This window comes from Lactuca saligna, chromosome 8 (genome assembly GCF_052625555.1).
Source record: "Lactuca saligna cultivar CGN05327 chromosome 8, ASM5262555v1, whole genome shotgun sequence".
Taxonomy (NCBI): Eukaryota; Viridiplantae; Streptophyta; class Magnoliopsida; order Asterales; family Asteraceae; genus Lactuca; species Lactuca saligna.
Window position 1 is genome coordinate 246,185,831 of NC_136424.1, and position 61,722 is coordinate 246,247,552.

Sequence of the window (61,722 nt, forward strand, 5' to 3'; positions counted from 1 at the left end):
TGGTGGGGGCTTAACCAATCCATGCCAACAATCACATTGAAACTCCTAATGGAAACAGGTATTAAGTTTATTTGAAAGGCATGTTGGTCCAAGGTTAGGGTACATCCGATATAGATTTCCCTAGTGGATTCTGTTTTCCCATTGTCCATTTCCACCGTAAAGGTTTCATTAAGCTTCTGGGGTTGTTGTTTTAACAAGTGCTTAAATCTATTGCTCATAAAGCTTCGTTCTGCTCCGGTGTCAAATAGGATGCATGCATAAGTGTGGTTTAACAGTGGGGGTCCTAAACCGCTTCTCCCTGACCGATGCTCAGCACTCTTCCCGTTCCTCCATTCCCAGGGTTGTTGTTGTTGAGGCAGTTGCGACGGAAATGCCCAGTTTTTCCACATCCATAGCAGGTGTGGCTTGGTCCTGCATTGTTGTCGCTGATGTTGGTGTTGTTGTTGTTGCGGTTGTTGTTGTTGTTATTGTTGTTGGATTAATGTCTAAGTCCATAACTATATTTGGTATGTACTTGAACCGACCCGGCATGGTCCATTTGGGTTGCACTTCACCGATACAATTTATATGGATAATATTTTGAGAATAGTATGTTTATGATTACATATTAATATATTATAAGTTCTAACATATTATTATGGAATCATATTATTTAATTAGTATTGATCAAGAATTAATTTATAATTAATTAAGTGATCAAAAGGAACTAATTATAAAATGGGCTATTATATATATGGAATGGGCCAAGTTCATTTAGGTTGGGCTAAGCTTTCATGGATAGTCCATGGAGTGTTTAACCCATGGATCCTAGGAAATGAAAGGTCATGGGTATTAGGGTTTAACCCTAATCCTCCACACTATATAAAGATGTCCTTGGTTGGTGAAATGGGCACTAGTGTGGTACACTAAAAAGGGCTAGCCGATTTCACTAGAGAGAACCAAGTATCCATATTCTCTAAAGTCTTCCAAGGTGTTTTGGTGATTTGTGATTCCACTTGAGCCTTCCACACTATTGGGGCTAAGCTCTTAAAGCTTGAAGACATCAAGCTACATCAAAAGGTATGTCATCTAACTAGTACTTTGTAGTATATGATCTTCATAATATGCTAGTTAGGATTAAAACCTTGGAAAGTTCTTATTTGCATGTATAATAGAGAAAACATAGATCCAAGGTTTATAGGGTTGCATGTACACCATAGGAGTGTTAGAATGCTCAAAACCCAACAGTGGTATCAGAGCCTAGGCTTGTTTTCTTCTTATACTTGCAAAACTGCTTAAAAAAATCGAAATTGTTGTTGTCTGATCATCAGACTCGGCGAGTCCATCAGGAGACTCGGCGAGTTCATGCCTAAAAAGTGATCAAATCGATCCAACTTGCCGAGTTGGTTCATGCACTCGACGAGTTGGACCCCCAGACAGCATATTTTCGAGGTTTTTAGCTAGAAATGGACTAGGAACATTACCCTAAGTTGTTTTGAACTTATAAACTTGTTTTTTGAAGTGGTAATGTTCATGCTAATCCAATTTCAAAGATAATTGTCAATACATTCATGTTTTGTATTAGTTTAAGGGTTAGACTAATTACATGAAAAAGTTTGATTTGAATTATATTGTTCTTATGAGTTGCTTAGATTAATAGAAAAGTTGAGTGAAATAGTTGTATTCAATCCAAATTAATCTAAGAGTTGATTCTAAAATGTGTTTTTGTAACTTTTCCTCAAGTTATATGAAAAGTCACATTTAAGTTTCATAAAACTCATAAAAGTTGGCAAAGGTTACAAAATGAAGAGTCTAGTTCTAATTAATTGGAGTTATGACTCCATAGTTTGTCCTCAAGTTATGGAAGACCAAGAGTCTCTTCATTAAATAATAAATAAGAAAAAAAAGTGTAACCTTAATTCATTCCATAAGTTATAAAATAAAGAAAAGTTAATTATTTTATTAGTTTAAAGTCTTCCTTAACTTGTCCTCAAGTTATGGAACTTGAAGAGTTTTTGGATTAAAACTACTTTAAACACATAAGTTATGGAATTAATTAGTTTTAAATAGTTTCAAAACTTTCCCTCAAGTTTTGGAATTTGTAAAGTTTTCTCTTATGAACACTTTAATTCCAAGTTAGCCCTTAGAATTTTAAGAGTTAAAATTCAACCCTTATACTTTATAATATTATAAGTTAATAATATATATATGTATAAGAGTAAAGTCAGTCTTACCGCTAGTACGCCTCATTCACGAAGCCGGTCTATAAGGTGGGTATAAGGTTGTTGCCTATAAAATGGCAACTTAATGGGTGTCCACTCTCACCCACCGCTTGCTTCACTGGTGGAGGGTCGTTAGCCGAACGGGTTTGACAGGACTATAATTCTCCCTTTATTAAAAGTATTAATGATAAATACTAAGTAACTAAACTCTTAATAATACCCAATCTTAGTTACTTAGGAAAATGTGAATAAGGTGCTAATCCATGAAATTACACTTTACACTATGTCTAAGTCGTTAGTCGAGCGTGTGTGGTTAACCGACACACTAACTTGGACTTAACAAGGTAGGTAAAGGGTGACTTAATATTTATCATAGTATCGATGGAGCGTGTGTGGTTAACCGACACATCGATTAAGGGGTAAAAACTTAAGGGTACCAAGTAATTTGCATGGTTACTTCACACCTTGTTTTGTGATCCTCGGCATCCCAGTCACAAAACCTGAAGGGCACACTCGAGATTGAAACATGTCATTGAACAGTTCAATGAATCTCAAAGATCTAGGAGTTTCAAATCCAATTAAAACCTAATAATACATTTCGTTTATCTTGGTGGAAATTGGTGAATCGTCATTCACCTACCTTCAAATATTTTATAGCTTGGATTATGTCATACCTCTTCTAAGTTATAAAATAGTTTGTTGGGTCCTAGCCTTAATATTTGATATTGGGTGTCATATTAAGGACTTTAAATCAATTATCTTGAATATCTCCCATAACATGTCTGGTTTAGACATTTATGATCTTCCCAAATCTCTTGAAACAAGCTTTCCTAAATGAAGATGATGTCCCTTGGAAATCATACTTCTTTCACCTCCTCCGATTATTCTCCCTAACCCACAAGTTCTTGAAAAGGTTGAGGTCACTCAAGCCCTATTGGCAAGGCAAGGTCTAGGTGTGATCACATCTTGGAGATGTAGTCACATACTGACAAGCCGGGAGAGTTGGGTGTCAAAGTCTTGAGAAAGTTGGTGGTTCAACTACTTTCTAAGTCACATAGTGAGTTCTTTTGGAACACCTATGAAACAGACTATGAAAAGACCCTTAATTATCTTATCTATTTGCTAAGATCAACTTCCTAAAACTTTATGGACATTGACAATGATGACATTGGATATCCAGTAAATCTCTCTCTTCCCAGTGGAAAGGGATCGGACATAGTCAACTCGGTTGACCAAATGGTAAAGAGAAAAGCTAAGTCTGTGATAGTCCCGTGTACCATCATCAAAGGGTCCATATGTTTATATTGCCAAAGGAAGGGTCAGGTCATTAGTTGCGAAGCTGCCAAATTTACCTAAGGATGTTAAAGTCAATAAGTTTGACTCTACTTCAGGTAAAGTCCACTATCTAACTCTATTAACTTTCTATTCTAAGATTCTTGATACATGATGTGACTGGGTCACATGGTGATGTTTTAAGAATCAAAGAAAAGTGAAGAAACTTAAAGAAAGAATATGTTGAATCTGATGGCGTAGATGATTTTCTATCACATAGTTTGAAGATCGGATTCTTGAGCTACTTCTTAGGAGTTATGAGATATTGCTTAGGAATAGATAACAACAAGTTTTCATATGGATTGTAAGGATAGTTTTTTCCGCAAAGTTTTTAAAATAAAAGAAAAAAAATATGATGATTTTATTTATTTTAAAAATATCCTTACAATGGCATTTGAGGAAAAATTGTTGCTTATATGATTCCATTAATAGCAAGAGTGGAAATATGAAATTGATTCTTTCATTTGTGGTAATGTCAAAATTTACCAAATAAGGAAAGACTCTCATCACCCAAGTTTCATTTGTACCGGGACTTGGAATCATGCAAGGTGTATAGCATGATGAATGAGAACTTTCAAGTTTTGGAAAATTAAGACTAATTACTTGCTCACATGGATGTATGATTCATGTAAAGGACTAAGGGATCAAGTACACATTCTTGTGCACTGGTCAAGTCCACCACAAAAGATTGATAAAACTATTCGTCATAGTTTACTAAATCTCAGTAAATATGATTATACTTACAAGCTTAAGTGTAATTCTGAGACATTGGAAAAAGGTTCCAATGTAAGGCAGAGCGAATAAGAAGAATCAAATTAGGCAGAAGGATAAAAGTTTCTCAAATCTGAAAACATGGGAGACTACTTTAGTATCAGTTCTTGTGATCATCTTAATGATTAAGAAACCATAGCACAAGTAGTTCTCTAAGGAAATCTTAGTGCATTCTTATGACTAAGAAGAGGGACTTGAATTGTTGAAATGGTTAAATCAAGAAGATGAGTCATACTTCGTTCCAAAACAATTTTTAGAGTCATACTCCAAGATTGTAACTTGAGTGACATGTCTTAAAAAAAGGTTTAAAACACTTGTCAAATGTAAGAATAAAAGTTTTCTACTCTTGTACATTTGACATTGGTAAGTTGTGATGTTTTGGATAAAACAAAGACCAACTAAGGCCAATTATGTGAAGTGTTTTTCTTGATTAGAATCCACACTATCTCTTGGATGTTTGACAAGGAAGTCTTATATCTCAAGAGGACAGTGGGAGTCTTAAAGGTCTTGAAAGTCTCAAGAACTAATCAAGAATGAAACCTGAAGTTCCTCACTTGAGGTTCACAACCCATCGTGTTGACATATTCTATGCCCATTCCAGTAAAGTTGGCTTTGCATATGAGTTCTTAGAGTTCTCAATTTGTTGCACAACAACTTGGAAGCAATGGCAGGCCCTTGAGCTGCCAGGTGGCAAGAAATTAAGATTGAGTTCAGTCCATATGAGTTTGGATTTGTCATTATCATTGTCTTGCGATTATGGTTTTGACAAATTCATACGGATAAGAACACATACACCATTAAATCTAAGTGTCATAAGGTTTTTCTCCGATTCATGAAAATGATGGTGAGGAAACACTTTCACTAAGTAGATTTTAGCTAGATAGCAATTGTGATATTTTCATTCTCAAAGTCGTTAATGGGGCGTGTGTGGTTTACCGGCACACTAACCTGGACTTGTGAGAAGTAGCAAAAAGGTCTAACCATTATGATTACGGCATCCCTCTTCATAATTGTTTAGACACACAAGTGTGCTCTCTAAGGGAAGGTGTATGCTTTTGATAAAGTTTTATCAAAACAATCTAGTATCAAAAATCTGAACTTTGGTAAGAAACTTAGCTGATTTTTGAGTACATGTCAAAACTAGTGGGAGCATAAGTGTTGTGCTAATAATTATCATGTTAGTGGGAGCATGATAATTATGATAAGTATTGCAAGTTAGCAATGTTAATTATAGAAAACAAAAGGTTTCAATTGTGAAAGAGTTGTTTGCTATAATTAAGGGAGAGGAAATTATACTTCATCTCAAATCTATAAGCTTAGATCATGAGGTTTTAATCATTTAGTCAAGGATATATATATATATATATATATATATATATATATATATATATATATATATATATGTATGAATTTCATGTTGGAATGGCTCAACATAAGGAAATTCTTTATATGGGTCCATTATTTGCGTTCTAAAATTCGGTTATGATTACGGCATCCATTTTCATAATCTGAATTATGAGAACTTGGCAAATTGAAATCAAAATGTTATAACAAAAGACTGGTTTAGTCTTTATGTGAGACATCATGAATCGTGTCCCATATGCTTCGGATATAGGATCGATTACATATGCTATATTCGTCCTTTCTAAAATTTTCCAAATGCCTGGGGCATTAAGAAGGGAAAAGGTTTAGAACTGGATATGACTAAAAGGATTAAACAATTGTTGTGGACAATCTAAGGTTTACCAAAGATTGGTTGCTCAAGGACAGTTGGAAGTATAGTGATAACTTTGGAAGGACCATATTGACATAATCTGTAAGAAGGCAACTCTTGTTCAGAAGTGATAGTCAAAATGGAATTTGGAAATGTTTCAAAGTTAGATTTTTCAATCTGTTTAAGATTAGGAAACTTAATGCAAGAAGGTTGTTTCCAAGGAGCTGATCTCCTTTGAAATACTCTGTAATGATTGTTGTCAAGTCTTTCTGACTTTGTGCATAATCATTACAAGAGGAACAATGCATATAAGTTTAGAATCTAACAAATTTCAGTAAATGGCATGAATTTGGAATTCTTGCATTTGCGGTAAGGATTTGAGAGTGTGAAAAGAGAATCATTGAAGTTATGTTCAATTGATCTAGTTCATAAAGTAAAGATCATAGACAAACATAGTATGCATACTTGGTGTATGGCATGACTAGTGTTTAGAAAACATAGTGTACATGCTTGGAGCATGGGACAACTATTGTTTTAAATTCAAGAATAAAGTTGATAGCTGAAACAATATACAATGAATACTGTGTAATCATATGGTGATAAATAAAAGGTGTTTTATTTATGTTCATAGGTTTTGATACCATATTGGATTCAATTATTATTGTGTTTCACTTTGCATGTTTTGACTTCTCGAATTAACTAGGTTATTCTTCCGGAATGACTAAGTTATTCAAACCATCCACAGTCAGTCATATGTTGGAAGTAGATATGAATTAAGACTGTCATGGGTTGGCTTGTAGAGGTCTAAGGTGTTGGACAAAGGGCTACAACACTCATGAGTGCTCATAAGTTCTGAGTATTGGATTCAACCCGCGCTCATTGGAATCACTTCATGGATTTTATCACAAGTGATCATGAGACGATAATATCTTATATTCTTCAAACCTAGAGATATGAGTTGTTACTATGAGTTAGTTGTACATTGATTGAACGAAAACGCATTTGGTAACTCGGTGCTATAAAACGTGCCTTTGCGTATGATTCAACAAGTAGTAGAACAAGCCATATGAGTCGAAGTTTATCCATTCCTTTTACCTTCGGGATAAAAGCGATATCTGTGGGCCCCTCGATGATTTGATGATGACAAATGGAAGTGCTCGGCCGGGCCAGGACTAATTTGATTTGTTCAATTAGTCAGTCGTCATAAATCGGAAATCGGGAAACAACAAATGGATAGAGAGATTGATTATAATCCATGTCTCATTCCATATGATATCTAGAATGGAGGAATATATGATCCCTTATCTAATGGACAAGTTCGTTGACAAGATCAGAGTTCGATAACGGCTTTAAGAGCTACAATTACCAGTTAGGTTTGAAGTCATACGCAATAAAAGTTTTAGACTTATCCAAGTGGGAGACTGTTGGATTAATGTCTAAGTCCATAACTATATTTGGTATGTACTTGACCCGACCCGGCATGGTCCATTTGGGTTGCACTTCATCGACACAATTTATATGGATAATCTTTTGAGAATAGTATGTTTATGATTACATATTAATATATTATAAGTTCTAATATATTATTATGGAATCATATTATTTAATTAGTATTGATCAAGAATTAATTTATAATTAATTAAGTGATCAAAAGGAACTAATTAAATATGGACTATTATATATATGGAATGGGCCAAGTTCATTTAGGTTGGGCTAAGCTTTCATGGATAGTCCATGGAGTGTTTAACCCATGGATCCTAGGAAATGAAAGGTCATGGGTATTAGGGTTTAACCCTAATCCTCCACACTATATAAAGATGTCCTTGGTTGGTGAAATGGGCACTAGTGTGGTACACTAAAAAGGGCTAGCCGATTTCACTAGAGAGAACCAAGTATCCATATTCTCTAAAGTCTTCCAAGGTGTTTTGGTGATTTGTGATTCCACTTGAGCCTTCCACACTGTTGGGGCTAAGCTCTTAAAGCTTGAAGACATCAAGCTACATCAAAAGGTATGTCATCTAACTAGTACTTTGTAGTATGAGATCTTCATAATATGCTAGTTAGGATTAAAGCCTTGGAAAGTTCTTATTTACATGTATAACAGAGAAAACATAGATCCAAGGTTTATAGGGTTGCATGTACACTATAGGAGTGTTAGAATGCTCAAAACCCAACAATTGTTCCTTTACTGTTGGTTCTGGAGAGGATAGGTCCTATAATATTTTGTCGTGTGACCCTTTCGATTACAACCGGTGCAATGCATCTCCTGCATATTCCATGATGATGGAAACTGCATTTGTTGCATTGTGGAAGACTTCCGGCATATGTCCTCCCTAGTGTTGGTGTAGTAGTTTTCATAGCAGCATTGACAGTAAGAACATGTTGTTTCTTAGAGGATCCTTGAGTTGACTGTCCTTTTCTCTTATTCCCTGACGCTCGCTTACTGCTCTTAAGCTTGGGGTTTTGAGTGCCTTGATATGCGATCACTCGTTGGTTTGCGTGGTCGTTACTGCGACTGGTGTTGTCGACGCTATCTCCTCCTCTGTTGGTGGTGTTTGGGTTGAGTGGTGCCATAGCAGCAGTTACGACAGCTGTGATAGTAACTTGGAATGTAGTAAGGTCCATTTGCAAAAGTGGTGCTTCACAGGTGTGGCCGTTATTTCTATGGAATGGCATCTTCTACTGCATGATGATAAGCAGGACCGTAAGTAACGGCGGCCATTTCCAGTGGTGCTTTGCAATTTTCATATTTTGTTGTATGGTTCACAATGTTCCGATCTATATCCCTATGGTGTGTTTATGTTTGTTTGTGCACATAAGTAAAACCTCATATTAGAACATGTAGCATTTCTGCTAGAAATGGCCATTTTTAATACAGGAAAATTTGCCTAAATGACAAACATTTCATAAGAGAATGTACGATCCATCAGTATTACGACATAATATCCATAGAAACACAATACTAGTACGGGGTACAGCTGGTTCTACATACTGCAGAACCTATAAGAGAAAGTAGTAAAGCAAGTCTCGTCGGTAGAGATGACGACAACACTCAATCATCGAGCTCACATATCAGGAGTTCAGCCAGTTCATCCGTCTCTTGGGTGATTACCTCTACCCTTCGCTCGGCTCGTACGACCCTTGCCTTGGTCGTAATAAGATGAAGCTTGAGGCTGATAATTGCCTCCTCGAGAGAGCGTAGATAGTTTGTATCAACCCTTTAAACTGTGCGGGAATTTGATGGGGCTTCCAGCAGGTGGAGTTCACTACGTGCCTCTTCTACGCCCTTCTCTTCGTCTAACTCCTGGTCAATCTCATCATATTTGAAATCAACTATTACATATTCGTCTTGTTCCGCTTCAGGTCCAACATCGTGTGCTTCTCCCTTGGGCTCGTCCTCGATCATCTCGTGGGCCACTAAGACCTGATGAAACTGAATGCCCTGGTGCTCTCCTTCCATGGTGAGTGAGAGAAGGTATATGAATAGACTATCATTACTCCTATGATGTTTTAATTGCTAAATGATTTGAGTTGATGTTCTCTTCTTGGTAATAAAGGGATATGTTTTTAGGTTTATCGACCTTCACGATTTCCTCAGGTCATGTGATAGTTGTACCTCAGAGGAAATGTAGTTGATCAGGATACATTCACCCCTTAATACTACTATGAACAGTCCCGACTTAATCGAGATACTAGCATCATCTTATTTGATTTGGTATTATGTTATTTTTCCTATATCGTACAAGTAGGGGCATTTTATCATTGTGTTTTATTTGTTTTGTTTTGTTCAGAGTTGTTTTGTCCCTCTTTGATTTATAGTTGCATATCAATGTGTGGTTAGATATGCTAGTTCACTATAAACAATGCTTTGATACCAACCAGTCACACCCCCGAACCAAACGGCGGAAACGTCTGAGGGCTCACGTGACTAAATTTGAATATCATCACAATGAATATACATGAATCATAACATAAGCCTCACCATGCATCAATATATTACAACTGACTTTGTTCACATCCAGTACATTGTTTTAACATTACAAATCCATAACATAAATTGTTTGATAGTTTTCAAAAGCACAACACTCTAACATAACTTGGTACTACTCCTCAGCTTACCTGTTACCTAAAAATACAAGTTATTTTGAAAATGGTCAACATATGGAATGTTGATGAGTTCATAAGCGGGTTTGATATGAAAATGTTTTGTGTAGTTTGTAAGAAAACAACCTAGAAAATCCGATATTTTCTGAAAAGACAATTGTTTGTATAAAAGTGTGAAGATCTGTAAATATATGCATGATGATTTCAAAACATGTATAGTTGAAAAAGTTCGTATTAAAAGTACCAGTGAAAAATGTTGAACTTCCCCGGAAAACCCGATGTTTTCCGAAAATAAACAAAATATCGTATAATTGTTTGTATTGTTATCCCATCCTCGAATGATTTTGATTTATCTTGATTACTTGATTAATATTGGGTTTATTTATGTGAGTCGTTATAACCATGCATGATAATGACTAGTTCGTCTATCTTGGCACTCTGGTGAACGTCAGATATGATCTAAAGATTTTGTCACCCTAGATTGGCCGAGTCTAACTGTAGCGAACAACTGAGGTGTCGCGGAGTCACCCCCGTATAGATCTATACACAAACTCTCGCTCTCCCTCTAGGAAACTTTGATTATAACTACAGACTATGACCGAAACACGTTGGTGCCACCCGTTATTACCTACTAAATCCCAATTGACTTTGATTACTATTGATTATCGACCAGTATTTGTTTACTTGGATTGACGATAGGCCTAATAAACGAGGAGAAGAGGATTACAAGATCCTACTATTCCCACATGCTATTTATGGCTATTGATTATACGAATGATACGCTGGCCCATTTCGCATTTAATTTACTTGGACCTTACTAGCAATGCTAATGGGCCACTAAGGCCCCATAGCACTTAAAAGCCATTGAGGGTCCCTTAAATATGAAATTGGGTCATAGAAGGCCCAATAACATTTATATTTACCTCTTGCACCCAAAAATCATGTTAATGGGTCACAAAGGCCCAATAAGCATGTTTGGAACTTTCAAGCCCAAATGATTTAATGTTTACTTGTTTTAGGTATAGTATAGATGTCGGAAATGTTTAATTGAATAATTGTTAAATTTGTATCGATACGAGACCGAACGGTCATTTATAACGATATTTGAAAATTTATGTATATTCATCTTGTCATTTTTCATAAGTTGTGGTTTGGAAATTTGACCCAAATATCTTAATAATAAAATAACTGACTCAAAATATTGGTTTGACATTTTCAGCCCTTCTTTAATAAATATGACTATTTTAGTCCCTTATATATAAAAAGATATTTTAGGCTCTAAAAACCATTCTCTTGTCATTTTTGACCTATTGACTTTGTTTAAGTGATGTTTTAGCTCAAAATTTACTTTTATCAGTTTCAGCCCTTCCAGAAAAGTGTTTTTCGGTTTAAGCCCAACTTTTTGCAACTTTTACAAATTTGGTCAAAATCCAAAAAGTTTACATTTTTTATCCTTGTTTGGAAAATACAACATTTTGACCTCTGAAATAGTTTTATTTACCCTTTTTATCCCTTATTTGAGAAGTTTAACATTTCATTCCCTTGAGAATTGGGATTTTCGCAAATTAGGGCTTAATGGGCCGAAAAGTCCAAAATTTGGCCCATTAAACTACAATTTACACTTCTAGCCCTTAAAAGAGTATGATATCCATAAAAACATTTATTTTTACTGATTTGACTCTTTTAGCCCTTAAGAAAACCGTGAATGGCAAATTTTCAACCCAACTTTTGTTTGTTTGACAATTTTAGCCCAAAAATGGGTTTTATGTTGCAATATGTACATTTTAATCTTAGAGGGTAATTTTTCTTGACTTATTTTAGTGTAATACTTCTTAGATCATGTTTATCTTCCTCTTAGAGCCATAGATCTCGAATTTATATTCTTTTTGTTACACATTTACCACATAAACACATGAAATCACACATAACATACACATAGATCTACACATTTTACTTGTATTCTCCCCCATAAAACACATGAAAACCGAAAATAGAGGGGTATGAACTCACCTTGAGTTTGTGGGCTTGGTTTTGATGAAGAAATGAAAGAAGATTTTGATCCTAGCAACTCCCTTAAGTAGATCTCGAGTTTAAGAAGATTCTAGGAGTATAAACACCAAAAACTTTGCTTAAAAGAGTGATCCAACAAGAAAATGGAGTTATAAAACTTGAATGTATAAGGACTTACCAAGAAGTGATGATAATCTTTTGAAACCCTCTTGATGCACAAGTAAAATTTCGAGACTTTTGGAGTGGGAAGGATGAGAACTTTGAGACGGTTTAGAAGAGTTTTGGTGTTGTATGTGTGTGTGGTTTGGCTCTCGGCCGATATTAAGAGGAGAGGGGGAAAAGAAGAGAGATTGGGGAAAGGATGGAGTGTATGGATGTATGTGATGGTGCATGGAAGTCCATGGTGTAATAAGGAGGTGGCTAACCCTCCTTATTTCATGAGTTTTTTTTCCTCTTGGGCCAAGATAAAGGGAAGAAAGAAAAAGAATTTGGGCCTTTGGTACTTAAGTCTATATCATGGGCCCATTTTGATGATTTTCGGCCCATTGGCCCCTTTTAGAGAAATTCACGGCCCAACTTTTATCAAGTATGAGTTTTTATTGCCCATTAGGGCTAATTAGGTTGGTTATTTTCCAATAAGGTCCATTACGGTATTTTATTTCATTCTACACCCAATATGGACCAAAATGTTAAAATAAATGGAAGTGGGTCCAGTTAGAGCCCATTTAAGAGTTCTAAGCCCAAAATAGTCAAATTGGAAGCTTATTGGCCCATTAGGCCCAATAAGGAAATCATAGTCCATAATGAACTTAAACCGGGATTTCTAGGGTTTCCAATCCTTTGCTGACTATTTGAAGTGTTTGCATAGAGCGTTTGATGGAAAATTTGTTGTTATTGAATAAGCATCATACATGCTTTCACATTTTTGGTTCACAAATGTTATCATTGTTGTTGTTACATGTCATAGAATTCCTAGTTGTGACACCAGTAGCCAAATTGTCTTATCGTCTGGCACCAACAGAGATGTAAGAACTTTCCAGTTAGCTTAACGAACTTCTCAGGAAGGGATTCATTAGGCCAAGCTTCTTGCCACGGGTAGCACCGGTCTTGTTCGTAAAGAAGAAAGACGGATCGTTTCGTATGTGCATCGACTACAGGGAACTGAACTAACTTACCATAAAAAATTGTTATCCCCTACCACGCATTGATGACTTATTTGATCAAATTCAAGGAGCAAACTACTTATCGAAGATAGATCTAAGATCCAGGTATCACCACTTACGAGTGCTAGAGGAGGATGTCCCCAAGACAGCCTTCTGAACTCGTTATGGACACTACGAGTTTGTAGTGATGCCGTTCGGAATAACCAATGCATCGGCTGTATTCATGGATCTAATGAATAGGGTGTGTCATCCTTACTTAGATCAATTCGTCATTATCTTCATCGATGATATACTTATCTACTCCCGAAATAAGGAGGAGCATAGTCAACACCTATGAAAAGTCTTAGAAACATTACGATCGGAGAAGCTCTATGCAAAGTTCTCTAAGTGTGAGTTTTGGATTCGACGAGTCGAATTTTTGGGCCACGTTGTTAGCGATAAGGGAATTCATGTGGACCCTTGCAAAATCAAGGACATTGAGAACTGTTCAACACCGAAGACACCTACATAAATTCATCAATTTCTAGGTCTCGCTGGCTACTATCACATGTTCATACAAAACTTCTCAAGCTTCGCGAAACCGCTTACTTCATTGACCCAGAAAGATGTGGCCTTTGACTGGGAAGAGAAACAAGAGAAGGCGTTCCAAGCACTGAAACAAGCCTTGTGCACCGCACCAATATTATCCCTCCCAGAAGGGATAAAAGATTTCGTTGTGTATTGTGATGCATCCAACCAAGGGCTTGGTTGTGTTCTTATGCAAAGAGGAAAGGTCATTGCCTATGCCTCCTGTCAGCTTAAGACACACGAAGTCAACTATACAACACACGATCTTGAGTTAGGAGTAGTGGTATTTGCTCTAAAGATCTGGAGACACTACCTGTATGGTACAAATAACACTATCTTCACAGACCACAAGAGCCTTCAACACATATTCGATCAGAAGGAGCTCAACATGAGACAACGACGGTGGGTCCAACGACTCAATCACCACAAATGAGAAATTCGTTATCACCTCAGCAAGGCCAATGTAGTAACAGACACCCTGAGTCGGAAAGAATACTTTGGTCGGAGAGTCAAATTTATGACTATGACTATCCATTCACACTTGTCCACGCAAATTAAAGAGGCTCAACTAGAAGCCTTGAAAACTGAAAATGTGGCGAGTGAATCCCCGAGAGGAATGGATAAAAACTTAAAAGTCAAGGGTGGCGGAGCCTTATATCTCATGGATCGTATCTGGACACCGAAACACAGTGGTTTCAGAGACTTGGTCATGACTGAAGCACACAACACTAGATATTCCGTCCATCCAAGTTTAAATAAGATGTATCTGGATCTTAAGAAACTATACTGGTGGCCTAACATGAAAGCAGATATTGCTACCTTCGTAAGTAAATGTCTTACTTGCACAAAGGTTAAGGTTGAGTACCAGAAACCCTCAGGATTACTACAACAACCGGAGATACTGGAGTGGAAATGGGAGCGGATTACTATGGACTTCATAACCAAGTTGCCCAAGACAACGGGTGGACTTACATTAGGGAAATCATACGATTGCATGGTGTTCCCATATCGTATATCTCCGATAGAGATAGTAGATTCACTTCAACGTTCTGGCAGTCGCTACAAAAATCCCTAGGAACTAGGCTGGACATAAGTACAACCTACCATCCACAAACCGATGGACAAAGTGAGAGAAAGATACAAACCTTGGAAGATATGTTGTGAGACTGTGTGATTAACTTTGGAAAGGCATGGGATACTCATTTACCCCTTGTTGAAATTTCCTACAACAATAGTTATCACACGAGCATAAAGGCTACTCCATTTGAAGCCCTCTATGGCCTAAGTGCAAATCCCCTCTGTGTTGGGTTGAGGTGGGTGACACACAGTTAGCGAAAGGACGAGTTCCTGATAGCACTCTCACAGATCCGGAAATCATACAAGAAACAACAGAGAAGATCATTCAGATTCGTGAATGATTGAAAGCCTCTAGCGACGGACAGAAAAGCTACGCTGATAAACGAAGGAAACCTTTGGAATTCCAGGTGGGAGACCGCGTTCTATTAAAAGTCTCACCTTGGAAGGGCTTGATACGCTTTGGAAAGCATGTAAAGCTATATCCAATATACGTAGGGCCTTTCGATATTCTTGCTAGAATCGGCCATATAGCTTACAAACTCAATCTACCTCATGAACTCAGTAACGTTCATTCTACTTTCCACATCTCGAACTTGAAAAAGTGTCTATCCAATGAGACTCTTGTAATCCCACTCGAAGATATCGAGATTAACGAGAGCCTCAACTTCGTGGAAGAAACTGTAGAGATCATGGACCGAGAGGTCAAGCAAACGAAGCAAAGCCGTAACCCGATAGTGAAGGTTCGCTGGAATGCCAATCGAGGATCCGAATTCACTTGGGAGTGCGAGGATCAGATGATACTGAAATATCCTCATCTTTTTACTTAGTTATTTGTAACTACTTATTTACTTAAACTCTAATTTCAGAACGAAATTCTCTCTAATGGAGGGATGATGTGACAACCCAAAATTTCTATCTTGTACAACCATTCACTTCAATCAAATTCAGACTGATTTCTGCTAACTTTTAGCACTATTTAGATTCTGTTTGAGTGTTTTATGCCTTCAAGAGGTAATTATAGGAAGTATACTCTAGAGTTAATTGTACAATATTCAAGCCTCAAAACTCCAATAAATGGGAGTTTACGGCCATAAAATAGAGTTTACGGCTGTAAACTCCATGGTATATATATGACACTTAGTCATTTTTAGTCACTTTTACCATTTCAAGCCAAAGAACTCATTCTCTCTCAAGTATCATCCGAATTTTCACTTAGATCTTCAAGATTGTAAGTGTTTCTTACCTTGATTTGTTGATATCCTTCTATATCTAGTGATGATACATGATTTCATCCGTAAAATCTCTTCATTTTGATAGATCTTCAAGTGTTCTTCATTTCACCAAGAACACACATTAGTGTTCTTGGATCCTAATCACCCTTACAAGCTTCTAATAAGTACACTACCCTTAGCTTGTTATATACTTGAATCACTTGTTAAACACTTAGAAAACATCAAGAAACTTAAGAATGAAAGGTGTTTACAGCCAAGGCCATCTCCTTGGGCCGTAAACCCTAATTAGTTGTGCATTTGTGCCACCACTCCTTCCTAAGGCTTGGACTTTAACCTAGAACACTTCCTCATGACTTGTAAGACCTTAACACACAATTTGGTACAAAATACCATGAGTTTACGTCCGTAAACTCATTGGGCCGTAAACCCATGGGCTGTAAACTCATGGGGGTTTACACTTGGGTCGTAAACTCCAATGTGAGGCCCTACAACCCTTAGATGCAACCCTTTGTACTTCTAGCACCTGAATCAAAGTGTTTTCCATGTCCTAGGGTGTCCTTACTTGCTTAATTAGTTGTTAAATCACTAATTAGATACATATATGTGTCATTATATGTTAAATAGGATCCGTGTGTGTGCTCAAGTCTTCACTTGACACTTAGCATCCTATCGAACACTTCCATCCAAACCACTCACTACAGGTGAGTTCATACCCCTTAACTTATCTTTTAAGTAATTTTAAATGCTTTTATGGGGGGAATACAAGTAGAAAACATGTTATTTATATAATCAATCACATGTGATTTATAACTATGTTTCAAACAAAGGATTTCATATACTTCAAATTGTGTTTCAAACAAAGGATTTCTTATACTTTAAAACTGTGTTATCAAACAAACGGCTTTTAAATCGTTTTATAAATTGACATCAAGTCATTAATATTTATTGTTAAACTCTTTAAATGTATTACAAAACCTCTTTTAAACTTATATATTGTCAAAAGCATGTCTATATATGTATAGTTATATAAATAGTGTTTTAAGGACTTAGGACTGCTAACCCGCCTTATTTCCTTTTCCTTGTTTGGATGTGGACTTAGGGTACCGGTTATATGTCCGAAGGTCGTTTAAATATTATATGTATATTATGTATACATACATAGATATAAAAGTACTATCAATCAGTTCAGTACCTTTGGGTAGCAAAGGTATGCATTCAGTCATTTATTCAACTACAGAAATCACTAGTAAACTATAATAGGTATAGTTTAGGAGAATACTATCATATACAAATATTATAACAGAGAATACTATAACAGATAATACTATAACAGGGAATACTATAATAGAGAATACTAGACAGAGAATACTATACAAAGGATACTATATAGAGAATACTATACATAGAATACTATTACTACAAAAAGTATAATATAACAAGATTCAGAGATAACATAATGTGAGATACTACTTCATGACACATCGACCATTTCGCTATATCACGTTTTGTAACCAGAATCTCCTGGAGGGAGAGCGTGAGTTTGCGTATAGATCTATACTGGATTGACTATCCTACACCTTATTGTTCGCTACAGTGGGACTTGCAAGTCTACAGGTGCCAAATGTCATTTCTTACGACATCTTTCGTCGTCGTGTTATAGTCAGTTTAGTATGGTAACAATCATATCACATTTTGCCTTAATTAAACCATTGGTTTTAAGCTAGTTTTACTTCAGTAGTTAATACAAATAATATTGCAGTACATATACATTATATTCAAATTGTGATCTTCTCACATAAAAGGGTAATATAAAACTATATTTATTATATTCAAATTGTAATCTCGCATTATATTCAAATTGTGATCTTCTCACATAAAAGGGTAATATAAAACTATATTTTTGGTAATGATAGTCGTATTTGGGAAAAGCATCCACTTTTACAGAGAAACAAACATACAAAACAGTCGGGTCTTGGTAGAAGACTACTTTTTATACTAGTAGAAAATATAAGATTTTTTAGGAGTTTTCAAACATATAGAAACATTTACATTGAACATTTACAAACATTTTCATCAAACTTATACAAACATTGACACTAAATACTTATGAACTCACCAGCTTAAATGTTGATCTACGCTTTCAAAATAACTTGTATTCTCAGGTGACTAGTACACTGGTATCGATGACCAGGTTTTGAGAAGACGGAGCATGTTCAATACTCGTCTTTTATTTTGATTATTCATTTTTGGTGTCTTATTACTTTTAAAGAACATACTTGTATGAAATTATACTATTAATGCAATGGATGATGTTGTTGCTTATTTACTACTTTGCATTGTTATGATATTGTACATGACGTCCTCCGCCCCAGAACGTTTCTGCCATTCCGATTTTAGGGTGTGACAAGTACTAAGGTAGTGCTCAAGACTACCGAGTTGATACAACATATGTGCGATCGGTTACAGACCGTATAGAGTCGCCAAATGACTTATGCTGACCGGAGACTTTCGTACCTCGAGTTTCAGGTTGTAGATTTTGTGCTTCTGAAGGTGTCCTCTTGGAAATGCTTCATCTGGTTCCGGAAGAAGAGAAATTTGGGCCCCATATACATTGGTCCTTTAGGATTATCTCCTGGGTGAGAAAGGTTGTGTATTGGTTGCACCTGTCTGATGAGCTTAGTCAGATCCACAACACATTTCATGTCTCTCAATTATAGAAATTTTTGGATGATGATTATGTAATTATGCTCTTGGAAGACGTTTAGGTTGATGATCACCCAAATTACATAGAGATACCGATTGAGATCCTTGAAATGAAGATGAAGACCTTTTTCAACGAGGTGGTGGGCTTGGTGGAGGTGCAATGGAAGCACTAGAAGGATTCAGAGTGGACATGGGAACCCGAGGAGGAGATGCAGGAGCATTACCTGGAGTTATTTTCTGCATCGGATATTGAGGAAGAAGTGTGTTTCAAGTGGGAGGTGGGGAGTTGTAACACCTGTATCTTCAGGTATAATTCTTTAAAGATTAAATTGTTATTTTTGTATTTTTGATGTCCTACATTGAGAATATGATATCCCCTACCTTGAGCACGGGTGGAAGATCTTATGTGGTAGTTTAATGACCTACTTTGAGCGTAGGTTTAGCTACACTGAGCATAGGTGCATTGCACCAAAACCATAATTCTTGGGGGTTGTGAGCCCTATTTAAAGGCTCTAACTCCTTGAGACTATCTCCATCCTTATCCTCCACCCTCTTAATCAATCACCTCAAAACATTAGCCATCTTGTGGGAGTTTTTAGGCCTTATTGTGTTCTTGTGTACATCTTAGAATGAAGAATTCATTAGAAAAGCACTTAGGAGCTGCAATATTTGTAGGTTTTGCATCTCATAATCCACCTCCAGAAGGTATAAAATTTCTATCTTGATGATTATTCATGTTGGATCTAGTTTCTTTTAATATTTCTATGTTTTTGTCCCCATAACCTTGGTATATGTGAGTATGAGCTACTCCGGACCATTTAAGTGCTAGTTCTAGATGTTTTTGGGGTTATTAAGCCATAAAAATTAGAGTTTTTCCACTCTCATCCATCAATGTATGAGTTCCTGAGCAAAAGGTGGTATTTTTGACTTAGGTTTTGGTTTTGTGATTTATTTGGCCATGCAAAGGGATAAAGTCAGATACTTTACCCATTAAGACATCCTTTAGATTCAAATATGAGAGTTGGGAAGTTGTCCTTTTGTATTAAGAGCTTAATAAAAAGTTGGGACATAAGCGGAGCTACATTGAGTGTAGCTTTCTCTACGCTTAGCGTAGCATGGAATTCCCTTGTTTTTCATCTGAAGCTCTACGTTGAGCATAAAGTAGTGTATTATGTTGAGCATAGCACCGAGCAGGTGAGTTTTTGACCAATTTGACTTTTGGTTAACTGGGTTGGGTTTTAGCCTTGGAATGGCAAAATATTCTTTTGTCATATGAATGTTTAGCTATGAACCAAGGCCCTTTGAGTGTAAGTTATTACCTTAATTATTAATTAGGGTTTTCTTATGTATATTTTTTGTGTGAGGAATTTCAGTATCATCAACTCAGGTGTATGATTGTCTTGTCTGTAGATTGAGGTGAGTCTTCTCACTATACTATGTAGGTTGCTAGTTTTTTTGTGACTATTTCATGAAAGATTGTGGTTGGATCACAACACATGTATGAAAGAATGTGGTTGGATCACAACACTTGTTTGTCTTTCTGACTTACATGGAATATCATGGTTGGATCATGGCAGAAAGGCAACATTTGGGCTGTAGTATGGAAGTGATTGTAAGACTATGGTTGGATCATAACATTCATATAGGGTTGAAATACACCCCTAAGGTTGGACCCACTGATATGCATGGTATTTGGTATTTTAGGGAACTCACTAAGCTTTTATGCTTACAATTTTGTGGTTTAAACATTTTCAGGTACTTCCATTTCTAAAAGGAATATTTTGACTTAACTGCACAACATCCCCTAATGATTTTTGTGCACTGATTATTTTTATTTTACTCTGATTTTTGAGATACATTTTACCATGATTGATTTTGGAAAAAATGTTTGTATTGATTTGATAATTTCAAGATGAAATTTTTTATTGGTCTTTTTTGGACGTTTCATGTTTCAGTAGAAGTTGAAGGTTGATATTCTATCAATGATCGTCCTTTCAATGTTGAGATTTGTGGTTCTATGTATGTAATATGATCTCTTTTAATTAATGGTGTATTTATTGTATTTTGATAATTTGCTTCATTAAATAATCTATTATATTCTAATTTTGGTGATTCAAGTGAGAGTAATGGTTCAAATAATTTATCAAATATGAATTTTATCCTCTATTTTATAAGTAATACTATGATGAGAGTTTGTTAATGCGTAATTTATTTGATATGTTATAGTGAAAGGGTGAATGCACTTTATCATTAAATCTTGTCTTAATAATTTATATCTTAGTGTAATACTATTACTCAAATTTTTATCTTTTAAACTTAATCCTAGTTGAATATTTATATTAAATTTTATTTTTCCTTCTATTATATTTCCTTTTCCCTTGCTAATAATACTTTCTTGATCTTTAATTATTCGATCATCTCTAATTTCTAGTTCTACAAGTAAATCTAAGTCGCTAAATGTACTTTTTAGAATAACTTAGAATTGTAGATATATGAATATATGCTATTATTTTACCGATCCAATTCTTTAATATGTTGTATTCTATTTCTTAATTATTGTTAGTTTATTATAGGAATAGTAATATTTCCTTGAGCTGATTCAATATGGATTGGAACTATTACATGCTGACCTAGAATTACAAGGAGGCTTGGATTTGTGTTTTATATCTAATCAACACAAGGAAATATCTTGAATTAGCTTTAATTATAATTTCATTTATACATGTATCAACTTGTTACTAATGAAAGGTTTTAATGTAATTGGTAGGGTCTTTTGGAATCTGCAAATGGTGTACTACCACATGTGGAGCACAGACAATGTGCAAGATATATGTATGAAAAATAGAAATTAGTGGTATAGAGTTCAAGAACATGTTTTGGACAGTTGCCAAGTCAATTGTTGAGGGAGATTTCAAGTTGAATATAAAGACGATCAGAGAAGTCAATCCTGCTACTTATGATCATTTGAATGCAAGGGAGCCTAAATATTGGTGTAGGGTATTCTATAAAGGTGGAATGGCCTACACATTAGATTATATACTTGATGCCAACATACTTGATGCCAGAAAGAAGGCATTGTTGGCCATGTTTGAGTACATTAGATTATATATGATGGGAATGTTCTTTACTTTGAAGAAAACTGAACAAAAATAAGTGAATAATGTGTGTCCATGACCTATTAAAATAATTATTGTATTTGTAGGAGTTGGTATGTTCATCCAAGTGGTAGGAATTCTTATGAAGTCAAAAACAGATTATACTCATATGGAGTTCACTTAGAGGGTATGTATTGTACATGCAGACTTTGGGTGTTATATGGGATACCCTGTATCCATGCCCAAGCAACCATAATATACACACAACAAGATCCAACTAGATTCATCGACGCATGGTTTGGTAAGGATAAGTTTTTAGCTACTTATGGGTCTAACATTCTTCCTGTTTAATGGTAGTAATATGTGGGAATCAACACCTTACACCAAACCACTACCACCTATTAATAGAAAGATGCCAGGAAGGCCTAGTATGAAAAGGAAAAATCATGTTTCTGAGCATGAAGATAGGTTCTCCCAAGTCTCCTCCAAAGGCATAAGTGTCCAATGTTAGAATTTTATGTAAAGGGGACACAATAAATTATCTTGCTAGAATCACTCAGTTAAACCCTCACCAAAGCCTACGAAGAAGATTGGAAGGCCAAGGTTGAATCCATAATTGACCAATTTCATAAGAGGTGGGAGAGGATCTAAAAGGGATTGTAGTGGAAGCAGAAGAGGTGGTGGAAGAGGGCCTAATAGAGGTAGTGGAAGAGGGCCTAATTGTGTTTATAAGGAAGATGAAAATTCTACTATACCCAAAAAAAAGAGCTGGGGTTGAGAGTGGATTTTCCCCCAAACAACACCTAATGTTGAGAGTGAAAGTATTCCTAAATAGCACCTACTGTTGACGATGAAGGTTTTCCACAAATAGATGTTGAGATTGAGGTTGAAGATGATGGTCTTGATATAGATGATATGGATCAAATACTGCATGATTTGAGTTACTCGAGAGAATCAAAATACAATGAAAAAGAGATCATTTTCCGTCTTATTATCACCCAAACACAATTTAAAGAGTTTGTTTCTTTGTTTCAACAATCCAAACAAGTTCCAAAGGTATATAACTAACTTGTATCTTTTTCCCATGCAAGGATGTGCCTTTTGAGAGTCAACATGTACCAGAATCTTAGCCGATACCAAATAGAGTTAATGAAGCACAAGAGGACAACGTTGATGAACATGGAGTTGATGAAACACATGAGGACAATGATAAAGATGGAGATGATGGAATTAATAAAACTCGTGAGGAGGAAGATGATGAAGATGGAGTTGATGATAAGCAAGTTAAGGTTAGAACTAGAAAACCTTCTGAAAGGATCACTGAGAACATGTTGAAGAAAATTGTGGTGGATAAGAAAGGAATAGGAATGGCTCTAGAAAAACCTCTTACTTTAGAGTATAATTGTTAGGATTTAAGCCATTATATGGGCTATTTGGGAAAATTTTGTTTGAAAACCCTTTTTGATAAATTTGTTACTATGCCCTTTCGTTTGTAAACAATATACAAAATTTGGTAAATTATACATGTTTTGGTGATGCATAAGTTATATCCATTTTAGTCATTATGTTATGTTAAAAACATCCGTTTATGCATCTTTCGGTTATGTTCTTTTGTTCAAATCATGCAAGTCTATAATTTATTTGCTCGCATCATACACATCCAATTGGACATTGCTTAAACAATAGGTATCCATAAAACCATTTTTTCGTTGTCATAAGATACAACTTACTAATCCATATTACATACACTGCCACCTGCTTCCACCACAACTTCTTCCATAAAATCATTGTGTACTTGAATGCCATTATCAAAATCCATCACCATGCCTCTATACCAGTTGTTTGGTAAATTGTAATGGGGGATCGCCCAAACAAAATAATTGCAATCGTTTTCCTCATCCTGTTATATAGGAAATAAAAACCAAAGGGCCAATGGCCTAGCGGTATGGAGTGATCATCTCATATGAGAGGTCAGAGGTTCAAGTCTCGGTGGAGACATAGATGGTTATTTAGGAGTAGATTAGTTAGTTTGCTGTTTCAAAAAAAATATAGAAAATAAAACCTAATTGGAAGAAATTTGAGATGTAATTAAAAAAGGAGTAAGGGTTACTTACCCGAAAATTAGGGAAATTAGGGAAATCGATGAACCTTCTGCCAGGATTTGTTGGCCTCCATGATGTACACTTACCAACGGGGTCTTCACAAAATCATGTTGACCTTAGTGTTTGCCTTCTTGATCGGACATTGCTCCTGCTTCCCACTGATTTTGAAGATGCCATTGTTGGGCAAAATTTTGTCTAATAGGGTTTAGAGCAAAAAGCTCGTTTATAAGAGCAAAATGTTGACTACGATCATTCATTTAATGATTCGAAATTCGACTCAGTTGGGACAACCGACTAACAGAAGGGTTGCCGGTTCGAAGGCTAAAGTGAGTGTAATATGTGATAACATTTCCTTTTTATTAACGAAAATTAATTTATGACTAGATCATAAATTAAAGCAAAACTTTGGGGCTTTTCCACATATTTCCCTATATTTAAAATTATGTTTTTCTGATGGTATAGAATTTGCTTTTATTATAGCATCTTTATTTATTTATTATCTTTACTAATGAGTGCATCTGATATATATCCTTATTCGTTTTCTTCATTATTAATGACTATAGATTCATTTATATTTTCATTAGATATATACATTATATTTCCATTAGATATAGACATCGAAATCTAGCTTTGATACCAAGATAACAACTAGAAATAATATGTATATTGTTTCAAATCTATATTTTAAAATTAATAATAATATACAATTTTCAAATAATAATAATAATAATAATAATAATAGACAAGAAAGTACCTGATCATATATTTATTGAATTCTTGGATGATATTGTTGATAGATAATTTGATTGTATGAGTTGAATTTGTGGATGATATTTTTAAGATATATAATATAGGGTTTTTGACACTGTAGCACATCAATGTTTGGTCAATTTGCACATTTAGTCATTTAAGTTTTTTTTGTGCTCAATTAATCCTTAATGTTAGTAACTACCGGCTAATTAAAGGAATGTGAGCAAATACTACCGGTTTAAGGGTCATCGTTGACGTGGATTCGCTTATGTGGACAAGCATTTGACCATGTCATCTGTAACGTGTAAACCTTCCTTAATTGAACCTTATATTGAACCATCGAGGATACATTGTTACCCCAAATTAGGTCAGTGCCTCCCTTCCGAAACTCTACACTCAATGGATATAAACAGAACAATGTCTGCCTCTTCTAGTCGATTAATCAAGCTCCTGCATGTCGGAAACGTTCGTGATGATGATCCCTGTCCACCCTACGATTGTCAAGACGCAATAAGCGTGGAAAGGACTGCCTGGATCGACGATAATGTAGCTCGCAGGTTTTGGAACTGCAAAAACTCTTTGGTGAGTATTCATTTTGTTTACTAACACAGTATTTGTTATTTTGAGTTGGAGATGTACACATTTTCATTAATTGCAACTCTAACCCTAACTCTGGTTTTCCCTTGTAATCAGGCAGCTAAAGGTCCGAAATGCAAGTTCTTTATGTGGAAAGACAAAGAAATGGAGGAGGGTTACTACAAAGAACAGCTTCGCAAGATGAGGTTTGAGCTGAAAAGGAAAGAAGAGTTTAGTGAAGTTTCAAAGGTTTAAAAGAAGTTGGTTAAGCTGCAGCAAGCTATGGAAGCAGATAAGCAAGTGTTTGAGACACAGTTGATGGAGTTGACGAAGCAAAACAGAATGTTGAAGTGTGGGATCTTTGTTATGGTAATTGTAGTCATTGCCATGTGGTTGAAATGGACTTGAATTGTGATCAAATAGGTGTTTATGGTTGATGGTATATAATTCCAACCAGTTTTTTTGGAAAGTGTATGGGTGGATGTTAAAAAGTTATTAGATTTTTTGGGAAGTGTATGGGTGTATGGGTACATGGTCAAGGTTAGATCCTAGTTGTAACGTATAGTCAGGTTTTTGGTTGAATGCTTGTTTGATCAGTGTGTGTGTGTGTATGGGATGTTAGATGTAATGGGATGTAGATGTAATGGAATGTAGATGTAATGGGATGCAGTACATGGGAACAATTGTAATGACTTTGTGTTGATTCAATGAATGATATGGAATATCCTAGTTAAGATATACCTTTCTAAAGTTTATAATATGCATGTGCTCCTTTTATAAATTAAAGTGTGGGTACCACATTGTCGGCCATAAGGAACTCACTTTGTCCATTTAAAAGTGGATTGTCTTTAGAGTTCTGTGCAGGGGTATATATGGAAAAGTATGGGTATATGGACCACTGACCACATGTGGTATATAAGGACATAATCAATCATAATTTTAAATTATCTATATATGCAAATATATTCCCTTCCCATGCAGTTTAACCAGACAAGTCCTTGCCATGCATGCAACTTCAAATTAACACAACAAAAAGTTCAAAATAACAATCAACTTAAGTAATACAAAATGCACATCACATAAACCAACATAGTTTCATACAAACTAGTATAGTTAATAGCAGTTTCATAAAAACAGCAACAATACACCAAAACACATCATTTAACACTACATACCATGTTCATATCACATAAACCAACACTTAAAGTTATTCTAGAGTAACAGGTTTAGCTTCTGAATTCCCAGGTGCATTATTTCCACCAGCTTTCTTGCCCAATTTCAACTTGATAATCCTTTCAGATTTCTTCCTCCTGATTTTCTTCAACAGGGTTGCAAGTGGTGTTTCTCTAGCCTCCTATTCTTGCACATGAACCTGACTAGGTTCTCCATTAGCTGATGCATCAAACTCCAAAGGAGTGAGTTCCACCTCATCATAGTCTTGTTGCACATGCACCTCATTGACTGCTTCTGCACCATCATTTACTGCTCCTCCATCATTGACTGCTTCTCCACCATGAGTTACTGCTCCTCCATCATTGACTGCTTCTCCACCATCATTTACTACTCCTCCATCATTGACTGCATTAGATTGATTACTTTCATCCTCATTAAGAGCTTCAGCTACACCCTGATTGACCAATATGAAACATTGTCACACCCCCGAACCGGACGGCGGAAATGTCCGAGGGCTATCGTGACTCATTGAATACCATCACAATGCATATACATGAAACATAACATTATACATCACCAACATTTGGAATGATACAACTGGTAGCGTTTACATTCATTACATTGTTCAAAACATTACATTCTCAAAAAAAATAACTGTTTGATACTACTTAAACCACAGCAAAACGTCATAGAGTACAAATCATCCTTCACCTTATCTGTTACCTGAGAATACAAGTATTTTGAAAAACGTCCACATATGAAATGTTGGTGAGTTCATAAGTAGTGTTTGAAATCCAATGTATTGTTTGAAAACCATCAGAAAATCCGATATTTTGTAAAAATAGGATAGTGTAAAAATATGCGAAGATCCATGAGTATGCTTGTTTGAATTCTATAGATGTAAGCGTAAGAGTTGTGAAATTCGACCGGTAATTCATAATTGTACTTGTTGAAAACCCTAGGAAAACCCGACGTTTTCCTATCACTTTGCTTTACTTAGTTTGTATACTGTTGTTTCGTTGCGTTAGAGGTAATCGTTGAGCTCCGGAGGCATTGCGAGTACAGTGGGTGGTGAAGTGTTGTGACGTGCGTTAATGAAAACGTCCCATCGACAACCTTACAAGAGATCCCTTAGGCGTCACTCGTAATTATTCACACAACTCAATCCTCCCGGACTTGTGTAGTCCCACGACCGGAGGGAAGGAGAGAAGGTGCGAAACCCTCGGTATTTCCCCGCGTCGTTCAAGACTATTGCAATTACGAAGGGCCTGAAGCCCAATCCCACAATCGTGAGTTCCCGACTTTACTAGCAGCACTGAAGGACCCTTGGGGACCAACAACATGTTTGCCATTGAAAGTCCTTTTACGTTATGTCGGGTCGGTAAAACCCAACACTTCGTAAGAGAGAGAGGTCTTCGGGCCTTAAGATCAGGTCATTGGGCTAGCTAGGCTCAACAAACAAGATTTTACACTTTTGGGGCCCAAAGGTGGTGCGTAGACGTCTGTGCACACTCGCATGTATAGTGACTTCCCAATCGTTATTAGTTATGAATCGTAATGTCGTAATGTCATAGTGTCGTCGTGTTAGTAGTTTCGGATTTTTATTGGTTCGAGACCGAACCAATTCGTTTGACAACGACTTTTGGTGTTGTAATGTATTGTATTTCGTCGATAGTCGTGGTACCATCATTTGATCAAATTGCATGTATTGAACTAGTCTTGAGAATTTTTCTGTTTTCAGCCCCTCATTATTTGTAAAAATTTACTTTTTCAATCCTTTATTTAAAACTTTCCGGTTTGGTCCTTAAATCGATTTTCTTGACATTTTAATACCAAAAATTATTGAAATTAATATTTTTCAGCATATTTTTCATTGAAGACAGTTTAAGTCCTTGAAATTTCAGTTTTCTCGGTTATAACCCATCTTTTCGCAAGTTTGACAATTTTGGCCCAAATTGAATTTTTTTTGCAACTTTAGTCTCCTTTAAATTTAAAAAAAGCATTCTAAACCTTTGAAAAGGACTTGGATCACTTATAGTCCACTGTTTTACAGAAAAAATGCAGTTTTGGCCCTCCAAAACAGAAAATTCCGCATATTGGGCCTCCTTGGGCCGAAAATGTCATCTTTAGCCCATTAAGCTTGGAATTTATGTTTTTAACCCTCCAAATAGTATATTTTCAGAAAATACATTATGTAAACTTTTTTGACTCATCTCACCCATCAGATTTCGAAATAATTCATTTTAGGCCCTTCAACTTTGTATTTTCAACATTTTATGTCAAAAAAATGAGTTTTTAGCCCAAATTAAGTGTTGTCAAGCCATTTGGCTATTTTTCTTAGTATACTTTGCATGTAGTAGTATATTTTATGCTATAATAAAATACATATCTCGGTTTTTAGCATTTCATAACTAGATCTAGCATCAAAATCATACAAAACATACATATAAGCATAGAAATCAACCACAACATACACATAATGATGGATCTACACCTTTGCTTGTATTCTCCCCCACAAAAACTTATGAAAACTGAAAATAAGGGGGTATGAAACTCACCTTGGGTGTTGATTCGGTTTTCGAAGAAAAAATGGAAGAAATGAAGTGATTTTTGGCCTTTGCACTCCTTGATGAAGTTTTCGAGTTTATGGAGTTTTCTAGAGTGCAAGATCACGATTTTTGCATGGATTAGGAAGGGATTTTGATAAAACAAGGAATACAAGTCATAGATCCAAGCAAAACCTTACCTTAGATGATGATTTTTGTGGAAGAACTTCCTTGAATGCTCCCTAAATCTCGAGATTTTGGATGGAGAAGAAGAAAGAACCCTTGAGTGATCTAGAGAGTGTTTGTGAGAGATGTGTGTGTGTGTGGGTGTTGCTCGGCCGAGAGTGAGAGAGAGAGGAAGAAGAAATGATGTTTGAGGTGAGGTTTGCATGGAGACATGAGTCTCTTGCATGGAAGTCCAAAAGATAAAAGTGATGTGGCATGAGAAAGTCAAACCCTTCTCTTAGGCTTGCTTTGGGCCGAGAACATGGAAGGAGGAAGGAAAAATTTGGGCTTTTTGCTCCTGAGCCCAATATTAGAGTTAGTCTTAGGTATTTATTGGCCTTATAAAATAAAATTGTGATTTTTATGTTTTAATAAGCTAGATTGGGTTAATCATGGATCAAAGCTTTCAATTTATTTCATTCTAGGCCCAATATGGCCCATAATATTGAAATAAATGAATGTGGGTCCAATTAGAGCCCAATTAGGGTTCTAAACCCATGATAGTCCAATTGGAAGCTTATTGGTCCATTTGGATCCAATAAGGAAGTTCTAGTCCAAAATGGACTTAACAAGAACTTCTAGGGTTTTCCAATTGCTTGATGTAGTGAATTGGGGTTTAGTTTTCCATTGAGTAAGCATCATACATGCTTTTGAGTTTTTGATTTCAACATTTACTTGAGTATAGTGATTACAAGACATAAAATTTCTAGTTGTGACATCATCCCCCCGTTAGAGGGAATTTCGTCCCGAAATTCTGTTTGAAAGCTAGATTTGAGAAAGCCAGAATAGGTGAGGGTACTTTTGCTTCATTTGGTCTTCGCGTTCCCAAGTGAATTCTGGCCCACGCTTTGCGTTCCACCGTACTTTCACGATCGGGATGCAACTCTGCTTAGTACGCTTCACCTCCCTGTCCATGATTTCGATTGGTTCTTCAACGAACAGGAGATTCTCATTGATTTTGATTTCGTCAAGGGGAATGACGAGTGTTTCATCTGAGAGACACTTCTTCAGATTAGAGACGTGAAACACGGGGTGTACACCGTTTAGCTCTGCGGGTAGTTGCAGTCTGTATGCTACTGGACCAATCCGAGCGACGATTTCGAAAGGTCCAATGTATCGCGGGTTCAGTTTTCCCCGTTTTCCGAAACGTATAACCCCTTTCCAGGGCGAGACTTTTAACAGTACTCGGTCACCGACCTGAAATTCTAAGGGCTTTCGCCGTTTGTCAGCGTAGCTCTTTTGTCGGTCACGCGATGCTTGCAATCGAGCTCTGATTTGAACGATCTTTTCCGTGGTTTCACGGATGATCTCCGGTCCCGTTAGTGTTTTGTCCGACGCATGCGTTCTTGCCAGCTGGGTGTCACCCACTTCAGCCCAACATAATGATGATCTACATTTACGCCCGTACAGTGCTTCGAAAGGAGCCACCTTGATGCTCGAATGGTAACTATTGTTGTATGAGAACTCGATTAAGGGTAGGTGGGTATCCCAAGACTTTCCAAAGTCTATCACGCATGCACGGAGCATATCTTCGAGCGTTTGGATGGTTCGCTCGCTTTGACCATCCGTTTGTGGATGATAAGCGGTGCTCATATCGAGGTTTGTTCCCATCGCCTTATGGAGTGATTGCCAAAATCGGGACGTGAACCTACTGTCCCTATCCGAGATGATAGATGTTGGTATTCCGTGGAGTCTCACGATCTCTCGAATGTATAAACGCGTCAATCTCTCCATCTTGTACAATTCTTTAATTGGCAGGAAATGGGCAGATTTCGTTAGTCGGTCGATTATTACCCATATGGTGTCTAATCCATCCGACGTTTTGGGTAGCTTGGTCACGAAATCCATAGAAATCCCCTCCTATTTCCACTCAGGGATTGCCGGTTGCTGTAACAATCCTGAGGGTTTTTGGTATTCCACTTTTACCTTGGCGCACGTAAGGCACTTACTGACGTAGGTCGCGATTTCCGCCTTCATGTTAGGCCACCAATAGTGTTGTTTAATATCCAAATACATCTTATCAGAACCGGGATGAATGGAGTATCGCGTCTTGTGGGCTTCCTTCATGACAACATCTCTAAACCCTCCAAATTTAGGGACCCAAATACGGTTCATGAAATAGTATACTCCATTCTCCTTTGCCTCTAGGTTCCATCTTCATGGCCTCTGACTGGGCTACTGCAATTTGAGTGGCCAGGTGTGATTGAATGGTTATCGAGAGAGTTTTCGTACAACGATTAGAGTACTCCTTCCGACTTAATGCATCAGCTACCACGTTGGCCTTGCCTGGGTGGTACTTAATCTCACACTCATAATCGTTTAGCAACTCAACCCATCTTCGTTGCCTCATGTTTAACTCCTTTTGGTTTAAGATGTGTTGGAGACTCTTGTGATCCGTGAAGATGGTGCACTTTGTACCGTAAAGGTAATGCCTCAAAATTTTTAGGGCAAAGACTACAGCTCCCAACTCTAGGTCATGGGTCGTGTAGTTTACTTCATGCGTCTTTAGCTGGCAGGATGCATAGGCTATCACTCTCCCACGTTGCATGAGAACGCAACCTAAACCCTGATTTGACGCGTCGCAGTAGACTACAAAGTCTTCCGTTCCTTCAGGCAGAGATAGTACAGGTGCGCTACAGAGAGCTTGTTTCAAGGTTCGAAACGCGATCTCTTGTTTGTCTGTCCATTTGAATGGTACGCCCTTTTGCGTAAGCGAGGTAAGTGGCTTGGCGATCTTAGAGAAGTTTTGAATGAACCTCCTATAGTAGCCTGCTAATCCCAAGAATTGACGAATTTCCGTGGGCGTTGTCGGGATTGCCCATCCTTCTACAGCTTTGACCTTAGAGGGATCCACATGGATTCCATCTTGGCTGACTACATGACCTAGGAAGTTCACGCTCCGCAGCCAGAACTCACACTTGGAGAGTTTGGCGTAAAGTTTTTCTGATCGTAGAGTTTCTAAGACTTGTCGGAGATGTTGGCCATGCTCTTCCTTGCTTCTAGAATAGACGAGGATGTCATTGACAAAAAACAATGACCAAGTTGTCGAGGAACGGTCGGCAGATTCGATTCATTAGGTCCATAAATGCGGCAGGGGCATTCGTTAGACCGAAGGGCATTACGACAATTTCATAATGTCCGTAGCGAGTTCGGAAAGCGGTTTTTGGGATATCCTCTTCCCGGACTTTGAGTTGGTGGTATCCGGACCGTAAATCTATTTTAGAAAAACAACTAGCCCCTTGGAGCTGGTCAAATAGGTCATCGATTCGTGGGAGTGGGTAGCGGTTCTTGATTGTGAGTTTGTTTAACTCTCTGTAATCGATACACATTCTAAAAGATCCGTCTTTCTTTTTGACAAAGAGCACCGAAGCTCCCCATGGCGATTAACTAGGTCGAATAAATCCCTTATCCAAAAGTTCGCTGAGTTGGCTGGATAATCCCTGCATCTCGACAGGAGCCAACCGGTAGGGTGATTTAGCAAGAGGGGTTGCTCCTGGAATAAGGTCGATTCGAAATTCAACCTGTCTCTCTAGGGGTACTCCCAGGAGATCTTCAGGAAACACGTCCGGAAATTCACATACTACGGGAATGTCTCGAACGTTAATCTCCTCCTTGGTTTTGTCCACCACGTGAGCCAGGAACGCCAGATTGTTCCTTCGTAGATATTTTTGTGCCTTGACATACGAAACGAGGCGAAGGTTCATGCTAGATTTGTCTCCGTAAATTACTAGGGTTTCGTGATTTGGAAGGCGAAGACGGACGGCCTTCTCATGACACATAATTTCGGCATGGTGGGGGCTTAACCAGTCCATGCCGATGATCACATCGAAGCTCCTAATTGACACTGGCATTAGGTCTATTCGAAAAACGTGTTGATTAAGAGTTAGGGTACATCCGGTGTAGATTTCCCCAGTGGATTCGGTTTTCCCATTGGCCATTTCCACCGTATAGGCTTCATTTAGCTTTTGGGGAAGTTGTTTTAATAAGTGCTTAAACTTATTGCTTACGAAACTTCGCTCCGCTCCAGTGTCAAATAAGATGCATGCATATGCGTGGTTTAAGAGAAACGTACCGGTAACAAAAGAGGGGTCTTGAATAGCCTCACTCTGACCCATGGTCAACATTCTTCCTGTTCCTCCATTTCTTAAATTGTTGTTGTTGGGACAATCTCGGCGAATGTGTCCAGTCTTCCCGCATCCGAAGCAGGTGTAGCTAGGCCCTGCGCTATTGTCGCTGGCATGGGCGTTGTTGTTGTTGCGAGGGTTGTTGTTGTTGATTCCCTGATTTTGGTTATGGGGAGGGTAAGCCTTGCAGTACTTTGCGGTGTGACCCCTTCGGTTGCAACTGGTGCACTGAAAATCCTTGCATTCTCCATAGTGATGGAAACCGCACTTGTTGCATTTGGGAAGATTACCGGAATAAGGTTTGGAAGCATTTGAAGTGGCTGAGGTTGGAGCATGTGGTGCGGCTGGAACCGATGTGGTAACAGCATTAACCGCCACTGTCTGCTGCTTCTTGGAGGTGTCGGGGCCCTGGCGCTCCTTCCTCTTATTGTTCTTTCCCCTCTTGCCATCTCCTTCCTTCGTCTTCTCAGCCTCCACTGGCTTCTCTCCCTTTTTGTTGTTATGGTCGTACAACCTTTTTGCCAATCTCTTTGCACTGTCAAATGTTTCGGGGTTTGCAGCTATCACATTCCCTTGAATTGGTGATGTGAGTCCCCAGATGAATCGCTCAATCTTCTTTCCTTCCGAGGTGATCATACCCGGGCACAGCAGAGATAGTTCGCTAAATCTCGATATGTAGGCATCGATATTCGCGTTCTGCACAGTGAGGTTCCATAGCTCTTGTTCCATATTCTGTATTTCTCCTCGTGGGCAGTACTCTGCCATTAACATTTCTTTCATCTCTGTCCACGGCATAGAGTTGGCTACAGGGAGTGTCATGGATTCTACATGTCCGTTCCACCAGGTGAGTGCTTGATCCACCAAAGTGCAGGCTGCGAACTTCACCTTCATGTGCTCAGGGCAGTCGCATATCTCGAATACCGACTCCACCTTTTCGATCCATCGCTTAAGAGTGATCACCCCTCCAGTGCCATTAAAAGTTCGTGGTTTGGCGTTTGTGAAGTCCTTGTAGGTACATGTCTTGGTGGGTCCTTGATTCATTCCATTGTTTGAACTTCCGGCTCCTTGCCCATTGACTCCTCCATTGTTCCCTTTTGAATTTGCGCAATCGCTGCAGTGACTGCTACAGATACAGCTGCCTGGAAAGCGGCTGAGTCAACTTCAGGTGGGGTTGGTCCTGGGTTTCCGCGAGCAGGTCGGGGAGGCATCTTGCTGTCACAATACGGAAAGATGTTGAGGGTATGTTGTTTCGGTGAGGTCGTGATCCTACTGACTAGGTGCATGGTACGAACTTAAACACTACTACCATTGACCAATCAATAATAATATCTCAACACATAGCAATTTGCAATATCGTAATAAAACACGTAAAAATTTATTAATATTATCCGCATTTGATACATGAAAATTTGCTCGTAGGAGCATACATGAGTGATACTAGTTCGACAGCATAACGACTCTATGAGTAGTGTAGTCACTTAAACATAGAGTCGGAGTATATAGCATATTTCCTAATGATCTACTAAGATAAGTCTATCCCTAACCGCGATGAGCTGTGTCCGGAGGTGGTGCTGAGGATGTGGATGCTCCCTGAAGACGAGCCACCAAGCGTTCCGCGTACCAGAGTCGAGACTCCCACTGAACCTGCCTCATGTGAAACTCTCGAAGGACGTCACGCGTCTCCTGCTCCGCACGCTCGACCCTAGTCCTCAACTGGCGCACCTGATCCGCAGTGTCCTGGGCAAGGTCGCCCGTATTCCGTAACCGTTTCACCATGACTGGAAGGGCTCGATCAGCCGGTCCTCCGTCTCTCAGGTCAAAGAACTCTCGTGACATGCCGTACGGGGGTTGTTGTCCCTGCTGTCTGCTCCATCTCCAAAGATCAATACCCCAGGGAGGTGTAGGACCAGTGGGGCCTACTCGATAGGCAATCACCCTGATCGGGTAAGGGGGTCGATGACTTCGGACTCCGCATCCGAATCACCCCTGTCACTATCATTAGCATCCTCCTCGAGGCTTCCTTCATCTTCCTCTGATTCGGCAGGCTCGCCCTCAACTTCGGCCTCCGGTTCCCCGTCAGATTCCTCTTCGGGGTCTTCCTCAGGCTCTTCCTCGGGCTCCTCCTCTAACCATCCGTTGTTCCTCTGGTTAGGGAAGTAGGGGTCTCCAGGGTGATGAAAACCAGCCATGCGGTCTGCGAGAGTGTGTAATTATGCTAACGTTATTCCTAGGATGCTACAATTATCGCATAGATCAAGTAGGCGTTCTCTTTTCGGTGGTAGAGGTATAGTTTTAGGTTCCCTAGAAATCCCGATCTCATCAGAACGTGCGCTAGTTATACTTTGGAGAGAGTGTAGTTGATCAGGCTACATCCACTCCTTGGTACCACTAAGAACAGTCCTGAATTAACCGAGACACTAGTATTATTTTTGTTTGGTTCGGCGTTAGGCTCCTATTCCTAGTGCAAACAAGGTTGTTTTATTTACTTGTTTTGTTCAGAGTTATGTTAGTCCCTCTTTTTGGTTTATAGTTGCATATCCATGTGTGGCTAGATATGCTAGTTCACTATAAACAAAGCTCTGATACCAACCTGTCACACCCCCGAACCGGACGGCGGAAACGTCCGAGGGCTATCGTGACTCATTGAATACCATCACAATGCATATACATGAAACATAACATTATACATCACCAACATTTGGAATGATACAACTGGTAGCGTTTACATTCATTACATTGTTCAAAACATTACATTCTCAAAAAAAATAACTGTTTGATACTACTTAAACCACAACAAAACGTCATAGAGTACAAATCATCCTTCACCTTATCTGTTACCTGAGAATACAAGTATTTTGAAAAACGTCAACATATGAAATGTTGGTGAGTTCATAAGTAGTGTTTGAAATCTAATGTATTGTTTGAAAACCATCAGAAAATCCAATATTTTCTAAAAATAGGATAGTGTAAAAATATGCGAAGATCCATGAGTATGCTTGTTTGAATTCTATAGATGTAAGCGTAAGAGTTGTGAAATTCGACCGGTAATTCATAATTGTACTTGTTGAAAACCCTAGGAAAACCCGACGTTTTCCTATCACTTTGCTTTACTTAGTTTGTATACTGTTGTTTCGTTGCGTTAGAGGTAATCGTTGAGCTCCGGAGGCATTGCGAGTACAGTGGGTGGTGAAGTGTTGTGACGTGCGTTAATGAAAACGTCCCATCGACAACCTTACAAGCGATCCCTTAGGCGTCACTCGTAATTATTCACACAACTCAATCCTCCCGGACTTGTGTAGTCCCACGACCGGAGGGAAGGAGAGAAGGTGCGAAACCCTCGGTATTTCCCCGCGTCGTTCAAGACTATTGCAATTGCGAAGGGCCTGAAGCCCAATCCCGCAATCGTGAGTTCCCGACTTTACTAGCAGCACTGAAGGACCCTTGGGGACCAGCAACATGTTTGCCATTGAAAGTCCTTTTACGTTATGTCGGGTCGGTAAAACCCAACACTTCGTAAGAGGGAGAGGTCTTCAGGCCTTAAGATCAGGTCATTGGGCTAGCTAGGCTCAACAAACAAGATTTTACACTTTTGGGGCCCAAAGGTGGTGCGTAGACGTCTGTGCACACTCGCATGTATAGTTACTTCCCAATCATTATTAGTTATGAATCGTAATATCGTAATGTCATAGTGTCGTCGTGTTAGTAGTTTCGGATTTTTATTGGTTCGAGACCGAACCAATTCGTTTGACAACGACTTTTGGTGTTGTAATGTATTGTATTTCGTCGATAGTCGTGGTACCATCATTTGATCAAATTGCATGTATTGAACTAGTCTTGAGAATTTTTCTATTTTCAGCCCCTCATTATTTGTAAAAATTTACTTTTTCAATCCTTTATTTAAAACTTTCCGGTTTGGTCCTTAAATCGATTTTCTTGACATTTTAATACCAAAAATTATTGAAATTAATATTTTTCAGCATATTTTTCATTGAAGACAGTTTAAGTCCTTGAAATTTCAGTTTTCTCGGTTATAACCCATCTTTTCGCAAGTTTGACAATTTTGGCCCAAATTGAAATTTTTTTGCAACTTTAGTCCCCTTTAAATTTAAAAAAAGCATTCTAAACCTTTGAAAAGGACTTGGATCACTTATAGTCCACTGTTTTACAGAAAAAATGCAGTTTTGGCCCTCCAAAATAGAAAATTTCGCATATTGGGCCTCCTTGGGCCGAAAATGTCATCTTTAGCCCATTAAGCTTGGAATTTATGTTTTTAACCCTCCAAATAGTATATTTTCAGAAAATACATTATGTAAACTGTTTTGACTCATCTCACCCATCAGATTTCGAAATAATTCATTTTAGGCCCTTCAACTTTGTATTTTTAACATTTTATGTCAAAAAAAAATGAGTTTTTAGCCCAAATTAAGTGTTGTCAAGCCATTTGGCTATTTTTCTTAGTATACTTTGCATGTAGTAGTATATTTTATGCTATAATAAAATACATATCTCGGTTTTTAGCATTTCATAACTAGATCTAGCATCAAAATCATACAAAACATACATATAAGCATAGAAATCAACCACAACATACACATAATGATGGATCTACACCTTTGCTTGTATTCTCCCCCACAAAAACTTATGAAAACTGAAAATAAGGGGGTATGAAACTCACCTTGGGTGTTGATTCGGTTTTTGAAGAAAGAATGGAAGAAATGAAGTGATTTTTGGCCTTTGCACTCCTTGATGAAGTTTTCGAGTTTATGGAGTTTTCTAGAGTGCAAGATCACGATTTTTGCATGGATTAGGAAGGGATTTTGATAAAACAAGGAATACAAGTCATAGATCCAAGCAAAACCTTACCTTAGATGATGATTTTTGTGGAAGAACTTCCTTGAATGCTCCCTAAATCTCGAGATTTTGGATGGAGAAGAAGAAAGAACCCTTGAGTGATCTAGAGAGTGTTTGTGAGAGATGTGTGTGTGTGTGGGTGTTGCTCGGCCGAGAGTGAGAGAGAGAGGAAGAAGAAATGATGTTTGAGGTGAGGTTTGCATGGAGACATGAGTCTCTTGCATGGAAGTCCAAAAGATAAAAGTGATGTGGCATGAGAAAGTCAAACCCTTCTCTTAGGCTTGCTTTGGGCCGAGAACATGGAAGGAGGAAGGAAAAATTTGGGCTTTTTGCTCCTGAGCCCAATATTAGAGTTAGTCTTAGGTATTTATTGGCCTTATAAAATAAAATTGTGATTTTTATGTTTTAATAAGCTAGATTGGGTTAATCATGGATCAAAGCTTTCAATTTATTTCATTCTAGGCCCAATATGGCCTATAATATTGAAATAAATGAATGTGGGTCCAATTAGAGCCCAATTAGGGTTTTAAACCCATGATAGTCCAATTGGAAGCTTATTGGTCCATTTGGATCCAATAAGGAAGTTCTAGTCCAAAATGGACTTAACAAGAACTTCTAGGGTTTTCCAATTGCTTGATGTAGTGAATTGGGGTTTAGTTTTCCATTGAGTAAGCATCATACATGCTTTTGAGTTTTTGATTTCAACATTTACTTGAGTATATTGATTACAAGACATAAAATTTCTAGTTGTGACAATCATTATTAGAAATTTAAAAAAGAAATTGTAAAGATTAACCATTTAAATACTTATGTACCTATTTTGTTTTTCTTTTAGCTTTGATTTTAGGAGGCCTTGTTAAAGTATAAGCTCTTTTTTTGTGCCCTTCAATCTTACAAAGACTACATTTTTGTTTTTTACCAGCCTTGGATACCTTCACCTGCTCCTTACCTTTGTTTTGTGTTTGGGTAGTTGTCTTTGATTTTTTACTTGACTGGTTTGGGGTTTCTGTTGCATCCCTTTTCCTTTTAGTTGCAGGTCTCCCAGGCATAGCTCTACGAACAGGAGGTAAAGGTGGGGTGTAATCAGTTGCAGGCCACAAATTACTTCCATTCATAGGTGCTAACCTAAACTTGTAAGCCTTCATATAAATGATGCTACTAAACATTTTGTCCACATATGACTCTACATCCCTATTTATAAAACTAATAGCTGCAACAAAATGGACACAACCGATTCCATTAAGCTGCCATATCCTGCATGAGCAAGTTCTTTCTTCAAGATCCACTTCATAAGCATATGTAGTTCCTCTTACTTCAAACTGAATTAGTCCACTAGGTAAGACTTGGTAATGTCTTAGACCCTTCTTAATGTCATTCACTATTTCTCTAATTGTTGGACAATTTTGGTTGCCCCATCCTAGACCCTTGCATTTCTTCTTGAACACCCTCTCCATCATATACATCCTCAACTCCTCTAGCATGGTGATAATTGGTTTCTTCCTAGCATCAACAATCACAACATTAAAACTTTCTGACATTCCATTCTCCACAGCATCACAACATCTTCCTGGTTGGAAGTAGGCCCTTGACCATGTTTTGGGGTCTTTGTCCATCAGATATTGATGAGCACTTGGGGCTAGCACTTCAAGCTCTTTCATGGCAACCTTAAAATCTACCTTTGTTGTTACTTTACATGCCTTCCAGAAAATGCTTTCATATTGAGCACCACTATACCTTTTCCTAAGGTTTTGGCTAATATGCTTGGCACACTGCCTATGCTCTACATAAGGAGGGAGTTCTTTCACAACCTCAATCAAACCCTGTTAACAAATTCTAAATATAGTGAATAAGGATGCAAATAGATAGGAAAATTAATTACAAACAACTAAATTACCTTGTGTTGATCAGATATTACACTGTATCCATAGCCCAAATTAAGTCCTAAGTCATCAATGAGTAAATCCAAAAACCACCTCTAGTTTTCCTTATTCTCCACACATACTATTGCCCATGCAATAGGATAAATCCCATTGTTTGCATCCCTTCCAACAACACATAATAACTCCCCTTTACAGATCCCTTTAAGGAAACAACCATCTAAACCTATTATCTTCCTGCATCCCTCCTTCCACCCCTTCTTCAATGTATCAAAGCAAACATAGAACTTAGTAAAGCAGTTCTTCCCATCTGGCATATGATTTACATCAAGCTTCACAGTGCTACCTGGATTTGATCTCCTAATCTCTTCTGCATACGACCATAACTTTGCATAATGTTCAACTAGGGTGCCATCTATTAGTTGGAGTGCATATTTCTTAGCTCTCCTGCATTGACCAACACTAACATGAATGCCAAACTTCTGTGACACAGCTGTTCTTAGCTTTCTAACACTCATCTTTTGTCTAAGTAAGAACTCTCTTGTATAATGACTCCCTATCCAAGCATAAGTGACCATGGACCCTAACTTATAGTTCCTTGCACATTTGTGGACTGGCTTTAAAGACTTAATTTGGAAGCTTGCTTCATCACTCATCCAAGATGCCCACAACCTAAATGAGCACTCCCTTGCAACACTTAACCAACAATCTTTTCCTATCATTTTTCTCAAAGCAAAGTTGGTACCCATTCGCAACAGCATAGTTGCATAACATCGATTTTAATTGAGATGGATCTTTGAACCTCATACCAAGTATTGGGATCTGCTTTTTCCATGGAACTAACTCATTAAAAATGGAATGTTGTTGAGTTACATTGGTATCCTCTTCATGCCCATCATGATCATTTATGTTATTATTATTTCCCTCTTCATCTTCGCCACATAATCTATTTAGAAATTCATCACCCTTTGTCCTATTCATAGTGACTATGTCCTCATTAAAGTCCACATCCACATCTGTTAGGCTATCAATTTCTTCGTTATTCACACCACCATCAATGCAAGAATCATCTCCATCCTCCTCTTCTATTTCAGAACCAAACCAATCTTCTATTCTTTGACCATCATGGTCCACATGCATACAAATTTTACCATCTGTCCCATATGCATGAAAAATGAAACCACCATAGTCTTCATCATTAGCGATAACAGTTATCCCAGACATTAAGGGCTTACCTGGTTCACAATAGTATAACTTCTTTATACTTTCTTGCATGAACCGTTCGAGAAATGTGATACATTCACCGTATGTCATTCCAGAAAAATCGTGATCATTGAAAGTGAAATTGATACCATGGTTATACGAGAAAGGATTTCTAAGAAAAATACCTTTGAAGTTCAGCTCCACTATAGGGTAGAGTCCATCAGGGTTTGGCATCGAGATAGACATTGTGGGTTGGTTGACTGCTCACTGACTTCGATCGGAGAAAACGACTTCGAACCCTAGGTTTAGTGCTTCGTATTCACTGTAAGATGAGAAAAAGAAAGAACGAATGAGGAGTGTTCTAGCTAAATAAATGTGTTTATTTTGAACTCCAAATCCTACATGGATAAAATAAATGAATTATATTATGTAAACTTATTCCACGTAAGCAATATCACCGGTTGTTCCGTTTACCGGGTGCATAAGGGGGTAATTAGCCGGTAGTTACTAACATTAAGGATCAATTGAGCACAAAAAAAACTTAAATGATTAAATGTGCAAATTAACCAAACATTGATGTGTTACAGTGTCAAAAACCCTATAATCTACTATTCAGAAGTTTAAAACTTAACATATAAACTTCAAAGTAAACTCATTTCATAAATTTTCATTATGCTTTATTTCATAGGATCAATGATCCTTATATAGGCAATATTTTACAAATGACAAACAAACTAATTATTGTTAGTCAAATATCTATACTAGACATATACCTAATTTTACATTATTACATAAGACATATATTTGATGCTATTATGCATCGTTGAGTATTATATATTTGATACTTAGTATTATATAATGGACATAAAACAATATCTTATAACTATTACATTTTTTATAGATAATAATAATTGTATCGTGTTTGAAACAGTAGTTTTGTACGTGTATGGATGAATAACAACAAAAGAGAATTTGTAAGCATTAATGTTCGAAGACAATTATAAAATACATATTATATAATACCTATTGTCGTTTTTAATAATGTGAGTGATTTAAGTCTTTTTGTTCACAATGCGTTTATAATAATGTGAGTAAAATAATAACTTATAATAATAGTTTGTAATAATGTAAGTTTGTCATTTGTCAAAACATGAGAATGTTAAAGGTTATTTGTAATTATATGTGTAAGAGACTCTGGAATAGTTTATATACGTATATAAATAAGGGTATTGCCCATTATGAATAAAGTAGAGTTATTTTGTGTAACTTTCAAAACTTTCTTCTGTTGAAATTTATACTTCTGAATAGCAGAATTCGTATCAAAATTCATATCTCAATTATAATCACAATATTGAAAGTTTGTGTCTAAATTCATATCTCAATTATAATCACAACATTCGGTTAGACATTCTATTTATTTCATTTGATTGAGTGGGAAATTAGCCATATTTGTCATGTCACGCCTCTTAAGCCAAAGAAAATTGGAAAGGAGGTGAGGAGAGTGTCTTCGCTGTGGAAAGTGTGGCATGGTGAATTTACCATTAAGCCATAGTAGCACCCAAAATCTAAGTGGAGCCATTAAGTTTGTTTACCCTATTGAAACCTATAACCCTCTTACATTATAGACTTATAGTGTTACATTTGGTCACGACTCAGGGGTCGTAGTTTTCGTTCCTTTCGTTCTACCCTTTATATTTGCTCTCATTCACTCATCCTCTTGCAATCTTTCCCCTGTTCTTGAATCCTACACCCAAGGGCCAAGATACTCAGACCAGTCAACACCCCTGATACAGCCTTCTGTACCCTATTAATTTCTAGGGTTTCAACAATAACCAATAAACCCTAATTCAACAACAAATGGCGAATTTGATTCAAATCGGGTCAAGCACAGTGCTTTCCCCCTTTCCAGACTCCACCAGATTCAAAACCATAAACCCAATTCTCCCAAGAACCCAATTTGCGAATTTAACCAAACATCATAAACCCTTTCTTCGTGGCACCACCCTAACGGTGGCTAGGTTCGGGCCTGGGCAGGTTCAGTTTCCTGACCCGGAAAACTTCAAAGACCTGATTGATAGAGCTGAAGGTATCATGTATACGATTGCTGACGCTATTGTTTCTGCTACTCCTGATTCTGGTATCACCACGAACGTTGGAACCAAACAGAGTAATGATTGGCTCTCTGGAATCACTAATTACATGGAAACTGTTCTCAAGGTTTGCAATATAATAGTTATTATTGTTATTACCATTATTGTTGTGTGAACATGGAACTTTTTTCATTTCAGTTTTTGAAGGATGGTCTCTCTACGCTCCATGTTCCATATTCATATGGTTTTGCTATTATACTCCTTACTGTTCTTGTGAAGGCTGCAACATTTCCTCTGTCAAAAAAGCAGGTTTGTTGCATCGATACTCGTTCAATGAAAACCTCAATAGCATGTGAAAAATGTCATCTTCTTGAATAAAAATAAATATTTTAAAACTTCAATGAAGGTGGAATCTGCAATGGCAATGCGATCTTTGCAACCTCAAATAAAGGCTATTCAGGAACGGTATGCTGGTGATCAGGTTACAAATCCTGTCCTATTTTATTTCCTGTTCTCCTGCCAAAAATGATGCAAAATATAACTTAAGTGGAGAGGATATTAAAGGCCTAGACTTTGAACTATTTATTTAAACTTTAGAGAAATAAGTGCTGAATACATTATGGAATGGAGTTGATGAAGAAATGGAATGGGTGATTACATTCCATTATCATGGTTTGTTGGATTGAAGGAATGGAATTGGTCATTCAAACGGATTGTTGTTATGCATAATTCATTATATTATAAAAACAAATTTTAATCAATTAAGATATACCACTATAAGTTATGTATAAACATATTTCATGTTTATGTTATATATTTATATATATTTCAAATAGTAAAAGAAACTTTTATTTATAACTTAAAAAAATTTGTTTGCCAAGATTATAATTTTAATTGAATAAGATAGCATGAAATCTTAAAGTAGAACTATAATATGAAAATCCATATAGTTATTCAAAATAATAATAATAATATAATTAAAGTTCTGTAATTTCTTAAAGGTCATTGAAGGATATATATATATATATATATATATATATATATATATATATATATATATATATATATATATATATAAAAGTAAATTTATAGTTGTAACATATCATTCCATTCGATCACAAAATGAAAAAAAAAATGAAATGAATCACGCTCCTTATGGAATGCTTAATTCCCTAAAACCCTAAACCCTCAAAAACATGTTCCTCATTTTGCATTTTTTTTTAAGTTTAAATATATTTCATGGGTTTGCAGGAGCGCCTTCAGCTTGAAACTGCAAGATTGTACAAACTTGCAGGGATAAATCCCTTGGCAGGTATTTATATTTTATATTTCAAGCTTCTTAACTCATCTGTGCAAAAGACATAAATGCCCTCTTCATCTTCATCATAAAAAATAGCTTACACTCTATTATGCTGTGAATGGCATAACAGGATGCTTGCCAACCCTAGCCACAATACCCGTTTGGATTGGTCTATATAGAGCCCTATCAAATGTTGCAGATGAGGTAACTAACTAACTGTAACTCTATTATTATTATTATTATTATATTTTTTTTACATAAATAATAATATCTATAAATAAATTATGTGAAATGGTTTTCGTAGGGACTTCTGGCTGAAGCTTTCTTTTGGATTCCATCCCTTGCTGGCCCCACAACGGTTGCTGCTAGACAAAGTGGCAGTGGCATTTCTTGGCTCTTCCCTTTCATTGTAAAGTGTTACTAATACTATCACCTTTTTATTGGATTTTTAAAAAACAAAAAATAATTCACAATTTTTTTTTTTTGAATTATGATTTTATTTTCTAAAGTTAACTAGAAAATAGTAATAACTTTTGCAGGATGGTCAACCTCCACTTGGGTGGTCAGATACAGCTGCATATCTTGTGTTGCCTGTGCTCCTTGTGGTTTCTCAATACATATCTGTTCAGATCATGCAGTCAACACAACCACAGGTTAGGTCTTCTACCGAAGGGTAAAATTGTCATTTACCCATTCAACCACTTTATCCATACAAGTTTATGAATCTAATATAATAAACGTTTCTTTTTTGACTGAATACACAAACTTTTTAGCTTTTACAAATTTACCCTCGTTTGTGTGCTTTCATTATCTCAATATTTGTTTCAACATTATTAATTAAATGGGAAAAAGACAGAAGTAACTTGAATAAATAAGTGGATTATTTACTATTTAGGTGTTTATTTATGGTGTTTATAATTTCAGAGCAATGATCCAAATATGAAGACTTCTCAAGCCATAACCAAATTCCTGCCATTGATGATTGGTTATTTTGCACTTTCAGTGCCTTCTGGTCTAAGCCTTTACTGGTATTTTAATATAGACAAAAAAAAAAAAAAAATTGTTAATATTTTTGGTGATATGTTTATGAATGTAAGTTGAGATATATTTGTTGCAGGCTGACAAACAATATATTAAGTAGTGCACAACAAATATGGCTTCAAAAAATGGGGGGTGCAAATAATCCAGCAATAAAAAAAATTAATTATGAAGCTCTTAAAGAAGATAAGCCCAAGGTTGAGGAATCATTGTTGCAAATGCAAACAACATCAGTTAAAGCACCTAAAATAGAGAAGCCTGATGCACAAGGGTATCTCCCTGGTGAGAGGTTAGTAGCACACTGTTTCCTAAAAAAATAGTTGAGAAACAGAGGAAATCTGGGAAATTAGGTTTGAACTTTTTACAAATTTGCCCTTGTTTATTCTTTTCTTCTGACAACAGTTTTTGAGTATTAGGATTTGGATGCGTTGTTTGTTTGTTTGTTTGTTAAATTCTTTGGACAATTTCCAGATTTAAACAGTTAAAGGAACAAGAAGCAAGGAAGAAACAACAAAAGGAAGCGGAAAAAGCTAAACAGATTTCATTAACAAAGGAAGCCATCAAGGGAGACACAGACACAGACACGAAAGTAGATCATGAAAAAGCTGATTCCGATTCCGATTCCATCAAGTCTCTTAATGGAAATGTTACGTCTTCTGATTCCAATCAAGCTGAGAAAACTTCGATGGAATACAATAGCAGCAGCATTGAAAAGGTAGGTAGCCACCAATGTCTTCTCATTGTTTCCTTTTGGGTTGGAATTTACAAATTTTCCATTATCCTTGCTTTTTCTTTGCAAGCAAGCTTACCATGACTAGACTAGACATTTTTCTATTAGGAGTAGGGCATTTACGTCTTTTTGCACATTATTAGTATGTAACTCGTTCTAATGATTAGTGTGCTTCAACTTAACAGGAAAAAGCTGCGACTTGTACAGCAGAAAATGAAGATGAAAGAGCATGAGATGAGATAATTTCACCAATTTAGAAAGAGGAAATACCTCACCACATACACGGGTGATTTTACCACCAAATATAATGGGAGGAGAGAAATACGTTGGGATGGGATGGGTTGGGTTTGAACATACACATAAGGTAAAAAGTGTAGATACGTAACTTCTGTTACCCAATACAATGAACATTGAATGAGAGGTTGGTTCCTTTTAAAGATGAGTTTTCCATGATAGTGTAGAATTTGTCCTACTTAGACATTCTTTGTACCATTTTTTGTGTTTAACTTTGATTTATCTTTTTGTTTTTCATAATATATGACACTCATTTTGCAAAATGCGAAGATTTCTATTGTGGACTTGTAGAACAAAAGATGAATATTATATTTCAAAAGTGCATGGAAAAATTTAATGTTTTGTAGGTAAAAATAACAAACATCTTTCTACAAGTACAAAAAGAAGAAAAAAAAAATGGAGGCTGGGGGAGTGAACTTTCGTTCAACAAACAAATGATATTATAATAATATCCGAAGATAATAATTGGGACTTGAATACAAAAACAGTTTGTTGAAATAATAATAATAAGAGCTTTTTTCACACAAGTCTTAGTTCATATTCTCCAGCCATTGTTATATATCTCACCCATGGTAGAGCCTGATACCCACTTTTCTCAATGATCTTTAGATAACGCACCTATAATAAAAAGTAAAAACAAACAATAATGAAAAATGATCAATCGAAATGCAAAGGGGGAAGTGATGAGGTGTCACCTGTATTCCTGAAACTGTGAAATATGGTATCTCAAACTTCACACGAATAGGAGCTTTTCTCTCAGGGGCTGCTTCTTCAGCTGTTATACTTGGAAGTCTGAATTCCGCTCTCAACATGTATTCCTAAAATTAAAAAATCAAAAATCTTGAATTTGTGAAGATATTGTGAGAAAAAGAAGAAAAAGAAAAAGAAAAAAAAAATACCTTGCCACCTGGAAATGATTTAATTTTCCAGCAAAGGGCATCGTTTTCTGGTGCATATGCAGCTGATCCCATGGATGTCCGTACATTTGGATTAGTGGCATCCGCAGGCACTGGAAATTCAATTTCAACATTTGTTGCAGTGCTGCAAAGTCAACACTTCTGGTCAAACCATCCATAACTACACTTTTTTCTTTTTTTCTTTTTGAAGTCATAAATAACTGGAACAACTTATATATAATAATAATAATATTAATACCTCCTCTCCTTAAACTGGCTGCGGGCTTTGATTGTTATTTCCATACGACTTCTTGAATGCCTTTCGATTTGAGCTTCCACCCATATCAGAGGCTTTACCTGTCAAATCAAATCAAATCAAATCAAATATTAGTTTTATTCAATTTATATAAATAAAAAGCAATTTATATTTATATTTACATATATAAAGTGTAAGAACCTGAGTACTGAGTCGATATGTCATGAGGTCAAAAGCTCCATCAGGGGGCACAAATGAAATTGTGCGATCATTTTCAAAACGAGCCAACCGAACACACCTATTAAACATTAAAAAATATTAAATAAATAAACATATAGTTGAAGAAAATATAGGAAGAAATCAAGAAAGGTTGAAGAACTTAGAACATAACATACTGATGAAACTTGATGTCATCCAAGTCGATAGCTTTTCCTTTTGTGGATCTTCCTTGTGCCTCCAATAATACTCTATCATTCAAACCAAGCTTACACTCTGGCATACCACTGCAACAAATCAACCCTCATTCTTTAACTTAATTACAAAATATACCCTCAACCTCAAGAAGTAGCAAAAGACCACTATACCTCAAATAAGTTCGCATCTTCAATGCCCCAACAACCTCTGACCTTACGATTTGACCATTGCTGTTGACAAGTATATTCACACTCTCCACAACATCCAAAAACACCTGAAAAATGCAATCAAGGTTTTATTCTAAGATAATTACATATCTGCCCTCACAACAGCAACACCTACCTCATTCTTTTTGTATCGTATCCCTTCACTACGCCATGAGACAGCATTTGTGACAGCCATTGGAGGCCTCTGTGAAACTTCCATCCTGTAAGCATCTGTCTTGATAAACTCACTCAGAATTTTAGCTTCAGTGTATTGAGGGTAACCAAAGTCCATCATTTCATCAAGCAACTCATACTACAAAGTACAAAAATCATTCACTTTTCCTTCTTATAATATTTGGTGAGATCAGATATTGTAGTAAAATACACATACCACAACAACAAAGTTATCTCTAAGTGATTCCTCCTCTAGCTCCTCAAAGTAATGCTTAAATACCTGTAGCCAACACAAATAAAGAACTTCATACGTAAAGTTTCATGTCTTGTAAGGATATTAACATTAACTATGTCTTTCTTGAATTATAGTGAAAGAAATGAAAGCTATTTTATTTCATTAGTGATTACTGAATGGTGCTTACATCAACTACACGGTGTAGAAAGAGGAGAAGGCTAGCTGCATTACAGTTCTGCCTGGATGCAGTCATTAGATATACATTGTTGTGTTGTACGAACATATAGGTGACGCCATTATCATACACAACAGGATCTTGAGCATCTGGTTCACCCTGAAGTTAGTCAATACACCATAAACTAATTAATTAGTCATTGCTAATTTGCTTGCATACACAACAACCATAGGTGTATAACAGTATAAGATCACTTGGATAACAGTGCTTCAAGCAAGACTTATCCAATTCGATCTGAATAAAATCAGAATTCGACTTCTTCATTTTGATCGGGGTTTAATTTCAATTCTAAACTAACCAATCCAGATGAAACGCTATTCCTTTAATTTCGCCTACACTATATATTAAACGAGATGAAGAAGAATATAATGGAACAGATTCAATAAACTTGTGGGTTTTTAGAAGATTTATATGTTTTGCATCGATCAGCTGCTAGATAAAACGACGTTTATCCAAAACCTACTAAAACATAATCTTAATTAACAATGTGAACAGCATACTGGTATATTGCTTCAATTTTTGCATAAACGCTTGTGATGCTAAACGAATAGAGAATCAAATAAAAGACAGCATGTGAATTGAGGTAACGGAAAAACCTCTTTTTCTATCAGTTTAGAAAAGAAACGCTCGGCCTGAACTGCGGAGACATCGCCACGGTAGTCACGCCATACAAGAACACGGCCTTTGATGTCGAGAAGGAACAGCGCAGAGGCCGCCCCTGCCATCAATTACTCAAAACCGATAGATCAGATCCGTATTGATGTATGATATTGGTTTCGATTTAAGATCTACTTTCTGATCGATCTGCTGCCAAATGAAATGATTTTTTCTGGGAATCAATGAGCCATTACTTGTCTATAACATTCCGATAGAACTGACTCAGATTCTAGAGACGATTTCGAGGTGCGATCCGTATGAATTTGTGTTTAAATGGAATTTAAGGCTGATGAGCTTCTGGTTATGGAGTCTACTTTTGACGCTGCGCTGTGCTAAATTGCAAATCGGTTGCAGCGGGCTGCCTATTGGGTCGCCTGGTGAAACACACAAGCCCATTTTACCAAGCCCACTTAGAAGTCTAAGGAGCAAAGGAAGGCAAAATACACATGTGACATGTGTAATTAGTCGTTTTGTAATAAACAACTCGATGAATGAATGAAAAAGGTTAAATAATACTTTCGGTAGACATGAATTAAAAGACCAGTTTCATCAGACCGGTTTTGAAAACAAATCAAGACCGAATCATTCTAAAATGATAACGGGTCGAAAAATATGAACCAACCCAATACCATGCAGGATCGGTTCAAAAAAAGAATTGATTGTTCTGAAACTTGTCCCAAAAAAGACCGGATCGTTCCAAGACCAACGTGAAACAAGTCCAGGATCGACCTGATACCGTATATACAATTTTTGTGTTAGTTACACATTTTTTAATGACATTACTCGATTTCTTTCATTTTTTTTATTAAATTTTAGTGTATCATTTTTATTGTATCTTAATGTATAATTTTGGTGTTAATCATACATATGTTAACGGGAAAAAAACCAAAAAAAAAAATAAAAAAACCAAAATCGAACCGAAAAAGAAGAATGCAAAGACTGTGAAACCGAATTGAAAAATACTGAGATCGGTCCCAAAAAGACCAAGTCGAAAAGAACTAGTTAGGAAAAAGTCAGACTGAAAAATATCAGTCCGAGATCATCTGAGAGCGGTTCAAAAGAAGACCAGACCGTTCTGTTCCGAGATCAGTCCTAAAAAGACCAGACAGTTTTGAGACCGACCTGAAACCAGTTTGGGACGCCAATGTGCATCTATACTCTAGGGCTTAGGCTTCTTACCACGTAGGCACAGATATAGACATAAACTTTTTTTTCTTTAAATCTGAAATCCAATCAATATTCAAACTAAGGAAAACCATATTTGCTTAAATCCGATTTATCAGATTAGGTAGGTTTTAGAAGTATTTTTTTTCTAGAATAAGAGAATTTTTTATTCGGTCTCAAAACGCTCATTGATGTAGTAGAAATTTAACGTTGTTATCCATAATTTTTATTTTTTTCGATACAATGGTCGAAACTTTTTAAGAAAGGTTTTGATTTTTGACATTTTAAACAAATTTTAGATGATTGAGAAACACCGTTTATAAAATTATAAGCATAAAAATATCTTTTTTTACCCCTTAAATTATTCGAAATTTCCCTCGGCAATGGGAGTTGTAGTTACGAAATTCCATAAAGGAGGTTCAAGGTTCGAACCTTGGATCATTTTTACATTGACTGACACTAACAATCAAGTTAAACTTTGTACTTACTTTGGCTTTCATTTTCCTTATGCTCATTTTGGGGTTCTTCAAAAGTTTATTCTTAAAATGTTTTCCAATCCATTTATATGTTACAATGGAACCAAGTTTGAAGACTATTGAACAGTTATGGTCATCAACTAAAGACTTAATCTGGAAAGACCTTTCACTACTCATCCAGGAAGCCCACAATCTAAAAGGACAAGAGGGGTTCTTGTTATCTTTGCAACATCTCACTAATAACCTCTGACTATCATTTTTCTCGAAATAAAGGTTATACCCATTCTTCACTGCATAGTTAGTCAAACAAATTTTCAATTCCATGGGGTTAGAGAATCTAATACCTAGAACTGGCACCATCTTGTCCCATTTATGGTTCTCATTATGGACAGGGTACACTGGTTTGTCATCCCCATTCTTGGTTTCAACCTCATCATTTATATCCTTACACATACCTGACACCCGATGTAAGAATTCATCACCAATAGTCTTGTCAAGAGAAGGAATGTAATCATCTGCTTCATGCTCATATGGAATATCATCAAAAAGTTGTGAATCATTATCATCATTCGGGTCTTCCTCAGAATAATGCCCTTCATCATCTTCTACTACTTCCATATCAGCTCAATCAAGTACAGGTTCATTTTCGTGGTCTATATACACATTCATTCTTAGAACACCTTCATCACTATAACCCGTTTCAATAAACTCAAAGTAGTCAGCATCATTCCTAATTCTCTTAATACCCTCTGCCAATGGTTCATTTCTAGTGCAGTAATATACATTATCGCAACTGCCTTCAATCAACTTTGCAATGAACAACTTAAACTCTTTGAGATCCATTGAACCAAAATCGACATCACAGATTGAAACAACAACAACGTTCAAGTACACTAATGGTTTTTGTGTGAATAAACCATTATAATGAATATAAACTGTCAAATACTTACATTGTTTGGAATCGAGGTCATCTTCTTCACTATAACACTCGCATTCGCCAGTTCTCTTCAATTTCGTAACCGTATTCTTCGATTAAACTGTTTTCTTCAATTTACCGAACCCTAACTGTAAGGAGAAAGGGGGTGAAAGAGAAACATGTATGAAATGTGTTCTATTTCCACGTAAAATGACATGTCATCTCTAATTAAATGTGGTAACCGATAAAACATGTGATATCCGGTCGCGATGGTTTTGGTGAGCATGAATATTAAGTTCAATGGTATAATAAAGAAAAAAAAAATAATGAACCTAATGAATACAAGACAAACATTTTATTATCCTCGAATGTTATTTTCCCTATAAAGTAAAGGACTAAGTAGTAAAATTTTTATTGTAATGGGTTTTGGTCTTTTGGAGACTCATTGAATGGAAAATTTATTTATCTAATGGTTTTGACTCCATATAATAACGGTTTTGACTTTTTTAAAAGTGGTTTTAGATGCCAATAACAACAGCACCCCCATAGTTTCATGGCTAAAATAATATAATAATATTGTTTATAAAGTTAATGCATTTCAATAAACAAATGTTTAGTGTTGTTTAGTCATCTCTAATTAAATGTGGTAACCGATAAAACATGTGATATCCGGTCGCGATGGTTTTGGTGAGCATGAATATTAAGTTCAATGGTATAATAAAGAAAAAAAAAATAATGAACCTAATGAATACAAGACAAACATTTTATTATCCTCGAATGTTATTTTCCCTATAAAGTAAAGGACTAAGTAGTAAAATTTTTATTGTAATGGGTTTTGGTCTTTTGGAGACTCATTGAATGGAAAATTTATTTATCTAATGGTTTTGACTCCATATAATAACGGTTTTGACTTTTTTAAAAGTGGTTTTAGATGCCAATAACAACAGCACCCCCATAGTTTCATGGCTAAAATAATATAATAATATTGTTTATAAAGTTAATGCATTTCAATAAACAAATGTTTAGTGTTGCTTTATTCTTATCTTATCAATTATGATTATTTATTTATTATCCAAGAGGCACAATTCCATATACAATATTCAATCTTTCCACTTCCTTACGTTGATATATCCGCCTTTTTTTTCTCTGGTTTCAACTTTCAACTCATTTTCACGTTCATAAGTTCCGATTTCATGTATTCGTCTCCAAATTTCAAGCAAAGTTCCTAAGATCGCCATGAAATCCCTGCTCCACAACACAATCCCCTCAATCAACCGTTCGTCTGGAATCAAATCCTCATCGATTGAATCCAACAGTCGAGCGTATTTACAGTTTCCCCGAGCAAACGGTGCAAAATTTCTCTTATCCCGACAACAGAAACGCCAATTAACCGTCAATTCCGTGGTTGATTCAGCTTCAGTTGATCAGTATTATGGACTTACTGAATCAGATGCACGAAATCCTACATTGTCAACTTCGTTTCGGAGTCAGAGGGATAGGAAACCTAACCCGACGGTGTTAGAAGCTCAGACCAGGGTTTGTACAGGGCCAACACAAACCAAACCACTTACAGAAGCACAAGCTTTCAAAGTTTTAGATACTATACTACGATCTGGTAAAATATTTTCCGCTTACTCTTTGAGTGTGTTAGTTTCTATGATTAGATTATAAAGCTTGCTTAATTTCATGAACATTATATCTTTCAATTCTTGCGTTGTATCAGTTCAATTAAACTCAAATGAAGCGATTAGTCACTAGATGAGTAGATGCTAGCCCGTTTCCGGACATAGTTTCATTTTTGAGATCAAATGGTTTAATTTTTGACTTCAGATTGACATTTAGTTCTTCAGATTTCAGATGCATTCAATCACAACATAATCAATAAGATCCAAGTATTATAAAAAGAATATGGTGAATTTGATTGTAACCCTCCTAGTCATGAAACAAATTCAAATTTTAGGGTGTCCAATGAGTATTACAATACTTCCATGTTTGAATTTCTTTGAAGTTATTAAACCTGCCTGTTTTTCCACTTTCATCCATTAACCTCAAACTGAAATGGAGTTAGGAGTATTTAAGTGATTCATGTATTAACCTTATGCTTATGTCAGCAAAGGGAGACCTAAAAGATGAAGAACAGGTATCAAAAGCTCAACTAGGAGCCTTCTTTGCAGCCATGACAATTCGTGCAAATACATTTCCAGAAGCAACTCAATGGAGTGAAGGTGAAAGACGTGCAATGGATGCATATTGGCCTCATTTAGTTCGAACCCTTCCTTCAGACATAATCTTTCTAGCAGATCCAGAAGGTTCCATAATGAGACTCGGGAGTTCAATTGGGCCACAATATGTTGGCAATGGGAGTCATGAAATGAGACTTGTGGGTGCCCTAAGGGAAGTTTTAGCAGGTGGGCATCTTGGGTATGAAGAGGTTCAAGGTGTTTTAAAAGATGTTCTTCCTTTATTGGAACATGACACTGTAAGTGAGTCTCTACTATCAGCATTCTTGATAGGTCAAAGAATGAACAGGGAGACAGATCGTGAGCTTAAAGCATACTGCCTTGCATTTGATGATGAGCTTGGTACTGATTAATAAAGTGGGTAATTGAAAAGATTATATAAATTTAAATATTTTATGTTTAATGTTATTATTATTTTGATTAAATCTTTAGGTCCTGTTCCAATAGCTGATGTTAGATCATTGACTCATTATGGTGAACCTTATGATGGAAACACACGTTTCTTTAGGAGCACACTCTTTGTTGCTGCTGTAAGATCTTGTTACAATGAAGCATCTCTTCTCCATGGTGTTGATTGGATGCCACCCAAGGTTTTTTTTTTTTTTTTTTTTTTTTTTTTTTTTTTTTCTTGACTTTGTAATAATACCAAACATTAACATTATGTGGATATAAGAGGTGTGATTTCGAATAAAAGTTTTCCATATAAAAAATCAATCATATTAATTGGCTTATCATGTGCACAGGGTGGCATAACTGAGGAGCAAATGCTAAAATTCATGGGAGCAAATACTTGTATAACACCATTGCAAGCTAAAACGCTTCTTGAGGTCTTTATTATTGTTGTTTTTACATTTTATTTTCAATTACATTGCTTCTCTGTTTTTTTATGTTATGTTACTTTTAAAATTTGTGTCTTCAGGATGAAGCAGTTGGCTTTGCTTATGTGAGTCAACGTGAAGCTCGCCCCTCTTTGTAAGCAGACATAAAAAATATATATATTTTTTTAAATTCAATGAATGAAGAAAAAATCAGAATCCAGTGAATTCAATTCCAATGCAACAATAAAAATCATTTTTGGTCCCTGTAATTGGCTGTATTTTAATCTTTGGTCCATAAAGGAATCTTTTTTTTTTTCACTTTCAGTCCCTATGTCATTGTTTCATATTGTTTTTGGTCCCTTAGTCATCAAATGTAACAACTTTTTTTTTTTTTGAAAATGATCATTTTCCCCTTGTTTAACATTTTTAGTCAATGCCAATGCAATATATATAGCAAGATTGCATCATGTTATTTTTTTTTTTTCATTTTGGCACATCTAACTGTTACATTTGTGAAAATGACCATTTTGCCCTTTTCTGTTTCATCTCCTGACTCTCGATTTATACGTTTGTTCAGATATTCGCTCATTGAAATGAGGGAACATATAAAGAAACGTCCACCACTGGCAACAACCGAGAAGGTTCAGCAATTTGTGAGGGTAAGTTATCATTTTCATTTAAAATCATGTGGATCCCTTATATTATATAACACCTTTCTTTCTTTTTTTTTTTTTTAAATATATTACAGGCTACAGGTAAAGAAGCAATGGTTGCAGGATTCTACCATGAAGGTTATGAAGAACCACTTTTAATGCTCATGAGACGAAGAGGTGTTCATGCTGGTTTGGTGGTGAAGGTATGTATAATTTTAAAAAAGAAATATTTAAAAAAAAGAAGTTATTAAGTTTAATTTAAAAATGTAGGGGGAAGAAGGGGCGCTTTCAATGACAATGAAAATGCGATCGATTAATGCATCAAAAGGGCTTCCTGTCAACTACTGTTCTGGTTTTCGTTCACTCAACACCCCACCACATTATGATGTGGATGGTAACTACATAAAATTATTATTATTTATTATTATTATTATTATTTCTTATTTAATGATATTTTAATTTTGACAGGAGTGTCACGTGAGAGTTTTTCGTTAATAGTGGATGCAAATGAATATGGTTTCGAACCCTCGGAAACTCCAAGAACAGATAGATCTGTAAGAATTTCATCTCTTGATTTTAACTATTTGGTTGACATGATAAGGAATGCAGTGAAATTTAATATCAAAATGATTTTTTTTTTTTTTTTAAGGTTTCGAAAAACATAGAATTGGGGTTAGATGCGTTACGTGGAGAAAAGGGGCCCGCGTATGATCGGATTGTATTAAACGCCGGAATGACAGATCATCTACTTGGATGCTCGGGTGCAGAAGATGTGTCAACTGCCCTTGATAGAGCCAGGGATGCCATCGATAGTGGCAAGGCACTTAATCGATTCTTGAGTTACATAAAGATTTCCCATAAACTCAAATGAAATTTTTATCTTTTATATATATATATTTTCTTTTCATCATACACACACACACACACAATGTGCCTTTGACACTGAAAAGGATTTTGTTTTTGTACTAAATGTTACAGCTTAGGGTGTGTTTGTGTTTTCCTTGTGGACTCTTTTTGTGGGATTTGGAATCAATCATGTAAAATTTTGTTTGGTTTGTAAAATCTGACAAAGGATTTGGAATTTATATATGGCAAATGACAAAGTTGTGATTTTTTGGGATTTGGAATCTATCTTGTTTGGGATAAATTCCATTTTAAGGAAAAAGTTATATACATCTACCATTTCTCAATGCATTCTTTACACAAAACTCCATTTTTCCTCTAATCAGATGGAAAATATTTTTTGGAACATGGAATTTTAATCAAACCCATGTTTGAATTGAAAACGAAGACCACAAAAGTTCTTCCCTCTTGATTCAGATAGATTCATTACGAAAGAGGTTGATGAAGAGTGGTTCTTTTATAAATAACTTATAAAAACAAATTGTGGATGAATGAATGACTAAACTATCTTCTTGTTTAATAAACCTTTTTAAAACAATTTAAATCAAGTTGTCCTACCTAAAAATGTAAAACAAGGACATGCTATTGATTTTTTTTAAATGTCCTTGGTATGAATCCCACATGCTTACCTACTGTAAAAAAAGATGTCTTTATTCTCGCCACAACAAACATATGAATTACGATTTTGTAGAACTAACAAAATAGCATACACAAATAATCTCGTTTGCTTGGTGACAAAAATCTAGATTTATTCACCACCTAAACAACAATGAATGACGCAAAATTTGGGACCACTTTTGGAACCAAATACTCTATAAATAGGCAAAAAAGAGAATAATAACAATTAAGAACAAAGAAAAAAGAGCTTATATTTGCAAGGCAGCTGCTATGGAACTAGCAAGACTCAAGACTTCAAATGGAGGTTTGTTCTTCACTTCCTTCACCGTCAAAGGACACGAGTCCGTAATCCAAAAGTATGTCAATCCGCTATCCGGACGCCCTGACAAATTCATGAACCATATCACCTAATCTCCAAAGTTTCTAATGAGGGCATTTTTGTCTTTTTCCACATACGAGAGATCAAGAGTGAGTCAACAATACTCTCCTACCTTGCAACATCTTTTTTGTGGGACCAAAGGAGTAGGTGGCAATTATTATACTACTCATATCAGTCCCAATCCAATGCATGTCAAACACAGTGCAACCTGTTCTGTTCTGTTCTGTTCAGTCCAGTTCAGTCATGTGTTGTGGAAGTAAAAGAAGAAAATGTGTACCTCCAGTATCATGTTTGAAACGTTCCCAAGACCTTTTGGGAAAAACACCATGTGTCACGTACGCACTAACTTTTTTTGCTCCATGTTCTGCCAATACTTTCTACAAAAAAATTAAAAAAAAAAAATTACAAAATCATTATAAGCCATGAATAGTTTGAATTATTGAAAGAATTTGTGAGTGCTGACCTGGCATTCAATCAGAGTTCCACCCGACTGAACAAGATCATCAACTATGACTACATGGCGTCCTTTTGGATCTCCCTCTTTAATGCGTACAATTCTTTGGTCACCTTCTCTAACTTTTGCACAAATAATCTTACCACATACAACAATACCAACCAACAATGAAAAAAGAAACAAAACAAATTCAAAATTAAAAAAAAAAAGTAATTATTTCCATACCACAGGGAAATGCTGCAACTGCTTGTGAAACCGTTTCCAAGCACCATCATCTGGAAAAGCAATTGATATCTTTTTTTTTTTCACAAAAAAAAAAAAAAAAAAATTGTAATTTCAAATAACATCAAGCTTCAATCAATATAACAGATTGTTTGCCAAGAAAAGAGCATTACATTTTCAGAATCAGGGAGCTGTTGGAGCCTACTTTTAAGCAAAGGAATCCCACTCTCAAAACATGGTAACACATTATCATCAAAGTAGAATCTTTCCTGCAAAAATCCATGAATAGGAAAAAGATATGAATACTTATATCCAAACTAGTTGACATAGGCAAGAAATAAAACCAAAGATAACAACTAACAAGATCAAATTTTTGAAGAATGGAATTGGAACCAACCTGCAGGGCATGAATATCATAGATTACCACACTAGTGGGGCCTCCTCTTGATATTGGAATGTTTGACAAGAATCTAGCAAGAGTGAAAGCTGTTGCAATATCCCCTTCATCCTCCATTCGTTCAGAAGTGCCAGTAGGGAAGAAAGGAAGGACTAAAGTGAAGGAAGAAGTGAACAATTTTGGCAATGCATAGCTAACTGAAAGTTGCTCAAAGATAACTCCAGGAGAACTAAATGATGCAAGAAAAGCTACATGCTCTCCTCGGATTCCATGGGCATTAGGTATTGATAAGTTTGGAAATCCATCTTCAAATTTTCTGTCATTCAATGTTTATGCAATATGATTATCTAAGTCGCAATAAATAGTTTCTAGTGCTTTATCTAGGTCGAGTAATCGGGTTTGATACTAGCAACAACAAAAATTGATCATCAAATGGTGTAACAGAATGTTGTATATACTTAATTTTACATGTTACTTCTTTAAGTAAACCCTAATCTGCATTGGAGACAATCGGATCGAAGAAGTTAATGGCATACCTCCAACTGATACTACGAAGCTCAATTGCATCGGATTGGGCAGCAATCCTCTGTGCAAGCGCCTCCATTTCAGCGGCATAAAAGAGGCAAACCTTTTTAGAGTTTTTCAATCCGGAATTCATCGGCATCGGAGATGCTTTAGAGGAAGGAGGCTTGATAATAATGTGAATCGGATCACTTCCAGTGACGCAATCGACAGTCCACTGTTGTTGTTGGGGTTGGAGGTGATGCGCCCCGTTATCGAAGCTGCCGTGTTCACACTGAATGTGAACCCTCCTGCGGCTGAGAGATCGGCGACGGTGTAAAGAGGAGTGAAATAATGCAGCCGTGGTGGTGGTGATTGTTCTAATTAGGGGTTTGTTTGGGTGTGGCAGCGACGGAGGCGGTGGCGACGGAGAGGCTGCCATGTGGCGGAGGACTGGGCGGTGATACGACGGTTTTCCGAGTTTTCTGATTGTTTTTTTCTTATCTTGACGCGAATTTTCCGGTTATTGAAGCTCCTCAGCCTGGTAACGACGATATCTTTTAATATTATTATTATTTTATAACTTTATAACTTTATCGTATATATAAATTGTACATTATGCATCAAGATATGTAACTTTCTCTAAATTTGCCTCTTCGAACTCTTGATAAGTCCCTACTTTTATGAATTTTCACATCTAAAATGTAATTCAACTTTAAAGAGAGATTTGCATGTTTTTGTAATGTTTAAACTTTCAGCATTATTCCTGAATTCTACTTGAGAAAGGATATGGACTCGGACGGATGTATGTGGAGCCTAGGGTCCGAGGCCACCAATCCGATTCGGTCTATAAGTGTATTTATTTTTTATTAGATGTAACCTTTTGAATACCATTGTCATTACTATTTTACATTTGTTCAAAAAAAAATTAGTGGAACCATTATTGAAGTGGTCTGTGTCCACCACTAGATGTGGATGAATGGAAGGAAAACGATAGATGTCGAAAGAAAATCGTGTTTTCGAGTTTAATTGATGAAAATAAACGGTGAGGATGAAAAAAAATTTGGAGCCATATTTCCCTTTAAAAATTCTCTTAAATTTGGCGGATTCAAGAAAAAATGGAGGAAAAGAATTAGGGGTCGTTTGGTTCGTTGGAATCGGAAGGAATTGGAATTTAATTCCATCACTTTCCTATGTTTGGTTCAAGTTTTGGGAAAGAATTGGATTCCTAAATATGTCCAACTACTCGCGACCACCTCCACCACAACCTTCGCCACCACTACCCACCACCACCACCTCCGACACTCACCCACCGACCCACCACCACCAACCATCCTCACTAATAATGTCGCCACTACCACCACCTTCTACACCACCACCCACCGCTTCCGTTACCACCATCACCATCGTTAACACCATTACTATCACCACTACCCATAACTTACCACCTACACCACAACCCTACCACTACCATAGTTACTATTAACTCTATCATCACCACCATCACCTCTATTGCCACCACCACCGTCGCCGCCACCTGCACCCACCACCACTGCCGCCGCTGCCGCCACTAACACCTACCGCCACAACCACCATTGTCTCTACGATTAATACTAGTGATGTCACTACTACCACCACCTCCACCTTCATCACCACCACACATTACCACCATCACCACCACCGTCACTCTGCCACTATCGCCGCCGCCACCACCACCGTTTACTATTTTTATAATTTATATAATATATTTTTACATATAATTATAAAAAAAGTAAAAGTAAGCAAAAACCAAAAATAGTAGTTCTGTCATTTTACACTATACAAATTCCATTTTCCGCCAACCAAACAAAATATAATATTAAATTCAAATTCCATTTACTGCTAACCAAATAGAATATTGAATTAGATTCCAATTCAAGACAGATTTCAATTCCTCAATAGATTCCAATTCCTTCAAAAATATTCTATGAACCAAACGCCGCTTTAGTTTTAGTTTTATTTTCTTTTCTCTCCTAACTACAAAAAAAATTTATTTCATTTCTTTCGAACTTGAAAACGCA

The 61,722-nt window shown here is 36.6% G+C and overlaps 5 protein-coding genes across 5 annotated transcripts; 2 read left to right on the forward strand and 3 right to left on the reverse strand.

The window, feature by feature from the left end:
• Positions 1-26,751: 26,751 nt before the first annotated feature.
• Positions 26,752-40,711, reverse strand: LOC145010579 (uncharacterized). Its single transcript, XM_078969102.1, has 3 exons — positions 40,319-40,711; positions 39,249-40,136; positions 26,752-27,024 (listed from the first exon to the last, which is right to left on the reverse strand). The coding sequence occupies exons 1-3, from the start codon at positions 40,709-40,711 to the stop codon at positions 26,752-26,754; spliced, it is 1,554 nt and encodes a 517-aa protein (XP_078825228.1).
• A 2,165-nt stretch (positions 40,712-42,876) lies between these two features.
• On the forward strand, positions 42,877-47,111 carry LOC145013300 (ALBINO3-like protein 1, chloroplastic). The gene is made up of 11 exons (XM_078972101.1): positions 42,877-43,613; positions 43,685-43,795; positions 43,893-43,967; positions 44,738-44,798; positions 44,917-44,990; positions 45,091-45,195; positions 45,326-45,439; positions 45,711-45,814; positions 45,904-46,113; positions 46,296-46,539; positions 46,740-47,111. Exons 1-11 carry the CDS (start codon positions 43,254-43,256, stop codon positions 46,785-46,787), a joined length of 1,506 nt encoding a protein of 501 aa, XP_078828227.1. The 5' UTR covers positions 42,877-43,253; the 3' UTR covers positions 46,788-47,111.
• A 22-nt stretch (positions 47,112-47,133) lies between these two features.
• Positions 47,134-50,222, reverse strand: LOC145013301 (AP-1 complex subunit mu-2). The gene is made up of 11 exons (XM_078972103.1): positions 49,861-50,222; positions 49,217-49,363; positions 49,012-49,074; positions 48,757-48,933; positions 48,585-48,688; positions 48,396-48,503; positions 48,202-48,298; positions 48,004-48,101; positions 47,748-47,889; positions 47,544-47,666; positions 47,134-47,466 (listed from the first exon to the last, which is right to left on the reverse strand). The coding sequence occupies exons 1-11, from the start codon at positions 49,987-49,989 to the stop codon at positions 47,368-47,370; spliced, it is 1,287 nt and encodes a 428-aa protein (XP_078828229.1). The 5' UTR covers positions 49,990-50,222; the 3' UTR covers positions 47,134-47,367.
• A 3,358-nt stretch (positions 50,223-53,580) lies between these two features.
• LOC145011352 (anthranilate phosphoribosyltransferase) lies at positions 53,581-57,300 on the forward strand. The gene is made up of 10 exons (XM_078970057.1): positions 53,581-54,092; positions 54,589-55,059; positions 55,150-55,307; positions 55,461-55,544; positions 55,637-55,689; positions 56,113-56,194; positions 56,284-56,391; positions 56,459-56,582; positions 56,657-56,742; positions 56,838-57,300. Exons 1-10 carry the CDS (start codon positions 53,714-53,716, stop codon positions 57,057-57,059), a joined length of 1,767 nt encoding a protein of 588 aa, XP_078826183.1. The 5' UTR covers positions 53,581-53,713; the 3' UTR covers positions 57,060-57,300.
• Positions 57,301-57,740: 440 nt separating this feature from the next.
• LOC145012522 (ribose-phosphate pyrophosphokinase 4-like) lies at positions 57,741-60,225 on the reverse strand. Its single transcript, XM_078971324.1, has 7 exons — positions 59,698-60,225; positions 59,162-59,477; positions 58,938-59,033; positions 58,768-58,836; positions 58,552-58,680; positions 58,366-58,465; positions 57,741-58,091 (listed from the first exon to the last, which is right to left on the reverse strand). Exons 1-7 carry the CDS (start codon positions 60,102-60,104, stop codon positions 57,958-57,960), a joined length of 1,251 nt encoding a protein of 416 aa, XP_078827450.1. The 5' UTR covers positions 60,105-60,225; the 3' UTR covers positions 57,741-57,957.
• Positions 60,226-61,722: the final 1,497 nt, after the last annotated feature.

Coding starts and splice junctions, on each gene's coding strand:
- LOC145010579 (XM_078969102.1), bottom strand. CDS start 40,711: ATGAGTGTTAGAAAGCTAAGAACAGCTGTGTCACAGAAGTTTGGCATT. Junction 40,137..40,318: donor ATCCTATTGCATGGGCAATA/GTATGTGTGGAG, acceptor ATTTGTTAACAG/GGTTTGATTGAGGTTGTGAA. Junction 27,025..39,248: donor AAGGTAAGGAGCAGGTGAAG/GTATCCAAGGCT, acceptor TTGGTCAATCAG/GGTGTAGCTGAAGCTCTTAA.
- LOC145013300 (XM_078972101.1), top strand. CDS start 43,254: ATGGCGAATTTGATTCAAATCGGGTCAAGCACAGTGCTTTCCCCCTTT. Junction 43,796..43,892: donor TTCCTCTGTCAAAAAAGCAG/GTTTGTTGCATC, acceptor ACTTCAATGAAG/GTGGAATCTGCAATGGCAAT. Junction 45,440..45,710: donor TGCAGTCAACACAACCACAG/GTTAGGTCTTCT, acceptor TTATAATTTCAG/AGCAATGATCCAAATATGAA.
- LOC145011352 (XM_078970057.1), top strand. CDS start 53,714: ATGAAATCCCTGCTCCACAACACAATCCCCTCAATCAACCGTTCGTCT. Junction 55,060..55,149: donor TGCATTTGATGATGAGCTTG/GTACTGATTAAT, acceptor TTAAATCTTTAG/GTCCTGTTCCAATAGCTGAT. Junction 56,195..56,283: donor AGGTTCAGCAATTTGTGAGG/GTAAGTTATCAT, acceptor AATATATTACAG/GCTACAGGTAAAGAAGCAAT.
- LOC145012522 (XM_078971324.1), bottom strand. CDS start 60,104: ATGGCAGCCTCTCCGTCGCCACCGCCTCCGTCGCTGCCACACCCAAAC. Junction 58,837..58,937: donor AGCTCCCTGATTCTGAAAAT/GTAATGCTCTTT, acceptor AAAAAAAAAAAG/ATATCAATTGCTTTTCCAGA. Junction 58,092..58,365: donor TTTCAAACATGATACTGGAG/GTACACATTTTC, acceptor TGAATTTGTCAG/GGCGTCCGGATAGCGGATTG.
- LOC145013301 (XM_078972103.1), bottom strand. CDS start 49,989: ATGGCAGGGGCGGCCTCTGCGCTGTTCCTTCTCGACATCAAAGGCCGT. Junction 47,890..48,003: donor AGCCAGTTTAAGGAGAGGAG/GTATTAATATTA, acceptor TTGACTTTGCAG/CACTGCAACAAATGTTGAAA. Junction 47,467..47,543: donor TCACAGTTTCAGGAATACAG/GTGACACCTCAT, acceptor TTTTTATTATAG/GTGCGTTATCTAAAGATCAT.